A 72089-nucleotide genomic window follows, 5' to 3' on the forward strand; every position below is an offset into this window, starting at 1 on the left:
GCCTTCTTTTCAAAGTACGCATCTTAATTTTTTCTTTTATTGTCTCTTCTTTTTGTTGCATGTCCATTTGCCTTTCAGAAGTAAACACTTCTGTCTGAGCCTCTGCCTGTTCAGGTTTTTCCTTCACCATTACATCAAACAGGGTGTCTGCTAACTGAACCTCAACTCCTTCACCTTTCTCTTTAGTTTTTGCTTCGTGCTGTGACTTATGATAATGGGATCTTGTTACTACACAGGCTGGGAAAATACCAGGATTTTTTTTTAATTCCTCAGTTTCCTGGTCTTCCTTGGGCTTTTCCACAACAAGAGGTGACACTCCTAGCTTGAATCCTGTCAAATCATTCCCAAGAACAAACTGGATTCTTGGAACAGACACTCTGTCAATCACTCCCACTGTTACTTCCCCAATCCTGAGTTGGTACTCCAACCTGATAGAACATAGAACTTTCCAGCGCAGTACAGCTCCTTCGGCCCTCGATGTTGCACCAACCTGTGAAACCAATCCAAAGCCCATCTAATTTACACTATTCCATTTTTGTCCATATGACTGTCCAATGACCATTTAAATTCCCTTAAAGTTGGTGAGTCTATTACTATTGTAGGCAGTGCGTTCCACGCCCTTACTACTCTGAGTAAAGGAGTTACCTCTGACATCAGTCTTATATCTATTACCCCTGAAATTAAAGCTATCTCCCCTTGTGCTAGCCATCACCATCTGAAGAAAAAGGCTCTCACTGTCTACCCGATTTAACCCTCTGATTATCTTATATGTCTCAATTAAGTTGCCTCTCAACCTTCTCTCTAATGAAAACAGTCCCTCAGTCTTTCTTCATTAAACCTTCCCTCCACACCAGGCAACAGCTTAGTTCTCCTTTGAAACCTCTCCACATCTTTCATATAATGTGGTGACCAGAACTTATGCAATACCCCAAGTGTGGCTGCACCAGAGTTTTGTACAGTGGCAATATGACCTCTTGGTTCCAAAACTCAATCCCTCTACTAATAAAAGCTAACACACCATATAGAAAGTATTCTGCCTGGAGGTCATTGTTGAGTGGGGTCCCGCAGGGCTCTGCTCTTGGGCCTCTGCTCTTTGTAGTTTTTACAAATAACTTGGATGAGGAGATTGAGGAGTGGGTTAGTAAATTTGCAACTGACACAAAGGTTGGAGGTGTTGTTGATAATATAGAGGGTTACTGCAGGCTGCAGCGCGACATAGACAGGATGCAGAGCTGGGCTGAGAAATGGCAGATGGAGTTCAACCTGGATAAATGCGAAGTGAGGCATTTTGGAAGGTTGAACTTGAATGCTGAATATAGGATTAAAGACAGGATTCTTGGCAGTGTGGAGGAACAGAGGGATCTGGGTGTGCAAGTACATCGATCCCTCAAAGCTGTCACCCAAGTGGATAGTGTTGTTAAGAAAGCATATGGTGTTTTGGCTTTCATTAACAGGGGTATCAGGTTTAAGAGCCGTGAGGTTTTGCTGCAGCTCTACAAGTCCCTGGTGAGACCACACTTGGAATATTGTGTCCAGTTCTGGTCGCTCTACTATAGGAACGATATAGAAGCTTTGGAGAAGGTGCAAAGAAGGTTTACCAGGATGCTGCCGGGACTGGAGGGCTTGCCTTATAAAGTAAGGTTGAATAAGCTCAGACTTTTGTCTCTGGAGAGAAAGAGGAAGAAAGGAGACCTGATCAAGGTGCATAAAATAATGAGAGGAATAGATAGAGTCAATAGCCAGAGACTTTTCCCCAGGACAGGATTGATTGGTACAAGAAGTCATAGTTTGAAGATGTCAGGAGGAAGGTATAAAGGAGACGTCAGAGGTAGGGTCTTTACGCAGAGAGTTGTGAATGCATGGAATGCGTTGCCAGCTGTGATGATGGAAGCAGAGTCATTGGGGACATTTAGCGACTGCTGGACATGCACATGGATAGCAGTGAGTTGAGGGGTGTGTAGGTTAAGTTACTATATTTTACATTAGGATTAAATCTCGGCACAACATCGTGGGCCAAAGGGCCTGTTCTGTGCTGTACTTTTCTATGTTGTATGTTCTATATGCCTTCTGAACAGCCCTATCAAACCTATGTGGCAACTTTCAGGATCTATATATGTGGACAACGAGATCTCTCTGCTCATCTACATTACCAAGAATCTAACCATTAGCCCAGTATTCTGCATTCCTGTTGTTCCTTCCAAAGTGAATCACCTCACACTTTTCCGCATTAAACTCTACTTGCCACCTCTCAGCCCAGCTCTGCAGCTTATCTATGACCCTGTGTAACCTACAACGTCCTTTGGCACTATCCACGACTTTAGCAACCTTAGTGTTATCCACATATTTACCAACCCATCCTTCAACGCCCTCATCCAGGTCATTAATAAAAATGACAAACAGCAGTGAATCCAAAACAGATCCTTGCGGTACACTCCTAGTAACTAAAATCCAGGATGAACGTTTCCCATCAACCACTATCTCTGACTTGCTTTAGCTAGCCATTCCATTCCTCCAAATTTTGTTCTGATCTTGCATAAGGGAATGCTTAAGTCCTATCCATTTGTCCCACTCTCTTGAGTAACAGGTCAGAAAGAGTGCGAATACGTTCATCCCTTACTATTAGAGACTGGTTAGATCTTGTATCTATCAGAACTAGAACTTCTTTTCCTGTTCTTTCTGATGCAATTTTACCCACAGGGGCGAATTATTTATAGAGATTAGGCATTAATTCCATACCCAGTCCCTGCATAAGCAGTGCACTCTCCTGCAGCTCCTCAACTTTTCTTGGGGTTTCCTTTACTACTTTCACTAATGCCACTGATATAGCTTCTTTTACCATATTTTTCCCACAGTGCCTTTTTTTAACAACCAACACTGTGACTTTATGTGTTCCACTTTACCACAGTGGAAACAGCTAAGGCCTTTCACTTCCTTTTCACCCTCTTGGGCTTCTTTATCAACCTATGGTAAATACTTACCACTGTTATCTACTCTTTGTTTCATAGTACAGGATCTCCCTTCTCCCAATTTCTATCCCTCACAGGATGAAATTCTTGCTGGAAGCTTGTCTTCTGAACCAACGTGCATTCATCCGCTAACTGTGCTGCTCTTTTCACTTCCTGAATTTTCTGTTCGTCCACATGAATTCTCATCTCTGGAAGTGAGTTTTAATCTCCTCCAACAGAATAATCTCTCTTTGAGCCTCATAGGCCGTTTTTTAAAATTATTTTTATTGAAAAGAAAAAAATATTGGGTTTTTCTTTACAAAATTACAAAACTAATACAAAATAGTGTAACCACTTTACAATATAATAGCAACATCAATATAAATAAAGAAAACAACCTACTAATCTTCTCTACAAACTACCAAAACACAAAGAAAGATATAAAAAAACTACAAAAAAAAACTACAATACAGTCCATAACTAACGAAAAAGAAGATAAATAAATAAATACACATTAAAATTAAAATCAAATCAAGTCATAACAAGACCCGTATTTCTATGGGATTCTCCCAGTGGCCCCCGAACCGACAGACATCACCCTCACGGCTAAACAAAGGTATGGCCAATACATCTGCATCCGTGTAGCTCAAGAAGGGCCGCCATGTTCTATTGAACAATTCCATTTTTGGTGCACCACATTTGTAAGCAAGTCCAAAGGAATATGTTCCATAACTATTCTATGCCAATTAGAAAGTCATGGGGGACTTTCCAATACCCAGCTTGCTAAAATGTTTTTTTCACACAAAAGGAGAGGATAGTAAATAGTTTCTTCCCGTTTGCATCTAGAGAAGGAAGATTTGGAAAGTCCAAAAGGAGAGACACCAGGTCCAATCCAATCTCCGTTCCCAAAATCTTTGCCAAGGCATTTGCTACACTGTCCCAATATCTACAAATCTTATGGCATGTCCACAAACAATGAGTGAGAGCCCCAACTTCTCTTTTACATTTAGGGCACATTGGGGATGCTCCTGCCTTGAACTTTGTAAGCCACTCTGGTGCTATATGGGCCCTATGAAGTATCTTCAATTGAATAGCTTGAGTCCTATTACAAATAGAGATCTTCCTGGCATTTCCCCAGATGTCCTCCCACATCTCTGAAGAGATTTCCACCCCTAATTCTTGAGTCCAGGTTTTATAGAGCTGTTCCATGTCCTTCGATACATTATTACCTAGCGAGTGGTAAAGAGTACTGACCAAGGGGGGCCGAAGCAATCTCCTTTCCATATCTGGTTTGTAAGGATTAGCTATCAATGTAGTATTTTTTTGTATGAAGTCTTGTACTTGAAAATATCAAAAGAGATCCTTGCTAGGTAACTCGAACTTCTGACGCAAATGTTAGAAGGACATCATGACCTCACCATCGAACAGATCTCCCAAACAGGTGATTCCTCTGGACTCCCAAAATGTAAATTCAGTGTCTATCAAACCTGGCTGAAATCCTAACATTCCCACTATTGGAGTAAACGGGAAGGTTTATCATAAAAATTACCCTTTTGTAGGGTAATCTAAGGCCTGCACTCATCAAAATGATTTTGTTCAATTCTTTCAAATTCAACACAAGTCCGACCTGGTTCCTTCTTTAGTTTCTGAACCACTGTCTATACACTTCTGGTACCAACTCATAAGCACTTAAGATAGCCTGTGTGACCTTTTCATAATCTCTTGACCCCTCATCTGACAGCACTGCAAATACCTCACTAGCTCTGCCTACCAGTTTAGTCTGAACTAGCATTACCCACAAGTCCTTGGACCATTATCTGCCTAACCAATTTTTCAAATGAAATAGAGGAGGTTTGCACATGTTTCTCATCAAAATGTGGCAGAATTTCAACATATTTGTATATATCACTACTTTCTCTTTTAATTTCCATCCTGTTAACTTGACTTTATTGACTATGTCACAACTTCTCAAGTTCAAGTTCTCTATTTTTCTATCTCCCTTTCTTTCTCTTTGATCAGCTAAGAACCTTCTCTCTCTTCCTTTTTCCTCTCCTTTTCTTCTCTCTCTCTCTCTCTTTGCTCATCTAAGAACCTTCTATTTTTCTTCTCTCTCTCTCTTCACTCTCTCTTTCCTCTCCCTTGCTCTTTCCTCTCTCTCTTTGTTTATCTTTTTCCTTAGTTCCTCCATTTTCCTTAATTGTAATTTCAGTTTTTTTCTAACTCTACTGCACTTGTCTGTTTCTCTGACACACCTATTTGAGTATTTCCCTGACAATTTCTGCTTTACTTTTGTCCTTGATTAAACCCAATTCTAACCTCTTTGCTAATTCCAAAAGTAAGGTCTTTTTCTTACCTTCTAACCTTTCTTGGCAAAACTGGGAATCATCTTCAAATCCCAGAACCTCTTTAGCAACTTTAAGAGCCATTTCTCTCACTTTAAGTTTAACCAACCACAGTCACCAAAATTAAACAAATTGTCTTACCTATATTTTAATTAATGATCTCGGACACTAACCGACAAGTGTTTAAAACTAATGGGCTTTGTTCATAACATAAATCTATTCAAATCTGTCCAAAGATCAGAATGGATCTGTCTAAACCTGTCCAAATACTGGACGAGCCCCCAAACTGTTACAACATGAGATAAATTCCACTGCTAGTTGAAACTAGACACACAGAAAAGCTCACCTCACCTCATAATCTGTAATATGTGAGTGACAAAGAACTACCAAATCCCACTATTTAAAGAAAACATTAACAGTTTAATCTTAAATCCAAGAAAAAAAGAGCATTAAACAACAACTATCTACACTGTAATCCTCCTTTGTCTGATCAATTTATCTCCCTCCCACTCTACAACTATATACTGATCCGATAAAAACCCCAATTAAGTTTTGCAAAAAATTCAAAATTTCAAAACCAGTCAGCTGTGTTGCTTCTCCTCTCTATCTTCCTCTGTAGATTTTCTTCAGTCTTCTGCTTCACAGATTTCGTATGAAAAGGCACCTTTCAGAAAGGGTCTCTACGGGCAGTCTGTTTGTTGTTGCTCTTTGCCGCTCTGACTAACTGTTCAAATTGCCCAATTTTCATACCCCAAAACATCAAATCGTCTCATTAGTTTGATGTCATCAAATCAGTAAAATTCAAATTCGATTGGATTTTGATATTTTGGGGCATAATTTAAACCAGCAGAAAGTGAGGGCTGCAGATGCTGGAGATTAGAGTCAAGAGTGTGGTGCTGGAAAAGTACAGCAGATCAATAGACAATAGGTGCAGGAGTAGGCCATTCTGCCCTTCGAGCCTGCACAACCATTCAATATGATCATGGCTGATCATCCTTAATTAGTATCCTGTTCCTGCCTTATCTCCATAACCCTTGATTCCACTATCCTTGAGAGCTCTATCCAACTCTTCCTTAAATGAATCCAGAGACTGGGCCTCACACAGCCACCACTCTCTGGGTGAAGATGTTTCTCCTCATCTCTGTCCTAAATGGACTACCCCATATTTGTAAGCTGTGTCCTCTGGTTTGGCACTCACCCATCAGCAGAAACATGTTTCCTGCCTCCAGAGTGTACAATCCTTTAATAATCTTATATGTCTCAATCAGATCCCCTCTCAGTCTTCGAAACTCAAGGGTATACAAGCCCAGTCACTCCAGTCTTTCAGCGTAAGGTAGTCCCGCCATTCCAGGAATTGACCTTGTGAAGCTACGCTGCCCTCCCTCAATAGCCAGAATGTCTTTCCTCAAATTTGGAGACCAGAACTGCACACAATACTCCAGGTGTGGTCTCACCAGGGCCCTGTACAGCTGCAGAAGAACCTCTTTGCTTCTATACTCAATCCCTTTTGTTATGAATGCCAGCATGCTATTAGCCTTCTTCACTACCTGCTGTACCTGCATGCTTGCCTTCATTGACTGGTGTACAAGAACACCCAGATCTCTTTGTACTGCCCCTTTACCTAAATTGATTCCATTTAGGTAGTAATCTGCCTTCCTGTTCTTGCCACCAAAGTGGATAACCATACATTTATCCACATTAAACTGCATCTGCCATGCATCTGACCATTCACCTAACCTGTCCAGGTCACCCTGTAACCTCGTAACATCCTCATCACATTTCACCCTGCCACCCAGCTTAGTATCATCAGCAAATTTGCTAATGCTATTACTAATATCATCTTCTATATCATTAACATATATTGTAAAAAGCTGTGGTCCCAGCACTGATCCCTGCGGTACCCCACTGGTACCACAATTCCAAAATGGAGCCGTTTATCACTACTGTTTGTTTCCTATCAGCCAACCAACTTTCAATCCAAGTTAATACTTTGCCCCCAATACCATGCGCCCTAATTTTGCTCACTAACCTCCTATGTGGGACTTTATCAAAAGCTTTCTGAAAGTCCAAGTACACTACATCTACTGAATCTCCCTCGTCCATCTTCAGTTACATCCTCAAAAAATTCCAGAAGATTAGTCTAGCATGATTTCCCCTTCATAAATCCATGCTGACTCTGACCTATCCTGTTACTGCTATCCAGATGTGTCGTAATTTCATCCTTTATAATTGACTCCAGCATCTTTCCCACCACTGAGGTCAGACTAACTAGTCTATAATTTCCTGCTTTCTCTCTCTCACCTTTCTTAAAAAGTGGTACAACATTAGCCACCCTCCAATCCACAGGAACTGATCCTGAATCTATCGAACCCTGGAAAATAATCACCAACGCATCCACGATTTCTTGAGCCACCTCCTTCAGTACCCTGGGATGTAGATCATCAGGCCCCGGGGACTTATTAACCTTCATACCTAACAGTCTCTCCAACACCAATTCCTGGCAAATATAAATTCGCTTAAGTTCAGGTCCTTCAGCCACTGTTACCTCAGGGAGATTACTTGTGTCTTCCCCAGTGAACACAGATCTGAAGTACCAATTCAATTCTTCTGCCATTACTTTTTTCCCTGTAATATATACTCTTGTTTCTGTCTTCAAGGGCCCAATTTTAGTCTTAACCATTTTTTTTGCCTTTCACATACCTAAAAAAACTTTTACTATCCTCCTTTATATTTTTGGCCAGTTTACCTTCGTACCTCATTTTTTCTCTGCGTATTTCCTTCTTAGTAATCCTCTGTTGTTCTTTAAAAGCTTCCCAGTCCTCCGTTCTCCCACTTATCTTTGCTATGTTATACTTTTTCTCTTTTAATTTATATGTTTCTTAACTTCCCTCAGGCAGCATCCGAGGAGCAGGAGAGACGTTTCGGGCAAAAGCCCTTCATCAGGAATAGGGCATAATTTGAACTGTATATTCCAGTTGGACAATCTGACCATCACATCAAAGTAAACAGAGCAAAGAGAGTCCATGAACCAGGGTGAGAAGCAACAAACTGTTGCCAATGTGCTTTTATTACTAACGTGCACCAATTCAAATTCAAGCAAGAAGACAAATTCAAATCTATCATAAATAAACATAACCATTAGAAATAACACATATGTAAACATCCACTCACTTCTCCATAAGAATTCAAAACTTAGAAATATTGAATAATATTTGTACACAAATTATGCAAACTTCATGGGTTTGAAAATGCCCATCTTAACAAATGATGAGTGCCTGTTATCAATTTGTCTGTAATTAGATAAATGAATTTATTTGCCTTAGAGTGATTGAAGTTTAAATAACTGAACAGCAAAACCTTTGAATTTAAAAAAGGAAAAGGTTAACTTATTTTGTTTCTGCCTTGCCATGAGGCTGCTAAAACAAATTATGTTTCTGTCACTCTTTCTCTCACACTTTTTCAGTCTTAGGACACAGATTGCCTTAGATTATGGACAGAAGAGATTTACCTAGATTATCTGGGCTAGACAGTTTTAGTGATGAAAAGAAATTGGGTAGATTGGGATAATCCAAAGAACTGCAGATGCTGGAAATCTGAACCAAAACCAGAAATTTCTGCATAAACTCAGCAAATCTGGCAACATCTGGAGACAAAGCAGAATTAACATTAAGTCCAGTGGCCTCTTCAGAACAATTCTGAAGAAGAGTCACTGGACCAGAAATGTTAACTCTGCTTTCTCTCCACAGATACTGCTGGGATGGCTAATATTCTCCAGCAATTTCTGCTTCTGTTTTGAATAAACTAAAGTCATTTTCCTTGAAGCAAAGGAGTCTGAGTGGGGAGATGGAAAGCTGTTTCCTCAATATCAAGAACAACACCCCCAGTATCCAGGTCAGGTCTCACAGCATCCAGGTCAGGTCTCATGGGCTCCCCAAAGACTGGGTGTCCTACTTCCATTCCCCTGGGCCTAGGCTTTCTCTCTCACTCACCCCAGACCAAGGTCTCCCACACCCCCAAGACATTATTCCCCACGCCCTCTGGGCCTAGGTTTTCACTTCTACTCAATCAGGTCTCCCTCTGTCACTCTTCCACAACCTGCACCGCCATTTACCAAAGGCCCAGATTTTAAATTCCACTCCCTCTGGGCCAGGCATTTTAGCATCACTTGTCACAGTCCTAGTGATACTAGTGTGCTGGAAGTACATCCCCATTGTCCAATGAAACATCATAATTGTCAAATATAACTAACGTAATCATTAAGGTTGGTTATTGTCTGGTTTAAGCACCCTCTGAGAAAAAAAGGAACTAACTGATATCGTCAATAAACAAGCAAACAAAAATAACTTATTGGAATAAATGTATCCACCTTATTGATTACTAATGTGCCAACTTAAACTATAGCTTCTTTAAATCCAAACACACAAACACATTCATTCTGGGCAAGGTCTTCACTTGAACCAGAGGGGTACTAATATCCTGGGTGGGAAATTTGCTGGTGCTATTCAGGTGGGTTTAAACTAGCTCAGCAGGGGGATGGGAACCGGAGGTGCAGTTATAGTGCGCAGGAGAATGAGAGTAGGAAGGACAGGGACAGGATTTCAGGGTCACAGGAATGTGATGGCAGACGGCAAAGTGGTTTGGAGTGTGTTTACTTCAAAGCCAGAAGTATCTGAAGTAAGGTAGGTGAGCTTGCAGCATGGATAGGTACTTGGGACTTCGATGTTGTGGCCATTTCGGAGACATGGATAGAGCAAGGTGAGGAATGGATGTTGCAGATTCAGGGTTTAGATCTTTCATTAAGAACAGGCAAAGAGGGGGAGGCGTGGCCTTATTAGTCAAGGATAGTACAACGGTGGCTGAGAGAACTTTTGATAAGGACTCGCCTACTGAGGTAGTGTAGGCTGAGGTTAGAAACAGGAGAGGAGAGGCCACACTGCTTGGAGTTTTTTCGAGGCCTCCGCAGAGTTCCAGGGAGGTGGAAGAGAGGATTAGCAAAATTATTCTGGGTAGGAGTGAAAGGAACAGGATGGTCAATATGGGGGACCTTAACGTCCCCAACATTGACTGGAAATGCTATAACTCCACTATGTCGGATGGATCAGTTTTTGTCCATCGTGTACAGGAGGGTTTCCTGACACAGTATGTCAAAGGGCCGACAAGAGGGGAGGCCACACTGGATCTGGTGCTTGGTAATGAACCAGGACAGGTGTTTGATTTAGTTGTAGGTAAGCACTTTGGAGAGAGTGACCATAATTCAGTTACATTTAGTTTAGCAATGGAAAGGGATAGGTACGTGCCACAGGTCAAAAGTTATCGATGGGGCAAGGGCAATTATAATGTGATTAGGCAAGAATTAGGATGCATAGAATGGGATAGCAAAATGCAGGGGATGCAGACAATGGAAATGTGGAGCTGGTTTATGGAACAGATATTGCGTGTCCTTGATAGGCATGTCCCTGTCAGGCAGGGAGGAAGTGATAAGGTAAGGGAACCGTGGTTTACAACAGAAATTGCATCTCTTGTTAAGAAAAAGAAGGAGGCTTGTGTGTTGATGAGGCAAGATGGTTCAGATAAGGCGATGGAGAGTTACAGATCAGCTAGGCAGGATTTAAAGAGGGAGTTAAGAAGAGCAGAGAGAGGACATGAGCAGTCTTTAGCAAATAGAATAAAGGAGAACCCTAAAGCTTTCTATAGGTATGTGAGGAATAAAAGGATAATTAGGGTCGGAATAGGGCCAATCAAAAACAGAAATGGGAAGTTGAGTGTGGACTCTTTGGAGATCGGAGAAGTGCTAAACAAGCATTTCTCATCGATGTTCACTCAGGAGAAGGAGAATATTGTAGAGGAGAAGAATGAGGTACGAGATATTAGACTCGAAAGGATCGAAGTTAGTTACGAACAGGTGTTGTCAATTCTAGAAGGAGTGAAAGTAGACAAGTCCCCTGGGATGGATGGGATTTATCAGAGGATTCTCTGGGAAGCTAGGGAGGAGATAGCAGAGACTTTGGCTTTGATATTTGAGTCATCATTGTCTACAGGTTTGGTACCAGAGGACTGGAGGATTGCAAATGTTGTGCCCTTGTTCAAGAAGGGCAGTAGAGATGATCCAGGTAATTATAGACCAGTGAGACTTACTTCTGTTGTAGGAAAGGTTTTGGAAAGGATTAGATTTATAATCATCTAGCAAGCAACAATTTGATTTCAGATAGTCAACATGGTTTCGTCAAGGGCAGATCGTGTCTCACAAACCTCATTGAGTTTTTTGAGAAGGTGACCAAGCATGTAGATGAGGGTAGGGCAGTTGACGTGGTATACATGGACTTCAGTAAAGCCCAAAGGTTCCACGTGGTAGGCTGTTGGAGAAAATGCAGAGGCATGGAATTGAGGGGGATTTAGCAGTTTGGATTAGAAACTGGCTTTCTGAAAGAAGGCAGTGAGTGATGGTTGATGGAAAATATTCAGCCTGGAGTCCGGTTTCTAGTGGTGTGCCACAAGGATCTGTTTTGGGACCACTGCTGTATGTGACTTTTATAAATGACTTAGCCACAGGCATAGGTGGATGGATTAGTAAATTTGCAGACGTCACTAAAGTCGGTGGAGTAGTGGACAGTTTGGAAGAATGTTACAGGGTGCAGTGGAACTTGGAAAAATTGCAGAATTGGGCTGAGAGGTGGCAAATGGAGTTCAATGCAGCTAAATGTGAGGTAATGCACTTTGGGAAGAATAACAAGAAGGCAAAGTATTTGGTCAATGATTCTTGGTGGTGTTGATGTGCAAAGGGATCTTGGAGTCCATGTGCATAGATCCCTGAAAGTTGCCAACCAGGTGGCTAGTGCTGTTAAGAAGGCATACAGTGTGTTAGGTTTCATTCGTAGTGGGATTGAGTTCCGGAGCTGCAATATCATGCTGCAACTATACAAAATGGAGGTGCGGCCACACTTGGAATATTGTGCACAGTTCTGGTCCCCATATTTCAGGAAGGATGTGGAAGCATTGGAAAAGATGCAGAGGAGATTTACCAGGATGTTGCCTGGTATGGAGGGCAGGTCTTATGAGGAAAGGCTGAGAGACTTGGATCTGTTCTCACTGGAAAGAAGAAGGCTAAGAGGGGATTTGATAGAGACATACGAGATGATCAGAGGATTAGATGGGGTAGACAGTGAAAGTCTTTTTCCTCGGATGATGACATCACCGTGTACGAGGAGGCATAACTACAAATTGAGGGATGATAGATTTATGATTAGATTAGGTCAGAGGTGGGGAACCTGCGGCCTTCAGGCTGCATGTGGCCTTCTAGGCCTTTTGAATGAATCCAAATTTTGCAGAACAAATCTTTTATTTTTTATTAATATGTTATTTTCATCCTTTATTGTTTTAATCCAAAAATGAATGTATTTAAAATACCAGAGAGTAAAAGAAAATGCAACAAAATAATCCTCACTGACTGACCGCCACAAATAAAAAATTGGTAAGTCATAAGGGCTATTTCGACACCTACTACACTCATGATTTAGTTATAATGCGACTCTAGAATGTATGTTATCTTCCCCGCCTGAATGGTTCCATTACCACCCGAGGCTGGTTGGCGAGAGCCTGTGAGTATCCAATACGCCAGTGTTTATCAACTTATGACAACAGACAAAACAAAGCAGTCACAACAAAGTCATTAAAAAGTTAGTTAACTTTAGAATTAACATTTTTTTTTCTTTTTTTTTAGTTAGGTAGTAAATAGTAGTTAGATTTTTACAAAATAATGTGAATTGTGAAGAATATATAATTGAAGTTTCTTGGATGCGGCCTTATTAGATTACAACTAACATAATGCGGCCTTCAAACATGAATAGATTCCCCACCTCTGGATTAGGTTATTAGATTAGATTCCCTGCAGTGTGGAAACAGGCCCTTTGGCCCAACCAGTCCACACCAACCCTCCGAAGAGTAACCCACCCAGACCCATTTCCTTCTGACTATTGCACCTAACACTATGGGGAGTTTAGCATGGCCAATTCGCCTGGCCTGCATATCTTTGGACTGTGGGAGGAAACCGGAACACCCGCAGGAAACCCACGCAGACACAGGGAGAATGTGCAAACTCTACACAGACAGTCACCCGAGACTGGAATCGAACCTGGGACCCTGGTGCACTGAGCCACTGTGCTGCACTGACAGTTAACAGATGTCAGAGGCAGGTTCTTTATGCAGACAGTGGTAAGGGCGTGGAATACCCTACCTGCTAACATAGTCAACTCAGCCACATTAGGGAGATTTAAACAATCCTTAGATAAGCACATGGATGATTTTGGGATAGTGTAGGGGGACAAGCTGAGAATAGTTCACAGGTTGGTGCAGCATCGAGGGCTGAAGGGCCTGTTCTGCGCTGTATTGTTCTGTGTTCTATGTTCTATTAACAGGTAGGGCAGACAGATAAGATAAACAGATATTTTAGGAATAAGGTGGGTGAAAAATATAGACAAAAAAAAGGTACAATAAAAATGAAATGTCCAATCAGGGAAAATTAGAAAATTTCAGTTTTGGTATTGGGATGGCACAATGGTTCAGTGGACAGCACTGCTGCCTCATAGTGCTGGGTTCTGCGTTCAATTCCACCCTCGGGGGACTGTCTGTGTGGAACTTGCACATTCTCTTTGTGTCTGTGTGAATTTCCTCTGGGTGCTCCAGATTCCTCCCACGGTCAAAAAAATGTGCAAAGGTTAGGTAGATTGGCTATGCTAAATTGCCCATAGTGTCCAGGGATTTGGAGATAGCCATGGAAATGCAGAGCTACAGGGAAAAGGTCGGGGGATGAGCCTGGGTGGGATGCTCTTCAGAGTCAGTATGGACTTGTTGGCTGATTGACCTGGTTCCTCACTGTCGGGATTCTCTGGATTATTGACTGCGGTGATTGTTGATTCAATAGCCAGTTAGTTGATGTTAGGTTTTGGCTTGAGTTAAAAGGTTTTTTTTGCAAACTCTTTTAGTGTCTTTTCTTTTCCAATTACAAAGAGAGTGAGGTTGTCAGCTTTTTGCAGGCCTGTGTTCCAGCTGCTCCTCATGTCTACTTAAGCCATTCCAAACCCTGTTGCTCAGTAGTTACTTTGTTTTTCCAAAACATCTGATGTCACTACAAAAGTATCAACATCCAGCTTCTTTAAATAAAACATGTATTTGTTTAATCAATATATCAATAAAACTATTCCACCACCATCACCTTCTCAAGAGCAACTAGGGACAGGCAATAAAATGCTGGCCTGCCGACAATGTCGATGTCCAATGAGTGGTTTAAAAAAAAAGCAATAATTATGCACCACCTAACCAATCAGACTGAACAAGCCTTGCTCAAAGTAATTGAAATTCAGGAACACCATTGATCATACACAGAGGTAGTGACTGGCAAATATTGATAACCAGCAACTTCTATCAGTGAGACATATAGCAAGAAGAAAGAATCTGGTCAAAAGACCATTGCCACAGACAGCCAGACCAATGCAAGCTAATAATCCAGAACGAACAGATTTTGTTAAGTAATACATTTTATGTATTTATTATGGTGAATGTAATAAATTTTGTGAATCTGTACAGTTCATTGGTGGTCAGTATCAGACATCCCATTTTTAACATCAGCTCTCTCAAAACTGTCTCTCATTCTAATTGACTTAAGTTGAAGTGAACTCTAGATAATACATAGACATTTATTTCCACAATTTGAGTTCAGAAAGCAAAGTGATGCAGGGACAGCTCAAGGGTCTCATTGAGCAGAGATAGCTGGAATGTATCTGACAAGAGTTAAATAAGAGTTACCCTGAGCAAGGTACATTAGTGAAACCGAGCAGAGGCTACGGCAATGGATGAATGGGCACCGCACAACAATCAACAGACAGGAGTGTACCCTCCTAGTTGGAGGACACTTCAGTGGTCCAGGACATTCGACCTCAGACCTTCGGGTGACAGTCCTCCAAGGTGGATTTCAAGACAGGCAGCAGCAAAAGGTAGCCAAATACAGACTAATAGCCAAGTTCAATACCCAGAGGGAGGGCCTCAACCAGGACCTTGGGTTCATGTCACACTTCAGGTGACCACCATTGCACTATGCACACACACACACACAGACAAACACACTCCCACACTCACACATGCACCCTCTCACAGACTTAGACCCCTTTACACACACACACACACTCTCTCTCACAGACACTCACAACCCCCCCATTTCAGACTCAACACACATACACACACAATCCCACATACATATACTGGTTTCTGGGGTGAATTTGTACTTGGAGAGTTACATTGTACTTTGCTTAAAAACTGCATGAATCCATGTAAGACTGTTAACTCGTTTTTTAGATTAGAATAAGTCTAAACATTATGGCACAGACAACAGCACACAATCTTCAACACATTATCTGGGCTGACACCAATTGTTAAAGTTAACCTGAGAATGTGACTTTTTTAAAAAGTTCTATGATTTACATGTGAAAGAAGTGAAACTAACATGGTCATTCTAACAGATGAGAGACTTAACAAACAATCCAGATCTTTTTCAACATATAATTTCAGTTGCATGACACTGTATACTTTTGCTATAAATTCTGTGTCTTACAATCTTTTACTCCATAACCACTTGATGAAGGAGTAGCGCTCTGAAAGCTAATACTTCCAATTAAACCTGTTGGACTATAATTTGGTGTTGTGTGTTTCTTAACTTTGTACACCCCAGTCCAACACCGGCGTCTCCAAATCAAGAGTTAACCAAATTACCTTTTTGTGATCATCACAATGGGGACCTATTGATGTAAAACTCTGCTGCCCATACCCTGTCTTATGTGAATGCACAGGTACCCAACATTCCTGCAGTTTCCAACCTGCACATACATCACCCTGTTGATTTTCCAAATTCTATGCTGGTGCTGAATTTCTTTCATAGAGCAATTTCCCTCTGTAACTATCCCATCTTAGTCAACTCTATGTCCCTTGATCTAACAAAATTGAACAGACTTAAAGCCCCTCATGTTTGGGGCGCCTTCCCCAAACCTTTCAGACTGTACGCCTCCAAAAATATCCTACATTCTAAAATTGAGAGAGAGAGAGAGAGAGAGAGTGAGAGAGAGTGTGTGTGTGTGTGTGTGTGTGTGTGTGTGTGTATGTGTGTGTGTTTTATTTGCTGTTGGTTACATGATGGTTTTCATTGGAATTTCTGCAAGAATAGTAATGAATTATTTCAGAGATATAAAGTACAATTTTCTGGGCTTGTTCCAAATAACCCATTAGTTCTAGTAAGACATTTCAAATATTTGTGAAATAAATCTGCGATAATTTCACAAATAATTCAATGCATGTTTTGTTGTTCTATATTATCCTGAAGGGCTTATGCCCGAAACGTCGATTCTCCTGTTCCCTGGATGCTGCCTGACCTGCTGCGCTTTTCCAGCAACACATTTTCAGCTATATTAGCAGCATAGTCATCATAGGCATCTGCAGTGAAAATGTGTTACATTTGTTACACTGTTTAACATTTCAGCAATAGGAGACATTACTGAACCAAACTAGTCACAAAAACTGAAAATTGAATGTAATAAATAAACACCATTCCTAACTTCCAACGGAAACATTTGTCTGTTCTATGGTCACAATTGACATATTTCATATGATCATTTGCTCCAATGATCTCCAGTTTGTGAGGATGCTGAGACATTACCAGACCTTTTTATGATGGTGACTGAACTACCTGAAATGATATGATAGAAGTAACTAAATCAGGGCAGTGAATGGAAACTACAACATCAGCAGAATATGCAGCATGACTGAAAGATGACCATGGATCAAGATGTGTGGATACATTTGTCACTCTGTATCTGAAATGTAAGATTATACTACAAGATCTCCTAATGAAGCAGGCAGTGCAAGAATACTTTGTATTTATGTAGCATTGCGACAACAAATGTCTGGAAATATTTTGCACAAATGTAATTAGTCAAAAGTCATTAAGGGGGGGATGTTTAAATACTTGGTCAAAAATGTAGCTTTTAATGAGGGCCACTAAGCGACAGATTGAGAAACTGAAATATTTTTGGTAAAGTGCAGAAATTGGATGTATGCCCATTTAATATATGATCGCAATTAGCAAAGGAAGATGAAGAAAGACAACAGGGAACAATTGTAAGAAAGCAGATGTGCTGGAGGGTTTTGTGGTTGTGACAAATTGCAGAAGATTGCAAAACGTTTGAGGGTCTTGTTCACAAGGATGAGAATTTTATATTAGTGAAAAATTTACACAACCCCAGGTTATTGTCCAAAAGGTTTAAATAAACCTGTTAGATTATAACCTGATTTTATAATTAGGTATGCAGAGAATGGTCATATAAGATCAGAGAGAGCACAGGGGTTAAACTGTTAATTTTACACACCTCCCCACTTTCTCTGTCATATAAGCACCATGTATGAAAACGTTGCCCCTCAGGCCATTTTTAAAACTTTCCCCTCTCACCTTAAATCTATGCCCGGTAGTTAAGACCTCCCCTACTCTAGTGTAAAGAGCTATTTATCTTGTCAGTGCCATCATGATTTTATAGCATCCCTACAGTGTGGAAGCATGACTTTTGGCCCAACAAGTCCACACCAACCGTCCAAAGAGTAACCCACCCAGACCCATTCCTCTACATTTCCCCGACTAATGCACCTAACCTACACTGTGAGCAATTTAGTATGGCCAAATCACCTAACCTACACATATTTGGAGGAAACACACACAGACACGGGGAGAACTTGCAAACTCCACATAGGCAGTCACCCGAGGCTAGAATCGAACCCAGGTCCCTGGCACTGTGCTACCCTGATTATAAGCCTCTTTAATGTCCTACACTTTAGGGAAAATAGTCCCAGCCTATCCTGCCTCTTTACAATTCAAAGTATGCATCTCAGAAGCATGCTTGTAAATCTTTTTTCATCCTTTCTAGTTTAATAACATCCTTCCTATAGCAGGGTTACCAGAATTGTATGCAGTCTCCAAATGTGGTCTTAAGAATAACTTGTACAGCTATAAGATGATGTCCCAACTCCTGTACTCTATGCTCGGACTGATGAAGAGAAGCATGCCAAACACCTCCTTGACTATGCTGTCAACCTGTGATGTCACTTTCAACGAACTATGTACCTAATCCCTCCATTTGTCTGTTTGATTATGCTCCCCAGGGCCCTACCATTAACTGTGTATGTCCTGCCATGGTTTTTCTTACCAAAATGCAACACCCCATAATTATCTGAATGACATTCTGTCTGCCATTCTTCAGCTCACTGGCGCATTTGATGGAGATCCTGCTGTACTCTTAGATAACCTTCTTTACTTTCACTGTACCACCAATTTTGGTGTCATCCGCAAAATTACAAACCATGCCTCCTATATTCTCATCCAAATCATTTATATAAATGATGAACGTCCAATCCTAGCAGAACAATGCTGGTCACAGGCTTTCAGTCTGAAATAATCCACTAGCACTATCCTCTGGTTCCTACCATCAAGCTATTTTGTATCCAATTGGCTAAGTCTCCTTGGATGCCATGTGATCTAACTTTACTAACCAAATAAAAACAATGACTGCAGATGCTGGAAACCAGATTCTGGATTAGTGGTGCTGGAAGAGCACAGCAGTTCATGCAGCATCCAAGGAGCTTCGAAATCGAAAGCTCCTTGGAAATCACTGCCTTCATCAGGAATAAAGGCAGTGAGCCTGAAGCATGGTCTCCTTTCAAGTCATCACTATTTAGTTTCCTGTGGCTCCACATATAGACTTTATTGAATATTTAAGGGGCCCTAATCTATCCTTAGTTACTCTTTTGCCTTTAATATACTTGTAAAATCATTTTGAATTCTCCTTTACCTTATCTGACAAAGCTCTCTCATGTCCCTTTTTTATCCTGCTGATTTCCCTCTTAGGTGTACTCCTAATACCACCCCCCCCCCCCCCCCCCCAAAGGATTTACTTGATCCCAGCTGCCTATACTTGACATATCCCTCCTTTTTCTTGACCAGAGCCTCAATATCTCTAATCATCCAATGTTCTCTACTCTTGCCAGCTTTGCCCTTCTTGCTAACAGGAACATGCTGGCCCTGAACTCTCATTATCTTGTTTATGAAAGCCACTACTTGCCAGACATCCCTTTACCTGAGAACAGCCTCCTCCAATCAACTTTTGAAAGTTTCTGTCTAATACCAGCAAAATTGGCCTTGCACCAATTTAGAACTTTAACTTGTAGACCAGATGTGTCCTTTACCATAACTATTTTAAAACCAGTGGAATTATTGTCATTGGTCCCAACTCTCCAACTCGTACCTCAGTCACTTGGCCTGCCTTATTTCCCAAGAGGAGGTTGAGTTTTGCTTCTTCTCTAGTAGGGGATTGAGAAGGTTTTCCTGAACACATTTAACAAATTCTTCCCCATCCAAGCCCTTAGCACTATGAAATTCTATTCTATGTTTGGAAAGTAAAAATCCCAACTATTACAATCTTACTATTCTTACAGCCACTAGTGATCTCCCTACACATTTGCTCCTCAATTTCCCGCTGACTATTGATGAGGGCCTATGGTGGTGAGTTACTCATCGCAGTATTCCCAGCTTCTGACCTGTTCTTGTAGCCACTGTATTTGTGAGTTGAGTTTCTGTTCAATGGTAACATCAGGGATGTTGATGGTTGAGGATTCAGTGAATGTCAAGGTATTCAACTGTCTCTTATTGAAGATGGTTATTTCCTGGCAATAGTGTGGCATGAATATTATTTGCCACTTGTCAGTCTATGCCTAATGTCCAGATAGAACATAGAACTGTACAGCACAAGAATGGGCCCTTCAGCCCACAATCTTGTGTCAAACATGATGCTAAATTAAACTAATCCTTTCTGTTTGCCCTTGGTCCATGTCCTTGTCCCTCCATTCCTTTTCATATTCATGTCCTTATCTAAAAGTCCCTTAAATGCTCCAACCATCAACCATCACACCTGGTAGCATTTGATTTACTTGCTTCTCACATCTCCTTTGAACTTCCCCCTTCACCTTAACTGCAGACTTGTTACTTTTGAACATGAACTGCTTCAGTATTGAAGGAGCTGCAAGCGGTGCTGAGCATGTACAATCATCAGCCTGGACTACTCCGAGGAATGCCTACAGTGATGTCCTGGAGCTGCAACCATCTTCCTATGCGCCAAGTATGACTCCAACCACTGGGGAGTTTGCTGCCTTAAACCCATTGTTTCCAATTTTACTCGGGCCCCTTCATGCCTCTTGGTCAAATGTGGCCTTGATGTCAATATCTATCACTCTCATTTCACCTATTTGATCTCTGAATTAAGATAGTTATATTATGTGAAATTTATGTCATCTCTTGATTGTCTTTCTAAAGTGTCAACATCCTATGGGGCCATCCTCCTCCTCTTGGCCTCTGTGCTATTTAATAAAATGTTAATATATTAATATTGAGGGAACAGGGCACCTTGAGACAGTTTTGGTGCTTGCTTGTTGCGATAAATAAACTAATGTCTCAGATAGAAACATAAAATGCTGCATTCAGTTTAGTAATTAAAGTTAACAGAGCTACATGGGTTATAAAAAAATTTCCTGAACCATTTTTGTGGTTAGTTCTAAGCAATGCAATATAGGATGGTCACGTAGTTTAGTACAAGATGATCGCTTCTCTCGAGGACACTATAAGTTTAAACTGAACTAATGTAAGGACATGGAACAATAAAAGGTTGAAACCCCACAACTGTTTATATGGTACATAGTGGGCTGTCAAAGACAAATTGAAGAGTGTTAGTTCACTCAGTAGTTCTCAGGTTCCTGACAGACTTCATAGCATTTGCTCTGCAATCAAACCATAGACCATATGATATATCTCACTTGCCAACTGAGGAGTCAGTCTCATAGTGTACTAGTGTCCTGCTCTGATTACAGTTATACAGAATATTGATATTTTTAATCAACCTGTTCAGTGATGTTTATCAGACTGATTGCTGGGTTGGCAGGACTAATATATGAAGACAGTCTCAATTACCTAGGAACAGTGGCACAGTGGTTAGCACTGCTGCCTCACAGCGCCAGAGACCCGGGTTCAATTCCCGCCTCAGGCAACTGACTGTGTGGAGTTTGCACATTCTCCCCGTGTCTGCGTGGGTTTCCTCCGGGTGCTCCGGTTTCCTCCCACAGTTCCAAAGATGTGCAGGTCAGGTGAATTGGCCATGCTAAATTGTCCGTAGTGTTAGGTAAGGGGTAAATGTAGGGGTATGGGTGGTTTGCGCTTCAGCGGGTCGTTGTGGACTTGTTGGGCCGAAGGGCCTGTTTCCACACTGTAAAGTAATCTAAAGTAATCTAATCTAATCTAAAGTAATATTCACTAGATTTCAGAAGAATGAGGGGGAATTGCATATAAACCTGTAAAATTCTACCAGGACTACACAGGATAAACACCGGAATGATATTCTGATGACTGGGGAGTCCAGAATCACGAGTCACAGTCTAAGGATATGAGGTGGGCCCTTTCGGATGAGGAAAAGTTTCTTCACCTAGAAATTGGTAAGCTGTGGAATTCTCTGCCACATAATGTGGTTAAGGCAAAACATTGAATGTTTACATGAAGAAGTTAGGTATAATTCTTAAATGAATAGAGAAAAAGTGGGAACTGAGTTATATAATCATCCATGATCATATTAAACAGTGGAGCAGCTGAAGGACCAAATGGCTTATTCCTGCTCTAGTTTGTATGCAATGACACACCTCTGGAGTAGACCGGACTTGAACCCAAGCTCCTTGCTTCAGAATTAGAGACACTACCTCAGCACCATAAGCACCCTGCATTATGCAGAATATAGTATTGAGTTAATTGATTTGATTCCTTGAGCATCACTTACAACTAACTGTGGAAAATAAACTCAAACCTCAATTATTCATAGTAATGTTACTGATGTGAGTCATTCATCAGGTCAACTGATATTCTGGAGACTTGAATTCACGTTCCTGGCACAACAGTGGGTAGAATTTAAAAATACTATTTATATAAATCTGGAATAAAGCAGTAGTCTTAGTAATGAAGCTGTAAGATTCTAATCTGAACAATAAACAACCTTCAGTAAAATAACCATGTCACCCCATTTTACAGCTTCACTGAAAGAGGGCCTGTGATCCATCATGTCCGTACCCATCATTAAGTCCTTTCTATTAATTTCCCAGCCTTTCGCATATTGTCTTGTATACCATGGTGTTTCAAGTGTACACCTTAATACTTCTTAAGTGTTGCATTGGTTCACTCCTCTACGATGCTCTATGGTTTACTGTAGTTGAAAACAGTTTTCCTTTAATCCCCTCGAATCGCCCTGTCTCCTACCATAATTCTACGCTCCAGTAACTGAACCCTCTACTGAGGGAAAAGTTTCTTCCTATTGACCGTATCTATACCCATCATTATTCTGTACACTTCAATCAGATTCCCCCTCAACTTTCTCTGCTCCAAGGAAAACAACTTCGTCATTAAGAGCTGAATCTCTCTAGCCAGGCAACATGCTGGTGAATTTCCTCTGCACCTTTTGAGGGTAATCAGATCTTTCTTATAGTGTGGTGACTGGGCCTGCACATAGTATTTCAGTTGTGGCCTAACAAGTCCTATACAGCTCCAGAACTACACTGGAATGTTGACAGGGCCCATAGCCTTTGAAGCATCCAGTGTCTTCAGCATTTCTTGATATCACATGGAGTGAATTAAGTTGATTGAACAGTGACATCTGTGAAACAGGAGACTTCTGGAGGAGGTTGAGACGGATCATCCAATCATCACTTCTGGCTGAAGATTGAAGCCAATATATTTTAGCCTTGTATTTGCACTGCTGGGCTCCTCCATGATTGAGGATGGGGCTATTTGTCTAACCTCCTCCTCCAGTGATCAGTTTAACTGTTCACCACCATTCACGAGTGGATGTAGTGGGACTGCATAACTTAGATCTGATCCATTAGTTGTGGGATCACTTAGCTCTGTCTATCTCTTACTGCTTCCTGTTTGCCACATAAGTAGTCCTGTTTTGTAGCATTACTAGTTGGCATCTCATTTTTAGGAATGGCTGGTGCTATGCCTGGCACGCCCTCCAGTACACTTCATTGAACCAGAGTTGATCATTCTATTTGATTTGATGGTCCCAGTGTTGGACTGGAGTGGACGAAGTTAAAAATCACACAACACCAGGTTATAGACCAACAGGTTTATTTGAAAGCATTAGCTTTCAGAGCGCTGCTCCTTCATTAGGTGGTTATGGAGTTTACTCTGAAAGGTAGCGCTTCCAAATAAACCTGCTGGACTATAACCTGGTGTTGTGTGATTTTTAACATTCTATTTGATGGTAACGGTAGAGCGGAAATATGCCAAGCCATGAGATTGCAGATTGTGTCAGAGTACGATCTTGCTGGTAAGTGCCTCATGGATGCTGCACTGAGGTTATTCAAAAAAAATTATTAACAAAGTCAGTTTGGGAAATTGGGCATAATTTGAGAAACTTTGGTGTTGTATTTATCTCTGCTGCTCCTGACGTTTGCATTCTTGATGCTGACACTGAATTCTTGGTGAAACAAGGTCACTATTGAAACTGTGTTTCTGACAGAGACGAAAGAAAAGTTCCAATTAGGCACCAAAAAATTGTTGCACAAATGTAATTGCAGCAACTTTGACTTGTGATTGTTGTATAATCTTCAAACTTTGACATAGCGGAATGCTGCAAAGTTCCATTTGATGTCATTGAAAAACTCTATGTTGCTGCATAAATTGTGAAAGCTTCTGCAGCCACTATTGTACTTTCAACAAGCCCAAGCTCCTCCTGCTGAGAAACTGAATGGTTGTGCAAAAATCCTCTTACATCCTGATGGATGCAGTTGCTGTTTTACTACTGTTTGGTGAGTCTTTAAACCATTTTGTTCTAAAACGTACTGTGATGTAGTTGGCTGTGGAAATGTGAGGGGCAGAAGAAGTGAACTAAACAAAGTTTGGTGTTCGGTGAGCTCCAGATTGGAAAGCTATCAGACTCTGTCTTTAATTGTGACTGAATAGCAGAGTACAAACCTGCTCAGTTCACAATAAAGTGAACAATTTGGGTTGGAGAGAAACAGAGTGGCTTCACTGTACAGTGCTATTAGTAACTCATCTGCTGAGAACAAAACTTTAACTCCTTTAAAACGTACCAACTACCTACATAGAATTCAAGTCACACCTATGTGTGCAGGGATTCCATTTGTGGATGAACTGGAGAAAGCCTTCCTGATACAGGCTAGGAGCCAACCTCATCCCAAGTCCAAAATCTTCCCACCCCCAGCCTTCTGACCTGACCTAACCTGTCCATCTTCCTATTCATCTATCCACTCCACCCCTCCTCATTGACCAATCACCCCTACCTGCATCCATCTATCATCATCTCACCTATCCTTCTCCCTCCCCAGTCCTGTTGAAGGGTCCCAGCCTGAAAGGCCGACTTGCCTACTCCTCTGATATTGTCTGACTTGCTGTGCTTCTCCAGCTCTACATCTATTGACAGAAGCATGGATCAAGTTGATTGGACCCCAGTTGCTTCTCCTTGCCTGTAGGATGTGGCCAAGGAAGAAGTTAGAGATGCACTGTTCCGAAGATCTGTAGATTTACCTGCACTTCCTCATCTAAAGCATTAATGTGTTGGATCCAAGCACTGGGCCTTGCAGCACCCCTCTACTCACTGCTTGTCACTCTTTATTTTCTGTCTGCCATAATAGATGGTTAGGGTTAGGGTTAGGATCAAGAGATGATAATTAGAATCTCCCTTGTTAGAGATGCCCATTACCTGGCCTTTACGTGTCAGCCCAAGCCTTGTCTGTGCAAATTTTACGGAAATTGTACAATGATTCCTTCAGTATCTAAGGACTATGACTCTATTGTAGAGTCATAGTCATAATCATATAGCACAAAAAAGGCCCTTCAGCCCATTAAGTCTGTGCCGACTTATCTACAATAATTCCAGCATTTGGCCCAAAGCTTTAAATGTTATGACATTTCAAGTGCTTTTCCGCAAACATTAAAGATTGCCTGTGGAGAAGTAATACTTTTAAAGATTACTTCCTCCCAGGCAATGTATTCCAGACCCTCAACACCTTCTGGGTGCAAAAAGCGTTTCCCCAAATCCCCTTTAAATCTCCTGCCCTTCACCTTAAAATTATGCCCACCTTATTATTGACCTTTCAACATGGGGGAACAGGTTCTTCCTGTCTGCCCTGTCCATGATCTCATAGTCTTTTACACCTACAATTGATGTACCCTCTCAGACTTGACAGGAGGTCAGGAGCTGAGTAGCCCGAGCAGAACCCAATCTAGGTATTGCTGAGCAGGTTATTGCTGACCAGCAGCTGTTTGGTAGCACTGTTAATGACCCCTTCCATTACTTTACTGGTAATCAAGAGTAGATTGATGGAGCAACAATTGGCCAGGTTGCGAACATACTGCTTTTTGTATATATCATGTACTTGGGCAGTTTTCCACATTGTCAGAAGATGCCTGTGTTGTAACTGTACTGGAACTTGGCTATGTGTTTAGCGTGTTTTGGAGCACAAGTCTTCAGTACTATTGCCAAAATATCAGCACCCATAGTATTTGCAGCATCCAGTGCCTTCAGCCATTTCCTGACATCACATGGAGTGAATCAAATTGATCAAGGACCATATCCATGTTGCCTGAGACTGTTGCAGATGCTTCAGCTGTATCTTTATACTGATGTCTTGGACTCCCCCATCATAGAGGTTGTGAATATTAGTGGAATCTCCCCATCCAATGATTTCTTTAATTTACCAATGACATTCACCACTAAATCTTGCAGGACTGGAATTGCTTAGTCCTGTCTATAACTTATTGCTTGCTTATTAGCATGTAGTTTGTCCTGTTTGGTAGCTTCACAAGGGTGACACCTCATTTTTAGTCATACCTGGTCCTGCTCCTGGCAAGTCCTCCTGCACTCTTCATTGAACCAATGTTGATCCCTTGGCTTGATGGTAATGGCAGAGTTGGGGGATAATCAACAGGAGCTTTCCTGCCTTTTCTTGACCGTGAAAGCTTTTAATGGCATGAAGCTTTATGGGATTCACAATGAATGCTGAGAAGTCACAGAACAACTCCTGACTGTATACCACTGTTCTGACACCTCTGCTGGTGGGATAGGACATACCAGGGATGATGATGGTGATGTCTGGAATATTGTCTATTAGGTATAATTCTGTGAATATGACTATATCATGGCTGTTGCTTGACTAGTCGGTGAGACAGCTGTCAGAATTTCCACACTGTAGTAAGGAATGCTGAGCAGGGTCAACAGGGTGGAGTTTGCCGTTATCTTTTCCAGTGCTTTAGTCGATGCCACATAGTCCATTCATTTTCATTTTTTTTTAAGCCTTTCAAATGGTTGCTACAACTGATTCGCTTCCTTGGCCATTTCCAAGAGCAATTAGGAGTCAGGTCACGATACGGTCTGGAGTCACGTGTAGGCCAGACCTGGTAAGGACATTACATTTCCTGTAATGCAAGAAAGTCAGGGAGAATGTGAGGAGAAAGACATAATAGGAGATAGACATAATGACCTGGAATGCACTGCCCATGAGTTGGTTGGTAGCTAAAAGAATCAATGACTTTGGAGAGAAATTAAGCTGAAGAATCATCAGAAAGGGTAGGGTGGGTCGGTGGGGGCGGGGGGTGGGGGGGGGGGTGCCCTAGTAGCAGAGGTGGGAAGGGGTTATTGGTCTGAAGAGATTGAAGAAAACTGAAATGGATTCAACAGATTGAATGGCTTTCTCCTATGTCGTAAATGCCCAATGCCTCTGAAAATCTTTTTCACAGAGGATTTTTGCAACTGTGACTCGGGTCACTGTGTTTTTCATGATCAACTGTATAACAGCACTAAGTGCAGATGATAAAATCCCACAGGATGTAAAATTCATTCTAGTATGAACCTTCCCAAATTGTGGGCCTGTGGGTGAGTTTATGTGGGTGTTGTATATGGTGTGTGTGTGTGTGGGTGTTTGTGTGGCTGTGTGTGGTATCTCTTTGAGATGATGGTAGCCACAGATTTGCTGATTTCTTTCCTTTCCCCCACAGCTTTTCCCAATCTTTCTTTTTATTTACTTGTGAGATGTGTGTGTCACTGGCTGGACCAGCATGTATCGCCCTTCCTTAACTGCCTCAAGTGCAGTTAAGAATCATTCACATTGCTATGAGCCTGGAGTCACATGTAGGCCAGACCACATAAGGATGGTTGTTTTCTTCTCTAAAGGACATCAGTGAACCAGATTGATTTTTACAACAACTAACAGATTGTTGCCATTAGACAAGCTTTTTATTCCGATTTTTGTGGAGTTAAAATTTCACCATCTGCCATGGTGAGATTCAAAGTGTATTATATTAGAACGCAACATTGTTGTTCTGGATTACTAGTCCAGTGACATTACCCCCACATCACTGACTCCAAGAGCAGGAGGTTTGGAACTGGATGGTGCCTAGAGGAGTGATCATGGTTCCCGACAGAAAGTTTGCTCCCTGACAGTGTTCCAGACCAGTCATCAAGTGAGGATGCCAATATTCTAATCATCATAGGCTGTTCATTTTAATGTGGGCTTCATGCTCAGCTGTAAATCTCACAGCCCAATTCTCAGGATACTGCAGCCTACCTCTTGGGCTTCTGCAGGCCAATCCCATGAACCTGAATCCTAGATCCCACAGCCCAATCCTTAGGCACTGAGGCTCCTGCAGACCAATGCCCAAAGCTTGAACTACGCACTACAGCCCAGCCCTCAGGAGTCTGGGTTTCCTGCTCAGGCTGCTGACCTCTCCTGTAGTGGAGCTGTGCTGAATCCCACTTCTATCTCTGGGAAGTGGACCCTGCTTCTGTAAAAGTTAGATAGATGTCCCATTACCAAAGTGCATGAGAGATTATGACCCAAAAATGTTCCTGCTTCCCAATGCAGCTGGAGATGAAACTCGGGTGTTTTAAAATTGAAATTGGACTGAGGTAACATTACAAGACACATGAGATCATGTTAGCAACCTGTTAACTCTGCTGACTATTAAATTCTGTGAGAGTTTGGATATAATGCATCTTAGAATTGACATAATATTGATCTTTTGTCATTTTAGCAGTTTATGGGACGCAGTGGACACTTTCACAAGGTTAGTATCAATGCTTATCACTAATATAGTGAACCTGAGCAGCTGACATTTTAACACAAAGCAATGTGTCAGATGTCAGATTCTGAAACGAACATTTAAACTTTGATGAAACTCAGCAGATTTGGCAGCATCAATCGAGACTGAAACTGAGTTAACATTTCAAATTTGACATGACTCTTCTTCACAGAATCTGAGAATTGTTTCAGTACAGAAGGAACCCATTCAGTCCAAGCTCTTCAAATGATCATTATTACCTCATGCCAATCTCCTGGCTTTGCCCCATATCCTTCACAATCTTCCAATGGTCTCTTGAATACCTCAAGTAAACCTACACTCACCAAATTTCTATGCATTGAGCTCCGTACCATAACTAGATAAAATCTTGTACATCTTGTGGATGACAACACTGCTGTGACTATGCATTGGTGGTATTGTAATGAATATTTATGTTGGTCCATTTGAAGCCAAGTCTGCTATGTCATGGATGGTATCGAGCTTCCTAAGTGTTGTTAGAGCTGCACTCATCCCAGACAAGTGGAGATTTTATTTTAACATCCCATACTCCAGAAGGTTTTCTTATCTCATGCTGCTTCTTTTATATATCACTTTAAATTTATGTTCTCTTTTTCCTGTTCATTTTATGAGCAGAAATAACTTATCCCTATGCACTTTATCCAGCCTGCTCACAATTTTGAAAACACCTATCAAATCTTCTCTCAGCCTTTGTTTCTTCAAGGAAAACAGTCACAACTTCTTCAATCAATCATCATAACTGAAGTTTCTCATTCCTGGAACTGTTCTTGTATATCACTTCTGCACTCTCTCTAAAGCATTCATAGTTTTCCCATAATGTGGCACCAAAAACTGTACACAATACTCCAGTTGACCTCTAATAAATATCTTATACAGTTTCAGCATCACTTCCTTGCTCTTTACCCTATACACTTATTAATAAAGCTGAGGATGCTATATGCTTTATTAACTGCTCTCCACTTGTATTGCTATCATCAGTGATCTGTGCACATATTGACTCAGGTCCCTCCGCTCCTGCGCTCCTTTTAGAATTGTACCCCTTATTTTATACTGTCTTTCAATGTTCTTCTGACCAAAGCACATCATCTCATACTTCTCTACATTGAAGCTCATTTGCCACTTATCCACCAAATGGCCACAACATCGAAGTCCCCGGTACCAACCCATGCTGCAAGTTCACCCACCTTATTCTGGATGCTCCTAGCGTTGAAGTGGACACCTTCCTGCTTGCAGTGCATTCTTTTAACCTTGAAACCTTATTTCTAACCTCACGACTCTCATCCTCCTGGACACTGGAACTACCATTTAGGTTCCCATCCACCTGCTGAATTAGTTTAAACCCTCCCAAAGAACATTAGCAAATATTCTCCCGCAGGATATTGGTACCCCTCAGGTTCAGGTGTAGACCACCTGTTTGTAGAGGTCACACCTACCCCAGAATGAGCCCCAATTATCCAGGTATCCAACACTTTCCCTCTTGCACCATCCCTGTAACCCGTGTTCAACTCCACTCTCTCCCTATTCCTCACCTCACTAGCACGTGGCACAGATAACAAACCAGAGATAATAACTGTTTGTTCTAGTTCTAAGCTTCCACCCTAGCTCCCTGAATTTCTGCCTTAAATCCCCATCCTTTTTCCTACCTATGTCATTAGTGCCTATTTAGACCACGACTTGGGGTTGCTGCCCCTCCCCCTCAAGGATCCCGAAAACACAATAACCGAGGCATCATGTGAGTCTCTCTCGTTACCACAGTATCTCCTATCTGTTCCCCTAACCATGGAGTCCCCATGACTAATGCTTTGCTCCTTTCACCCATTCCCTTCTGAGCAACAGGGACAGATTCTGTGCCAGAGACTTGTACTCATGGCTTACCCCTGGTAAGTGCCTCCCCCACAACACTATCCGAAATGGTATACTTGTTATTGAGGGGAACAGCCACAGGGGATTCCTGCACTGCCTGCCAGTTCCCTTTCCGTTTCCTGACAGTAACACAACTGCCTTTTTCTTGTACCTGGAAGTCATCTCAATAACCCCCTCCACCTCCCGAATGACCCAAAGGTCATTATTACCTCATGCCAATCTCCTGGCTTTGCCACATATCCTTCACATAATCATCCAATGCCCTCTTGAATGCCTCAAATGAACCCGCACTCACCAAATTTCTATGCATTGTGCTCCATACCATAAGTCGATAAAATAAAAGTACATCTTGTGGATGACAAACACTGCTGTGAATATGCATTGGTGGTATTGGTAATGAATATTTATGTTGGTCCATTTGAAGCCAAGTCTGCTATGTCATGGATGGTATTGAACTTCCTAAGTGTTGTTAGAGCTGCACTCATCTCGGACAAGCGGAGATTTTATATTAAAATCCCATTCTCCAAAAGCTTTTGTTATCTCCTGCTACTTTTGTATATCACCTCAAGTCTATGCTCTCTTTTTCCTGTTCCTTTTATGAGCAGGAATAATTCTCCCTATATACTTCTCCGTGAGAAAGAGGAAGAATGGCGTTGACAAAACCTATCAGCCATTATGACTGGCGGAGCAGACTCATCAGGCCAAATGGCCTAATTTCTTCTTCTAAGTATTCTGTACTTATGGTTTTGTTCGCTCATTAAGTCTGTCCAAATCTTCTTGAAGCATTTTTGCATCTGTCATCAACAAACTTGGTATTTAAATTTGCCCCTAAAATCCAAGCCATTGAGATGTGTCATGAACAGTTGAGACCCTTACCATACCCCACTAATATTGTCAATGAGAGAATGGCCCATTTTCTCCTATTTTCTGTTTTCTGCCTAGGACAAAACCTGCACGTCCACCAAGAATGTATGTGATCACTCCAAGTAAATATTAAAGGACTGATGTATTAATGACGGATAGTTTAATGGGCACAAAGTGATGTAGGTTTTTCCCTCTTGTCTTTTTCTCTAGCCACCTGCTACAGCCCTAGTGTGACAGATAATTCTTATTCAGTAACTGGTTGTTTGATGATTCAAATTTGTCTCCCACACAAACTATGTTCTCCACCCTTGTTTGTATCTCAGATGTAGCTGATTTTGTTTCAAATGATAGTTATTTCTGTCCCTGGCTATTGTTTCTGAATGTGCCTTGTCATCACCTCTGAGTAAACTAGCCTATATTTATCAGGTTTATCATCTCTCCTGTTTTGAACAGGAATGTGCCTTTGGCAGTATCTGAGGATGTCTGGAAGATCACAGCCAGCGCCTCTGCTATCTTGGTTGGTATGCTATGCACCTGAGCCAGACTAGGTCCCTGTCAAACACCTAATCTTCGTTTGTTATTATTTCAAATTCTTTTAGGCTGCGTTGGCAGCACGTCCTTTTCTGAAGTCAGGAATGGAAATGACTTGATGATTGAAGAGATTGAAGTCCTGAGCAGGAGTCTCAACTTCTGCCCCATCACCAAAATTGACCTGTTGGTTCTTGCAGCAGACACAGAGGAATTGATCAGATGAATGAGACTCCGGGAATTCTTTCAAGGTGCCACCAGTGATGCCAATGAGCCCACTGATGAACTTGAACAGTCATCACAGAGATCTGTAGAGGAGCGACCAAAGAAGGTGTCAACTTGGACCCCAAAGGAAGGCCGCTGCCCTGGGCTTGACATGTATGCTCAAACCGTCAGGAAATATATAAATGCCAGATTCATCAGCTACACCCACAAGTTAGAGCAAAACATCAGCCGTTCACAACGCAATACCATTCAGGCTCTCAAAACCAATCACAACATGTCATCAAAACAGCAGATAAAGGAGGAGCCATTGTCATTCAGAATAGAACAGGTTACTGCAAGGAAGTGTACCGACAACTGAACAACCAGGAACACTACAGGCAACTACCAGCTGATCCACCCATGAATTAAACACATTGATCAGGACTTTGATCCAGTCCTTCAGAGTTCCCTATGTGCCCTCATCCCATGTACTTCTCGTGTAGGCGACTTCTACTGCCTTCCAAAGGTACACAAAGCCAACACACCAAGACGTCCCATCGTATCAGGCAATGAGACCCTGTGTGAGAATCTCTCCGGCTATATTGAAAGCATCTTGAAACCTATTTTACAGGGGATCTCAGCTTCTGTCTCGACAATACAGATTTCTTACAGAAACTCAGCACCCACAGACCAGTCGAACCGGGAACATTCCTCGTCACAATGGATGTTTCAGCACTCTACACCAGCATCCCCCACAATGATGGAATCGCGGCAATAGCCTCATTATTCAACACCAATTGCCAATCTCCAAACACCATCCTACAACTCGTCCACTTTATCCTCGATCACAACGTCTTCACCTTTGACAACCAGTTCTTCATCCAGACACAGGGAACAGCCATGGGGACCAAATTTACACCCCAATATGCCAACATCTTCATGCACAGGTTCGAACAAGACTTCTTCTCTACGCAGATCTTCAACCAACATTATACACCAGGTACGTTGACGACATTTGCTCCCTCTGGACCCATGGTGAGGAGTCACTAATAAAACTATACAGTGATATCAACAGGTTTCATCCCACCATCAAACTCACCATGGACTACTCTCGACTATCTGTCTCATTCTTGGACACATGCGTCTCCATCAAGGATGGATACCTCAGCACCACACTCTACCACAAACCCACAGACAACCTCACAATGCTACACTTCTCCAGCTTCCACCCAAAACAACCATCCCCTATGGACAAGCCCTATGCGTACACCGGATCTGCTCAGATGAGGAGGAATGTGACGGGCACATGGAAGTACTCAGGGATTCCCTCATCAACCGCCAGTTCCAACGTGCCGCAGCAAGGAACCGTAATGACCTCCTCAGGAGACAGACACGTGCTGCAACCTGCAGGGTACCCTTCGTCATTCAGTACTTCACTGGAGTTGAAAAACTACGCCATGTTCTTCGTGACCTGCAACACATTATCAATGAGGATGAGCACCTCGCCAAGATCTTCCCCACACCTCTATTGCTTGCCTTTAAACAACCGCCAAACCTCAAACAGATCATTGTTCGTAGCAAGCTGCCCGGCTCTCAGGACAACTCCATACAACCCTGTCACGGTAGGCGCTGCAAGACGTGGACATGGATACCACCATTACACGTGGGGACACCTCCCACCATGTATGTGGCAGGTGCTCATGTGACTCAGCCAACATTGTCTATCTTGTACGTTGCAGGCAAGGATGCCCTGAGGCATGGTACATTGGGAAACCGAGCAAAAGCTACGTTAACGAATGAATGGACACCGCACAGCAATCAACAGACAGGAGTGCTCCCTCCCAGTTGGGGAACACTTCAGCGGTCCAGAACATTCAACCTCAGACCTTCGGGTGACCATCCTCCAAGGCTGACTTTGGGATAGGCAGCAGCGAAATGTGGTCAAGCAGAGGCTCATAGCTAAGTACCGTACCCCTAGGGAGGGCCTCAACTGGGACCTTGAGTTCATGTCACACTACAGGTGACCACCACTGCACTATACACACACACAGACACGCCTACACACACACACACACACACACCTATACACATACATACACACGGATACACATATGCACACACACCCTTACAGAAACACATACTCACACATGCATCCTCTCAGAGACTTAGACCACTCTACACTTATACACACACATCCATACACTCTCTCTCACAGACACCCACAATCCCCCACCCCAGACACACACACACTCCCACACGCACCCCCTCACAGACTTAAGTCACTCTGCACTCACATACACACACATATACACACTCTCTCACACTCACAACCCCTCCAACCCAGACAGACAGATACACACACACACAAAGACCCACATGCACACATATACATATAGATTTGTGGGGTGAATTTGTACTTGCAGAGTTACATTGTACTTTACACAGAAACTGCATGAATTCATATAAAACTCTGTTATCTCACTTTTTAGATTAGAATCAATCTAAACATCATGACACAGACAGAGAACACAGGGGGCTAACACCTTCAACATATTGTCTAGCTAACACCAATTGTTGCAGTTAACCTGAGAACGCAACTTTTAAAAATAGGTTTTGTGATTTACACATGAAAGAAGTGAAACTATCATGGTATTCAAACTGATGAAAGACTCAACAAACAGTCAAGGTATTTTTCAGTGTATAATTTCAGTTACATCGCACTGTAAACTTTTGCTATAAATTCTGTGCCTTACAATTGTGTCCTCCACAACCACCTGACGAAGGAGTGGTGCTCCAAAAGCTAATGCTTCCAAATAAACCTGTTGGACTATAACCTGGTGTTGTGTGATTTTTAACCAGATATGGAAAGGTCTTTTACTGCCTCAACCCTGACCGCTGCCTCCACAATAAGTCATTATTTTTCTTCCTAATGATCTGCATCTTTCCTTTGAGTGTCGTTCTACTATTTATTTATGATAGAATTTTGAATTCTCTATAAAGTTACTGCAATCTATTCCAATAACACTCTTTGTACTTTATCTTTCCTCTCCTTCTTCTGTGTTCTAATTGTTAATTCCTGAGTTAGTAACATCACTGGCAAAGCCAGATCATCCCTAATTGTTCTTGAGAATGTTGTGTTGCCCTCTTGAAGGTCTGCAGTCCCTGTGGAGAAGGTGTTGTAGGAAAAAGACTTCAGGATTTCAACCAGTGACTTTAAAGGAATAGTGATAGAGTTCCACATCAAGATGGTGTGTAGCTTAGGGAGGAGGTTACAAGTGGCAGTGTTCCCATTTATCTGCATTTATCTTAGCAGTCATGGATTTTGAAGATGTTGTTGAAAGGCGTCTTAGTGATTTCCTGGAGTGTATCTTGCAGATGGTACACATTGCTCCATATGGACCATTGGGGAAGGAGTTCATGTTTAAGGTCATGTGAAAATATTTCAGTGATTGACTGTATTTACATTTCCTAGCATTGCTGCCACACACCAAGATGTCCCTTCAGCAAGAAACAAATTTAAATTGCAATTGGTAAATGGAGAAAATTCACCTCAGATTGCCAAATGCTCCTGAACAGCTTTCATTCAGGTCAATGTGAATTTTACCACTAATTACAAACTCTATCCCAATAACCTAATGCCATGTAGTAATTTGTGCCTGGAACCCGGACTGCTATACCTCCGGTCTTGTTCTTCCTATGTTGTTAGTTGCAACATTGATTCTCTGGCTGATATGTGTCCCGTATTCCCATCCAAATTTCATGATGCCCATCAAGTGAGACTCAATTTGGAAGTTGTCTTCCTCATGATCTCAACTCTATCACTGTTTCATTTCTACATTTTACTTTGAGCTGAGTTTCTTCAAGTGCTTCACTCTCAGCAGTATTATCTATTGTTAGCTCATTTCTGAACATCCCAGCTACTGAGGATTCCTGCATTGCCTACCTCTTTTCCTGTCTTCCTGATGTCCATTAACCTATTACCCTCCTCAACTATCTGCAACTCCCCTCCTGCAATGTGTGGTCAAAATTCTTTGCCACTGTTTGCACTGAAACTGATAATTTCTCAAATGAATAGAGCCTGAGCCTGACCTCATAAGGTTAATGTTTGTTCAAGGCATGCAGAACACCTGGAGTTCCCACATGGCACAGGAGTTGTAGACAATGAATTTCAATCATTGATGAAGTTTATCATTTTGTGTTCCCTTAAATACTTTATCTCATTAATGTATAAGATTTCTACTTAAAAAGTCAGTGCCATTTAATTTTCTCTCCATGCATTTAATTAATGATGATAATAGATTATTTGTATCATTTTTTTTAGATACTGGTTTTACATTACTTAGTGCATTTTCCTGCTTTGCTCTTTCCTGTAAATCAATTACAGCTCCACCTATTTTTCATATTCAAATGATGGTTTTTTGTTTCAACAAACCCTTCCATCCAGATAATTACTGTAGTACAGAAGGACGCCACTCAGCCTGCATATATGTTTAAATTACTTATAGTGTGGAAACAGGCCCTTCGGCCCAACAAGTCCACACCGACCCGCCGAAGCGCAACCCACCCAGACCCATTCCCCTACATTTACCCCTTCACCTAACACTACGGGCAATTTAGCATGGCCAATTCACCTAACCTGCACATTTTTTTGGACTGTGGGAGGAAACCGGAGCACCCGGAGGGAGAATGTGCAAATTCCACACAGAGAGTTGCCTGAGGCAGGAATTGAACCCGGGTCTCTGGCGCTGTGAGGCAGCAGTGCTAACCACTGTGCCCACTAGGAATATCTGTGTCATTCCACTGCGTGTGCAGCCATCAAATCACATTCCCTTGCCCTTTTCCTAGAATCCTGCAAATTGCTTTTTCTTTGATAATTATCCAATTTCCTTTTCAAAGTAACAATTGAAACAGCCTCCATGAGTACATGAAGGTGCTTCAGAATCATGGCAGCAGGCACACATCTCCTATACTAACAGTGATCACAGATCACCCGAACATTAATCAAATGACATCCCTTTCTACTGATGAATTCCACAACGTTTTCATATGACTGTCTCAGTGCCATATGTGCACAGTTAGTGGCACCTTGCACCTATACAGTCATAGAGACATATAACATGGAAATGACTATATGGAATTTGGAGAACCAGTCTAAAGTTGACTAGTCCTGATTCATTCCAAGATCCATTTCAGGTTCAAATGTTTTCAAAATGGTGGCACGGTGGCTCAATAGTTAGCACTGCTGCCTCATGGTGCCAGGGACTCAGGTTCAATTCCAAAATAGAACATAGATAGAACATCGAACAATACAGCGCAGAACAGGCCCTTCGGCCCTCGATGTTGCACCGACCTGTGAACTATTCTCAGCTCATCCCTCTACACTATCCCAAAATCATCCATGTGCTTATCTACGGATTGTTTAAATCTTCCTAATGTGGCTGAGTTGACGATATTAGCAGGTAGACCATTCCATGCCCTTACCACTCTCTGCGTAAAGAACTTGCCTCTGACATCTGTCTTAAATCTATCACTCCTCGATTTGTAGCGATACCGTCTCGTACAAGCTGACGTCGTCATCATCCTAGGAAAACGTCTTTCACTGTCTACCCTATCTAATCCTCTGATCATCTTGTATGTCTCTATCAAATCCCCTCTTAGCCGTCTTCTTTCCAATGAGAACAGACCCAAGTCTCTCAGCCTTTCCTCATAAGACCTTCCCTCCAGACCAGGCAACATCCTGGTAAATCTCCTCTGCACCTTTTCCAATGCTTCCACATCCTTTCTGTAATGGGGTGACCAGAACTGTACACAACATTCCAAGTGTGGCTGCACCAGCGTTTTGTATAATTGCAGCATGCTATTGCGGTTCCGGAACTCAATCCCTCTACCAATGAAACCTAACACACTGTATGCCTTCTTAACAGCACTATCCACCTGGGTGGCAACTTTCAGGGATCTATGCACATGGACTCCAAGATCCCTCTGCACATCCATACTACCAAGAATCTTTCCATTGACCAAGTACTCTGCCTTCCTGTTATTCTTCCCAAAGTGCATCACCTCACATATAGCTGCATTGAACTCCATTTGCCACCTCTCAGCCCAATTCTGCAATTTTTCCAAGTCCCCCTGCAACCTGTAACATTCTTCCAAACTGTCCACTACTCCACCGACTTTAGTGACGTCTGCAAATTTACTAATCCATCCACCTATGCCTGTGGCTAAGTCATTTATAAAAATGACAATCAGCAGTGGTCCCAAAACAGATCCTTGTGGTACACCACTAGTAACTGGATTCCAGACTGAATGTTTTCCATCAACCACCACTCGCTGCCTTCTTCCAGAAAGCCAGTTTCTAATCCAAATTGAGGCTAACTCCCCCTCAATTCCATGCCTCTGCATTTTCTCCAACAGCCTACCATGTGGAACCTTATCAAAGGCTTTACTGAAGTCCATGTATACCACGTCAACTGCCCTACCCTCATCTACATGCTTGGTCACCTTCTCAAAAAACTCAATGAGGTTTGTGAGACACAACCTGCCCTTGACGAAACCATGTTGACTATCTGAAATCAAATTGTTGCTTGCTAGATGATTATAAATCTTATCTCTTATAATCCTTTCCAAAACCTTTCCTACAACAGAAGTAAGTCTCACTGGTCTATAATTACCTGAATCATCTCTACTGCCCTTCTTGAACAAGGGCACAACATTTGCAATCCTCCAGTCCTCTGGTACCTAACCTGTAGACAATGATGACTCAAATATCAAAGCCAAAGGGTCTGCTATCTCCTCCCTAGCTTCCCAGAGAATCCTCTGATAAATCCCATCCATCCCAGGGGACTTGTCTACTTTCACACCTTCTAGAATTGACAACACCTGTTCGTAACTAACTTTGATCCTTTCGAGTCTAATATCTCGTACCTCATTCTTCTCCTCTACAATATTCTCCTTTTCCTGAGTGAACACCGATGAGAAATGTTTGTTTAGCACTTCTTCGATCTCCACAGGGTCCACGCTCAACTTCCCATTTCTGTCTTTGATTGGCCCTATTCCTATCCTAATCATCCTTTTATTCCTCACATACCTATAGAAAGCTTTAGGGTTCTCCTTTATTCTATTTGCTGAAGACTGCTTGTGTTCTCTCTTTGCTCTTCTTAACTCTCTTTAAATCTGCATCTGCTGCATTTTGCTGTCCCATTCTATGCATCCTAATTCTTGCCTAATCGCATTATAATTGCCCTTGCCCCATCGATAACTCTTGACCTGTGGCATGTACCTATCCCTTTCCATCGCTAAACTAAATGTAACTGAATTATAGTCACTCTCTCCAAAGTGCTCACCTACAACTAAATCAAACACCTGTCCTGGTTCATTACCAAGCACCAGATCCAGTGTGGCCTCCCCTCTTGTCAACCCTTCCTACCCAGAATAATTTTGCTAATCCTCTCTTCCACCTCCCTGGATCTCTGCAGATGCGTATAAAAATCTCCAAGAAGTGTGACCTCTCCTGTTCTGTTTCTAACCTCAGCCCACACTACCTCAGTAGTTGAGTCCTCATCAAAACTTCTCTCAGCCACCGTTATACTATCTTTGACTAACAAGGCCACGCCTCCCCCTCTTTTACCACTTTGACTGTTTTTAATGAAAGATCTAAACTCTGGAATCTGCAACATCCATTCCTCACCCTGCTCTATCCATGTCTCTGAAATGGCCACAACATCGAAGTCCCAGGTACCTATCCATGCTGCAAGCTCACCCACCTTATTTCGGATACTTCTGGCATTGAGGTAGACACACTTCAAACCACTTCGCTGTCTGCCATCACATTCCTGTGACCCTGAAATCCTGTCCCTGTCCTTCCTACTCTCATCCTCCTGTGCACTGCAACTACACCTCCAGTTCCCATCCCCCTGCTGAGCTAGTTTGAACCCACCCGAATAGCACAGCAAATTTCCCACCCAGGATATTAGTACCCCTCTGGTTCAAGTGAAGACCACCCTGTTTGTACAAGTCCCACCTTCCCCAGAATGAGCCCCAATTATCCAAGAACCTGAAACGCTCCCTCCTGCATCATCCTTGCAGCCACGTGTTTCACTGATATCTCTCCCTATTCCTTGCCTCGCTATCACGTGGCACGGGTAACAATCCAGAGATAACAACTCTGTTTGTTCTAGCTCTCAGCTTCTACCCTAGCTCCCTGAAATCCTGCCTTACATCCCTATCCCTCTTTCTACCTAGGTGTCCTAGATCCTTTATCCACGTATCCTTCCTTCATGGACAACGACTTGAGGCTGGTCACCCTCTCCCTTCAGGACCCCAAAGTTACGATCCGAGACATCACGGACCCCGGCACTGGGGGGCAACACACCAACCGTGAATCTTGTTCTTTCCCTACAAACCTTCTATCTGAGCCTCTAACTATTGAGTCCCCAATGACTAACACTCTCCTCCTTTCCCTCTTTCCCTTCTGTACAACAGGGACAGGCTCTGCGCCAGAGACCTGGGCCTCACTGCTTGCCCCTGGTAAGTTGTCCCCCTCATCAGTTTCCAAACCGGTATACATGTTTTTCAAGGGAATGACCACAGGAGATCCCTCCACTGACTGTTTTTTCCCCTTCCGAACAGTCACCCAGCTTTCTTCTTGCCTAGGAGTAACTACTTCCCTGGAACTCCTATCTATCACAGCCTCTGCCTCCCGAATGATCCGAAGTTTATCCAGCTCCCGCTCCAGTTCCCTAACACAGTATTGGACGAGCAAGAGTTGGGTGCACTTCCTGGATGGGACGCTATTGACGTCCCTGACCTCAAACATCATGCAGGAGGAACAAAGTAAAAAAGAGACACTTACCTGATATGCCCCTGGTCTTTAAGGTTAGAGGAGGTGTTTGGGTGCGAGGCCCTACAAAGGTAGGGTCTCAGGTTCAGAAGACACTGACTTATATAGCAGGATGGAAATATACATAAGAAGTCCCTCCTTTCCCAGAAACCTCTGCTCTCTGACTTCAAATTTAAAAGCACAAATCAGTGACTCACCGCTCCCGGCAAGCCCCTGGTGCAAGCTCCCACCCTTCAAGCTGCCACTGAAAAACAGAAATGGAGGACTCCAGCGCTTGTGATAAGTTTTTAAAGGCACAAATCAGTGACTCACCGCTCCCAGCAGGCCCCTGGTACAAGTTCCCGCCCTCGGACAACTGTCTGTGTGAAGTATGCACATTCTCCCCGTGTCTGCGTGGGTTTCCCTGGGTGTTCTGGTTTCTTCCCACAGTCCAAAGATGTGCAGGTTAGGTGAATTGGCCATGCTAAATTGCCCATAGTGTTCAGTATAGTGTATTAGTCAGAGGTAAATGTAGAGTAATGGGGAATGGGTTTTGGTGGGATACTCTTTGGAGGGTTGGTGTGGACTTGTTGGGCCGAAGGCTCTGTTTCCATACTGCAGAGATTCTATGATTACTTCATTTCACAGTGCATTCCATGTATGAACTGTCCTTTGAAAAAGCTGCCCCTCAGTTCCCTTTAAATCTTTCTCTTCTCACCTTAAAAATATGCAGTTAATTTCTTAATTCTTCCACCCTCGAGAAAAAACCTTTGCTATTCATCTTAACTATGACCGTCCTGATTTTCTAAACCTCGATAAAGTCATCCCTCCACCTCCTTTGTTCCAATGATAAAAAGTCCCAGCTGATCCAGCCTATCCTTATAAGTCAAATAATGCTCATGGTTATGAAGAAAGGTCACGTGAATGGCACAAAGTAGATTTCTCATTCAGAAAGCCCAGTTCAGAACAGCATGCCAAATGATTTCCTTCAGTGCTGAGCATTCTGTGATTCTGGGTTAAATTCTCATTACAGAAGGAGTGAAGATGAGCAAAGAAGCTAATTTAATTTTTTTGTGGGATTTGGGCATCAGCATTTATTGCCCATCCCTAGTTGCCTTTGAGAAAGTAGTGGTGAGCTGCCTTCTTGAACTGCTGCAATTCATATGCTGTGTGTTGATCCACAAATGCTACTAAGGAGGGAATTCCAGGATTTTGACTAAGCAACAGTAAAGGAATATATTTCCACGTCATGATGTTGCGTGGTTTGGAGGGGAACTTGAAGGTATGGTGTTCCAATGTATCTGAAATCAATGTCCTTTTAGATGGAAGCGGTTGTGTTTGAAAGCTGCTGTCTGAGGATCTTTTGTGAATTTCTGCAGTGCATCTTGTAGATAATACACATTGCTGCTGCTGAGCATCAGTGGTGGAGGGAGTAGACGCTTATGAATGTAGTGCCAAGTGGGCTGCTTTGTCCTGGATGATGTCAAGCTTCTTGAGTGCTCTTGGAGCTTCACCCATCCAGGCATCCACATTTGCCTCCTGGATGGTGTTCCAAATTGCAATTGTACACACTCAGAAAAAGAGCCCACTGCTGAATTCAAACCAAAGTTATGGGTGGCACGGCCCTGTTCTCTTTAAGTAGCCTGAGCAGCGATGGCCCATCATTATTACAAATTTCCATCCATTGGTGGAACATTCTCACACAGCCAAACCTTTCTTCTTTATCCAGGCCAATCTTCATTCAGCATCAACCAAAGTCCGGCAAGCATATGCTATCGGGTGTTCCTCTTCACTGGGCCATCATGAGCCAAGACTACCCAGTACAATATAAGGAAGCATCACGTGTAAGCACCACATCTTGCTTGGGATCATAGTGTGCAAACTCCTTAGATGGGTTTGCATAGCTGCTTCTTCACTTCCCTGAAGGCTACATCTTGGCTATGAGACCATTTCAAATGCTGACCCTTTTTGTAGTTGCAAATGTAAGTGTCAGGACGGAGGCCAGGTTACAGATGAATTTTTCATACTAATTCATCAACTCAAGGAAAGACCTAAGCTCCGTTACAGATGTGGGAGCTGGGGCAACTTTGATCACCGTCACTTTATTTTCCAACCGGTGTAACCTGATCTTGTTGACTCTGTAGCCCAAGTTGGTCGCTTTGGAAGCCTGGAACACATTTTGCTAAAGCAGGCATACCCTACTTTAGCAAAATACTTAAGCACTATGTCCAAGTTCCTGAAATGCTTTTTACTGGTCTTCCTGGTTATTAGCACATCATCCAGATAAATGATGAGCTGGGGTGGACCTTGTAAAGTATTCTCCATCATCCACTGGAAAATTGCATAGGTCGATGATATCCCAAAAGGCTGTCTCACGTACTGATATAAACCCCTGACAGGTTTAGAATGCAACATACTTCTGGGAATCCTCATCTAAATTGCAACTGCAGGTTGCATGGCTGCATGCAGGTTCCAGCTTTTTGAAGGACAGCCCCCCTCTGCCTGCTTTGTTTTAGAATTAGAATCCCTAGAGTGTGGGAACAGGTCCTTAGGCCCAATAGGTCCATACTAACCCTCCAAAGAGTAACCCACCCTGACCCATTCCCCTACATTTAACTCCTGACTAATGCACCCAACCCACACATCCTTGAATACTTTGGATAATTTAGCACAGCCAATTCATCTAACATGCAAATCTTTGGATTGTGGGAGGAAACCAGAGCACCCAGAAGAATCCATGCTGACACAGAGAGAATGTGCAAACTCCACATAGACAGTCATCCGAGGCTGGAATCGAACTCAGGTCCCTGCTGCTGTGACACAGCAGTGCTAACCACTGAGCTACCATGCTCTCTCTGTGAGGGTTTGGACATTTATCCAGCTGTAAAAAGCAGTTAATTGTTTGTTTGAAAACTCCACAAAAGCAAACTGACCCATTGAACTTCATAACTGGTACAAATGGTGATGCCCATTCTGCAAATTGGACTGGTTTGATGATTCCTTCACTTTCTCATCTCCTGATTTTGCCTCTACTTTTGCATGTAAGGCAAATTGCACTGGGCGGGCATTGCAGAATCATGGAATTGTTTCTTAGTCAACATGTAAGGTGGCCTTGGCCCCTGTTGTAGTCCCTAGATCTCCCTGAAAAACCTCCAGGTACTTAATTAGGATTTCACTCAGGCAACCATTTTCTAATCGAAAGATGTTGAGCCAAGCAAGCTGAATCTTTCCCAACCAATTTTGTCCCATCAAGCTTGTGCTCAAGCCTTTTCCTATAGTTAGTGGGAGCTGAATCAGCTGTTTCTCAAGAGAGCAGACTGAAGTTGTACCCTTAATCTGTGGGGGTTACCTGTTATAAGTTCTCAGCTTGGCCAAGGTCTTACACAAACTTAAAGGTTGGAATCCTGAGTGAACTTTGGTAGAGAATGGTTCCACAATAAGTGATAACAGCCATGCTGTTATGATAGTGAACTAGATGGGTTTTACTGACAATCAACAATTGTTTTATAATTGTAATCAAATTCCTCCATCTGCAATGACAGGATTAGAACATAGGTCCCCAGAACATTAGAAAGTAATCTAATCTAAAAAAAACATTAACTGAGTTTCTGTATTAATAATTTAGCAATAAAACCATAGGCCATCACCTCCCCTTTCAGGTACTTGGTTCAAATCAGCATCAGGAAAGTGAAACCCATACCATTGGAAATGGCTAGATCTTTTTGTGATGTGGAAGTTGACTGAGGTGAACAAAGTCAGAAGTCATATGACACTAGGTTATCGTCCAATAGGTCTATTTGAAATCACAAGCTTTCGAAGCTCTATTCCATCAGGTGAACTGGGTCCGCTATAGATGTTCTTTGGAGGGGTGATGCAGACTTGATGGCCAAATGGCCTTTTGCCACACTGCAAGAATTCTATGCTTTTAATAAAATCAATTTATTGATGTTTAATCGAGTTTATTGATTTCTCTTTCAGATCATCTCATGATTCCAAGAATTGGTCTGGACCAGTATTCTGGTGTGTATGTAAAAGGAGAGGTGGCCACTCTAACCTGTACAAGTCTGGGGCAATATAACGGTAGCCCCTTCTCTTTCTACAAGAACAACAAGTTGCTAACTCGCACACGTGAAGCTCGAAAATTGAATTGGCTCCGTATTGAACAAATTTCTGACCGAGACAGAGGATCATATACCTGCCAGGACACAGGATTTGTTGCGGGGACAGCGGTGCAGTCACAACCCAGCAACCCAGTTGACATAACCGTGATAGGTAATGGAATATTTGACTGCCATTCTATTACCTTTTCAAACGAATGACCCAATGCCCGTCTAATGCTGTGCAGTTCAAGACACGTGTTTTACAAATGTACTAACTTTATCTTGATTTTAGAATTGAAACACTGCAATTGGAACAATTTTATTAATCAAAAACAGAACAGACAGTTGCATGTCCCTGTAAAGTGTGGACAGTGAATTTGCCAGCATGACAGGTTGTATAGTGTTAATTCACCATGACAAAGGGTTTTGGACCAGAGGAGGGCAAGTGGAATTTCTTTCCTACCTCCCCGAGTAGTTGGTGACTCATCTTCTGTTGGTTTGAAGTTAGGAGAGTATAACTATCTATTTTTTGTAGTTATATACCTAATACCTAATTGACTAATTGGATAAATAAGATTGGATATGCATGGCAGGGCTGGTGCTGTGCTGTGACTGCAACATGTGAGAGTCCGTGGAGTGGTCTGCAACCCCAGACAACTATTTCTGCAATCAGTGACTGCAGCCAACTCAATGTTTAGCCTGGGGCTACTGAGCTGGAGATAGATTTGCAGACACCACATCAGGGAGGGGAAGAAACACATGGACATGGAATCACAGGAGCCAGTCACACCCTTTAGGTGAGTCAGAACTTTACAATTGATCATTGGTCATAAGAAGAGGATGTACTGAGAGTCAGACAGATCCATAGAGGAGCTATAGACTCTGAAATTGTCTTGACATTTACAAGGTGCATTGGCACCACCTACCCGGCAGGACTTTGCCCACAGTGCAGGACACCGATTTCACTCAACTGCCATGTCCAGGGAAATTGTCAGGAACTGTGCACAGCAGCTCTGGACTGATAGTGCTTGTCCAGATATTTACTAGGTTTGTAACAATGGCATGGGTGTAAGGAATGCTGGTGAATTCTGGGATTCCTGCTGAGTAGTGATTTGTTCTGGGAAGGGCACATGGTAAGCTGAGACAGAAATTAGACATGAGAGAGAGGCAGTAGGAGTGAGAGTGGTAATTAATGAAATGAGTTTACTAAGATATGACAACAAAGTCTCCAAAAATCTCAACATAACTCAGACTTAACAAAAAAACGGAATCCAGTGTGACCCTCTTTACTTTTGCTCTAGAACAGATTCCAATTCCACAAGAACCTGTCACCTGTCCTTCTTCCTCCTGCATCTTACTTCAAGTCACAGGTGTGCTGGCATAACGTGGCAACTCCGGGCCTAGTGCAGCAGCCTCCACCTGTAGGACCCTCCTGATATGGCATGACGACTTCCTGGCCTAATGCAGCAGCCTCCCACAGCAGCTTCCCAACATGGCATAGTGACCTTCCGGCCTCCTGCAGCGAACTGCCGGCATGGTGTGTTGCTGGTGTGGTGTGGAGCAAGGGCCAGGCGTTACGATGCAGAGGTCGACCCCCTCTGCTAATTAAAACTAAAGCATTCAGAAAAGCAAGCCTCACCTCATAATCTGCTAAAAATGTGAGTGAGTGAGAAAACCCCTGAATTCCACTGTTTGAAGAAAAAGTAACAATTTATTTTCCTAACTCTAATAGTGAACACTAAACAAAAACTATTAACAAACCTGAGTCCCTTTTTCTTATCTGACCCCAACTCTATAAAATTGCTGCTCCAATAATGTAACTATTCAACATTAAATTAATGTAATCTCTCAAAGTACATACAGTCTTTTATGCCGTCTTCTGTTCGTCCTGCCAATTCTGTTGTTTTCTCACTGGGTCATCTTCCATGTTTTTTTTACTGTCTTTGTGTGAAATTCCTTGGTACTTTTAAAAGATGCTGCCTTCTGAGAGATTTATTTGAGAGCATTGACAGGTTTATTTCTTTGGACGGCAGTTGGATCTCATGTCCGATGGGCAGTTAGCTCTGACTAATTTTCAAAATGCCCTTCCTTTTTCAATACCCAATGTTGTGTCCTCTCATTCGTCCGATATCTTCAATATAATCAATATCAATTTCAATTGGTTTTTGGTATCTTGGGCATAATTTAAATTAATTGGTTAAATTCAAGTCTAGATGCATAACATCAAAATACAATCCCAAGCTGATTGTTAAATATTAACAATTCTCAGTGTTCTCTGCATCTGTTAGCAAGTCACAGACAAATGAGCTGCCAAATGAGCAGCTCAGAAAAGGCTCTCTTAAATACACTCTTTTAACTTTGTAACTCAGGTGTAGACTGGAAGTTAGGTGCTAACATGGTCTGCTGTACTGACCTGTCCTTTCTGTAATGCTGGACTTTTTATTTCTGTACTGCCTTAGTCTTGTAATTAAAGAAGCTGTCCTTCGGTACATTTGTATTAAGTTGGTGCTGGGTAATTGGCGATGTAGAAACCTTTCACTGTAACTCATTGAGTATATGTGACAATAAAGGCTACTCTATTCTATTCTATGTATTGAACTCCCTGTCTTCCTATTTCTGCTTTCACTAGCATGACACTATCTTTGAAATACTACTTTAAACCTTCTTCCCTAGCTCCTGAAAGTCCAAATGTAGTATCTTGATGACAGCCCTATGTCATTGATATCCATGTGTATCACAACTCCTGGTTCACTCTCTTCCCCGTGTAGAATATTTAGCTCCCTCTGTGTGATATCCTTTACCCCGATACCCGAGTAGCAATGGTTTATTGTCGATTTACATCAATGGTTACAGAATTGCCTGTTCTTCTTGATATCATGGTCTTAACTACACATTACGAAGCGTTGTGACACCCAACATAGAGTGTTGGTCAGAGTGGTGCTGGAAAAGCACAGCAGGTCAGGCAGCATTCGAGGAGTGGGAAAATTGACGTTTCGGGCAAAAGCCCTTCATCAGTAATAGAGGCAGGAAGCCTCCAGGGTGGAGAGATGCCTTCCTGCTCCTTGGATGCTTCCTGACCTGCTGTGCTTTTCCAGTACCACTCTGATCTAAACTCTGGTTTCCAGCATCTGCAGTCCTCACTTTTGCCTACCCAACACAGAGTGTATGGGAGTGACAGACAGAACAAAGATTTCAGATCCACTCTTCTTCTACTCTGTCTGACAGCCCCCCAACTATTATCCTGACTTGTCAATGCCAATGTCTACTGGGACATACCTTCTGGGGAGCACATATCCTCTCTGATTGTCTGCAGTGACTCTGGCTGCCTGTCAGATTCAGAAACCCTGAGCTTAAGCTGAAGCAGCTAGAGATATATCTTACACCCATGTCATCAAAGCATATGTATGCCTTGTATCTTTCATATCGCACAAGAATCATGAGCATCGGATGTCAGATACTCATATTCCTGATCCTGAAACATCAATTCTCCTGCTCCTCAGTTGCTGCCTGACCTGTTGTGCTTTTCCAGCACCACATTCTCAACTCTGATCTCCAGCACCTGCAGTCCTCACTTTCTCCTCCCTGTCAGATACTCAATCAAGGTGTGGAATAAAAGCCTTCTCTATTCGCTCTTCAACAATCTAGCTAGTGATCCTGTTTAAACTACTCAGTTATGTAAAAGCATATTAGTCAATATCTAAGATCATGGCTAATGTGATTGTGGTCTTTATTTTCCTGTCTACTCTCTACAAACATTAACTCCTTTGCCAGTTAGGAATTGAAGAAATGTAGCTTTAAAAATATTTAATGATGAGCCTCAGTGGTCTTTGAGATGATGACCTTCTGAGAACATTTCTCCTTATTCCAATCTTAAGTATGCTCCTTGTTTTTGAACCATGTCCTCTAATTCTAAACTCTCCCAGGAAAAAAAACACCCTTTCAGCACCTATCCTGACAATCCCCTCAAGATCACCTCTCATTCTTCATTTAAGCGGGCATTGGATAGGCATATGGAGGATAGTGGGCTAGTGTAGGTTAGGTGGGCTTGGATCGGCGCAACATCGAGGGCCGAAGGGCCTGTACTGCACTGTATTCTTCTATGTTCTATGTTCTATAAACTCCACTGGATACAGGACCAACCTGTTCAATCTTTCCTCATAAGACAAGCTATTCATCTCAAGAATCAGTTGAGTGTCCATCTCTGAATTGCTTTCACTGCAGTTATATCTTTTCTTAAAATAAGGAGACTAAAACTACTTGTAGTTCATAGGTGGTCTTATCAGCATCCAGCACACCTGCAGTAAAACTTCCTTACTTTTATATCCTATTCCCCTTGCTATGAACCGTGGGGTGGCACTGTTACTCAGTGGCTAGCACTGCTGCCTCACAGCACGAGGGACCTGGGTTCAATTCCACTGTAGGGTTACTATGTGGAGTTTGCACATACTCCCCATGTCTACGTAGATTTCCTCTGGATTCTTCGATTTCCTCACAATCCAAAGGTGTGCAGATGAGGTGGATTGGCCATATTAAATTGCTTGTGGTATCCCAGGTGTTAGGTTAGGTGGATTAGCCATTAGAAATTGGATTTTGGGATGGAGTGGGATGTTCTTTGGAGAGTCAGTGTGGACTGGGTGGGCCAAATGGCCTGCTTCCACACTGTAGGGATTCTATGATTCAAACAACAACATTCCACTTACTGTGCAGAACACTTGCTGTATCTGCATGCAAATATTTTGTGATTGTGTACCATGAGACTAGATCCCTCTGCACTAGACCATTCTGCCATATCTCTCCACTTAAGTAGCATCCTGCTTTTTATTCTTCCTGCCAAAGTCACATTTTTCCACAACTTATTTCATCTGTGAAGTTTTTATCCATTCCTTTACCCACTTATATGCCTTTGGAGGCTCCTTATGTTCTCTTTGCAACTTGTTCTCCTACACTGCTCTTTATATCATCAAGTTTGGCAACTATACAGTGGTCTCTTCGTCTAACTTGTTGGCTTTGTATATTGAGGCCTGCCTACAACAGTACTACTCACTGATGTTAAGGGCATTTAGATTTGATTAGATTAGATTTTAGATTAGATTACTTACAGTGTGGAAACAGGCCCTTCGGCCCAACAAGTCCACACTGACCCGCCGAAGCGCAACCCACCCAGACCCATTCCCCTACATTTACCCCTTCACCTAACACTACGGGCAATTTAGCATGGCCAATTCACCTAACCTGCACAGCTTTAAACTGTGGGAGGAAACCCACGCAGACACGGGGAGAATGTGCAAACTCTACACAGTCAGTTGCCTGAGGCGGGAATTGAACCCGGGTCTCTGGCGCTGTAAGGCAGCAGTGCTAACCATTTAAATGGGCATTGGACATCCATATGGATAACAATGGAACAGTGTAGGTTTGATGGACATGAGATTAATTTCAGGTTGACACAACATCGAGGGCCAAAGGGCCTGTACTGCACTGTAACGTTCTATGTACTATGTTCTGTAAAAGCAGAGGCTAGGAATTTTGCAGCGAATGATCCACTTCTTGACTCAAGTCTGTCCACCATCTACAATGGCACAAGTGAATATGAATCCCCACTTGCAGCTCCAACAACACTCATGATACCCAGCACCTTCCACGACCAAAAAATCCTGGATGCATTTGCACTATATTCACAATCATCCACCCCATACACTACCAACACTCAGTATCAGCAATGTGTGCCATCTGCAAGATGCAGAAATTCACCAAAGATCTTCAGACAACACCTTCCAACCCATGCCTGCTTTTATTTAGAAAGAAAAGAGCAGCAGATCCATAGGAACACCATCACCTGCAAGCAACTCACCATCCTGAATTGGAAATAAGGCAAAACTGAGGACTGCAGATGCTGGAAACCAGAAAAGCACAGCAGGTCAGGCAGCATCCGAGGAGCAGGAAAATCAACATTTCGGGCAAAAGACCTTCATCAGGGATGGAGGCAGGGAGCCTCCAAGGTGGAGAGATAAATGGGGGGGGGGGTGGAGGTGGGGCTGGGGAGAAGGTAGCAAAGAGTACAATGGGTGGATAGAGGTGGGGATGAAGGTGATAGGTCAGAGGGGAGGGTGGAGCGGGTAAGTGGGAAGGGAGATTGGCAGGTAGGACAGGTCATGAGGACAGTGCTAAGCTGCAAGTTAGGAATTGGGGGTAAGGTGGGGAGAGGGGAAATGAGGAAACTGGTGAAGTCCACATTGATGCCCTGGGGTTGAAGTGTTCCAAGGCAGAAGATGAAGCGTTCTTCCTCCAGGCGTCGGGTGGTGAGGGAGCGACGGTGGAGGAGGCCCAGGACCTGCATGTCCTCGGCAGAGTGGGAGGGGGAGATGAAATGTTGGGCCATGGGGTGGTGGGGTTGATTGGTGTGGCTGTCCTGGAGATGTTCCCTAAAGCGCTCTGCGAGAACGGATACAATAAATGATATTGATGGATGTGCAGGTGAAACTTTGATGAATTTGGAAGGCTCCTTTGGGGCCTTGGATGGAGTTGAGGGAGGAGGTGTGGGCGCAGGTTTTGCAATTCTTGAGGTGGCAGGGAAAGGTGCCAGGACGGGACGGTGGTTTGTTGGGGGCGTGGACCTGACCAGGTAGTCATGGAGGGAACAGTCTTTGCGGAAAACGGAAAGGGATGGGGAGGGAAATATATCCCTGGTGGTGGGGTCCATTTGGAGTTGGCAGAAATGTTGGCGGATGATGAGGTTTATGCAAAAGTTGGTCGGGTGGAAGGTGAGCACACACTCAGTGACTTCCGCTCCCCCCCCCCCCAACTGCCGTGTTCACCACAACTTCTGCCCCCTCCAATGCCACTCACCTGCATTCTGCCAACACGCCCCCCCCACAAATCCCACAGTCACCATCCCCACTCCCCAGAACTCCCAACTCCATATCTACACCAAGTCCTAACTCCCAGTCCTGCTGAGTTTTCACCATCTCCCCAGACGTCCCCCTCATTGAGGACCAACGATCAGTCCCCATCAAAGGCCTCACCATCATCCCCTCCACCCACGAATCAATGAATTTAATACACACCGTGACGTCGAACACTTCTTCCGCCGTCTCCGCCTCTGAGTTTACTTTCACAATCAGGACTCCCGCCCACCTTACGAGGACCCCTTCGCCCACCTCCAACACACTCCATCCACCTGGACACCCCACGCTGGCCTATTACCCACCCTCGATTTCTTCATTTCCAACTGCCACTGGGACATCAACCGCCTCAAACTGTCTACCCCCCCTCCCCCACTCCAACTTCTCACCCTCACAACACACAGCCCTCCGCTCTCTCTGTTCCAATCCCAACCTCAACATCGATCCAGCAGATAAAGGGAGTGCAATGGTAGTTTGGCGCACTGACCTCTACAGCGCTGTAGCCAGATGTCAACTCGAAGACACCTCCTCCTACCGTCCCCTCGACCATGACCCCATCCCCTATCACCAAAACATCATCTCCCAGACCATACAGAACCTCATCACCTCAGGAGATCTCCCATTCACAGCTTCCAACCTCGTAGTCCGGGAACACCTCCTTCCCAAAGTCCACAAGCTTGACCACCCTGGCCGACCCATTGTCTCAGCATGCTCCTGCCCCACCGAACTCACCTCCACCTACCTCAATACTGTCCTATCCCCCAGTCCAGGAACTCCCCACATATGTTCGAGACACCACCCACGCCCTCCACCTCCTCCAAGACTTCCATTCCCCCGGCCCCATGCCTCATCTTCACCATGGATATCCAGTCCCTCTACACTTCCAACCACCATGACCAGGGCCTCCAAGCCCTCCATTTATTCCTCTCCCGATGTCTCCACAGTACCCTTCCACTAACACTCTCATTCGTTTAGCTGAACTGGTCCTCACCCTTAACAATTTCTCTTTCGAATCCTCCACTTCCTCCAGACCAAAGGGGTAGCCATGGACACCCATATGGGCCTCAGTTATGCCTGTGTCTTTGTCAGCTATGTAGAACAGTCTATCATCCATACTTACACAGGCACCACCCCCCACCTCTTCCTCCGCTACATTGATGACCGCATCAGCGCCACCTTGTACTCCCGTGAGGAGGTTGAACAGTTCATCAACTTCACCAACACATTCCACCCTGACCTTAAATTCCACCTGGACCATCTCTGACACCTCCCTCCCCTTCCTGGATCTCTCCATCTCCATTAATGATCACCGACTTGACACTGACATTATTTACAAACCCACCGTCTCCCACAGCTACCTGGATTACACCTTTGCCCACTCTACCTCCTGGAAAAATGCCATCCCGTATTCCCAATTCCTCCGCCTCTGCCGTAACTGCTCCCAGGAGGAGCAGTTCCACCACAGAACACACCAGTTGGCCTCCTTCTTTAGAGATTGAATTTCCCTTCCCACATGGTTGAAGATGCCCTCCAATGCATCTCATCCTCATCCCGCACCTTCGCCCTCAAACCCCACCCCTCCAACCGTAACACGGTCAGGTTCACACCCCCTAACAACCCATCCACCCGTCCTGGCACCTTCCCCTGCCACCACAGGAATTGCAAAACCTGCACCCACACCTCCTCCCTCACCTCCATCCACGGCCCCAAAGCACTGGAACCTAAGCATTGGAAGCAACAACAACAAATCCAGCCCTATTGACCCCACAGAGTCCTCCTTGATAACAGTTTAGCTTGTCTCAATATTGGGAGAGCTATCTCACAGACTAGTCAAGTAACAGCCTGACACAATCATTCTCACAGAATCATACTTTACAGATAATATCCCAGACAACACCATCACCACCTCTGGGTCTGTCCTCTCCTACCAGCAGGTCTAATCCAGCAAGATGACAACAACACAGCGAGGAGAGAGTTGCTCTGGGAACCTGCAGCACTAACTCCAAATCCTGTGAAGTCTCACAGCATCAGGTCAAATATGTGCAAGCAATTTCTTTTCACAACTGATGAATTAGTGTTCCTCCATGGTGAACACCAATTGGAAGCAGCATTGACGTGGCAAGGCTACAGAATGTACTCTGGGTTCATATTTCAATGTCCACCATCAGGAGTGGCTCAGTAGCTAACTAACAAATTGACTGAAACCTAAAGGACACTGCACCTCCCAAGAACATTATCTGGGTCTCGAGATTAACACTCTAGTGATAATAACACAAGTGCATTGCCTCCCTTGCTATTGTACCAAGCAGCTGCATATATCAGTCAGAGCTAAGTAACGCAACAATCCATAGATTAGATCTAAGTTCCAAGTTATTCCATATCCTGTCATGAATGGTGATGAAGGACTAAATGACTAATAGAAAGTGGAAAAGAACAAGATTGAAGTATTTGCAACTTTCCTTAGCAAGGATCGATATGTGAATGATTTATCTGAACCACCTCCTGAGGTCATAGAATCGAAGAATCCCTCGGTCCTCAGTATCACAGATGCTGGTCTTTAATTAATTTGATTTGTTACACATGATATTAAGAATTTGCTGAAGACAAAAAAAAGTCTTTATTCATATACAGCATTTGAACATGCATATAAACATACTAAATAGGAGCAGTAATAGCCCCTCAAGCATTCTCAACCATTCATTAAGTTCATGGCTAATTTGCATGTGATCCATATTCCCGAGTCCCAAGAATCTTTGATTCCCCTGCCAAGCAAGAATCTATCCACCTCTGCATTAAAGATGAGGTTGAGTTCCAAAATTGCACAACTTCTGTATTTTTATAAAAAGGGCAAATGTATCCTCATGCCTGTCCTAAAACAGTGACCCCTCATTCTGGACTGACCCTAAATGAAACATCCAAGACCATTGAAACTAATGCAGGAGGGAGGGTGGGAACCGAAATTGTAGTTTGAGTATATGGGAGGATGAGAGTAGTAAAGTCAGAACTAAGATTTTAAGATTGCAAGAAGGTGCTGGCAGGCAAGAAATTGGTTTGAAGTGTGGCAACTTCAACACCAGGAACATATGGAATAAGTTGGGTGAACGTGCAGCATGGGTTGGTACCTGGGATATCACTGTGGTGGCCATTTCAGAGAAATGGGTAGAGCAGGGACAGGAATGATTATTGCAGGTTCTGGAGTTTAGCTATTACAGTAAGAACAGAGAAAATTGTAAAACAGGGGATGGTGTGGCACTGTTAGTTAAGGACAGTATCACGGTTGCAGAAAGGATGTTTGTGGAATCCTACACTGCGGTAGTAAGGGCTGAGAATAGAAACAGGAAAGGTGAGGTTACCCTATTGGGAGTTTTCTATAGGCCTCCAAATAGTTCCAGAGATGTAGAGGATAGGATAGCAAAGATGATCCTTGACAGGAGCGAGAGGGACAGAGTAGTTATTATGAGGGACTTTAACGTTCTAAATATTGACTGGGAATACTATAGTTCACGTACTTTAGATGGGTCAGTTTTTGTCCAATGTATACAGGAGGGTTTCCTGACACAGTATACAGACAGACCAATAAGGGGCAAGGCCACATTAGATTTAGTACTGGGTAATGAATGCGGCCAGGTTTGGAGGTAAGTGAGCATTTTGGTGATAGTGACCACAATTCAGTTATGTTTACTTTAGTGATGGAAAGGGATAGGTATATACTGCAGGGCAAGAGTTATAGCTGGGGGGAAATGCAATTCTGATAGGATTAGGCAAGATTTAGGATGCATAGGATGACAAAGGAAACTTGCAGGGAATGGGCATAATTGAAATGTGGAGCTTATTCATGGAACAGCTACTGTGGGTCCTCGATAAGTATAGACCTGTCAGGCAGGAACGGCGTTGTCAAGCAAGGGAGCCATGGTTTACTAAAGAAGTTGAATCTCTTTTCAAAAGGAAGAAAGATATTTATGTTAAGATAAGATGTGAAGGCTCATTTAGGGCACTTGAGAGTTACAGGTTAGCCAGGAAAGACCTAAAGGGAGAGCTAAGAAGAGCCAGGAGGGGACATGAGAAGTCATTGGTGGATAGGATCAAGGAAAACCCTATGGCTTTCTATCACTATATCAGGAATAAAAGAATGACTAGAGTAAGATTAGGGCCAATCAAGCATAGTAGTGGGAGATTGTGCATGGAGTCAGAAGAGATAGGGGAAGCACTAAATGAGTACTTTTCATCAGTATTCACACTAGAAAAAGACAATGTGGACGAGGAGAGTACTAGTGTGAGGCTACTAGACCAGATAGGATTGAGGTGCATAAGGAGAAGGTGTTAGCAACTCTGGGAAACATAAAAATAGGTAAGTCCCCTGGGCCAGACAGGACTTATCCTAGGATTCTCTGGGAAGCCAGGGAGGAGATTGCCAAGCCTATGGCTTTAATCTTTATGTCATCATTGTCTACAGGAATAGTGCCAGAAGACTTCAGGGAAGCAAATCTTGTTCCCTTGTTCAAGAAGGGGAGTAGAGACAACCCTGGTAATTATAGACCAGTGAGCATTACTTCGGTTGTGGGTAAAGTGTTAGAAAGGGCTGTAAGAAATAGGATTTATAATAATCTAGAATAAGTTGATAAGGGATAGTCAACACGGTTTTGTGAAGGGTAGGTCATGCCTCACAACCTTTATTGAGTTCTTTGAGAAGGTGATTGAACAGTTGGGTGAGGGTGAAGCGGTTGATGTGGTGTATATGGATTTCAGTAAGGTGCCTGATAAGGTTCCCCACTGTAGGCTAATGTACAAAATACAGAGGCATGGGATTGAGGGTGATTTAGCGGTTTGGATCAGAAATTGGCTAGCTGAAAGAAGACAGAGGGTGGTGGGTGATGGGAAATATTCATCCTGGAGTTCAGTTACCAGTGATGTACTGTAAGGATCTGTTGTTTGTCATTTATATAAATGACCTGGATGAAGGCATAGAAGGATGGGTTAGTAAATTTGTGGGTGACACTAAGATAGGTAGAAATGTGGATCGTGATGAAGAACGTTGTGGGTTACAAAGAGATATAGATAAGCTACAAAGCTGGGCTAAGACGTGGCAAATGTAGTTCAATGCAGAAAAGTGTGAGGTAATTCACTTTGGAAGGAGCAATAGGAATGCAGAGTACTGGACTAATGGTAAGATTCTTGGAAGTGTAGATGAGCAGAGAGATCTTGGTGTCCAAGTACATAGATCCTTGAAAGATGACAAGTTGATAGATTGTTAAGAAGGCATACAGTGTGTTAGCCTTTATTGGTAGAGGGATTGAGTTTCAGAACCATGAGATCATGCTGCAGCTGTTCAAAACTCTGATACGGCCACATTTGAAGTATTGCGTACAGTTGTGGTCACCACATTGTAGGAAATATATGGAAGCTTTGGCAAGGGTTCAGAGGAGATTTACTAGGATGTTGCCTGGTTTGGAGGGAAGGTGTTACGAGGAAAGGCTGAGGGACTTGAGGCTGTTTTCATAAGAGAGAAGAAGGTTGAGAGGTGACTTAATTAAGACATATAAGATAATCAGAGGATTAAATAGGTTGGACAGTCAGAGCCTTTTTCTTCAGATGGCAATGGCTAGTATGAGGGGACAGAGCTTTAAATCGAGGGGTGATTGAAAGAGGACAGGTGCCAGAGGTAGTTTCTTTACTCATAGAGTAATAGGGGCGTGGAAAGTACTGCCTGCAATAGTTGTAGACTCGCCAACTTTAAGAGCATTTAAATGGTCATTGGATAGGCATATGGACGAGAATGAAATAGCATAGGTTAAATGGGCTTCAGATTAGTTTCACAGACTGGCACAACATCAAGGGCCGAAGGGCCTTTACTGCGCTGTAATGTTCTATGTTCTATGTTCTAATCAGGATCTTATATATTTAAATCAAATCACCCCTCACTCTTCTCAGCTGCAGTAGAGACAAGCTGAGATTGTCCAACTCGGTCATCTAGTTAAACTCCTCTAAACGATCTCCATTGCATTTCCATCTTTCGAGAACTGTTTGAAAATTGTCCTAAGTGTTTCAAATGTATGCTTACCAGTGCCTTGTACAACTAGTGTAACATCTGTATCCATAAAAGCAGATAAAAGAAATCTGAGATAACAATAGAAAATGCTATAGAATCTCAACAGGTCTGGCATCATCCATGGAGAGAGAGAGAGAGAGAAAAAAAACAGTTAACATTTCAAGTCTGAGACAACTCTTCTTCAGAACTGAAGAGCTAGATAATGATGATTTCATACTGAAGAGAAACAGAGGAAAGTCAAAGAGGATGCCCAGAGCAAAGGACAATGAAGTGCTCGTGGTGGTAAAGGAGTAACAGTAATGTAAAACAGGTATAAATGTTAGGTGTGAAAAGAAGAAAATGGCTCCACTGTCCTGACAGCAAAGACAACAAGACATGGAGGGTGCTGAGATGGGGATGTAATTAAAATACAGAGGTTTCTTTCTGAAGTTATTAAACTGAACATTGTATCCTCAAGACTTTAAGGTGTTGTAAGTGGAAAATGCTCCTCCAGCTTGTGTTGAACTTTGTTAAAAGGACCAGAATAGAAATTTTAGCATGGGAGCAAGATCGTGTATTGAAATAATATGCAACTGGAAGGTCAGGGCCAGTTGTATGGACAGAGTGGACATGTTCCATAAAGCAGTCACCCAGTCTGTGTCTGGTCTCACCAATTTAAAGGAGACTGCATTATGAGCAACAACTGCAATAGAGCTAGATTGAATGAATTACAAGTGCCTTACCTGCTTTACCTGGAAGGTATGTTTAGACCTTGGAGAGTGAGGATGGAGGAGGTGAATGGGCAAGTGTTACACCTTCTGCAATTGCATTAGAAAGTGCTATAGGAAGTGAGGGAATGTTAGGAGTGACAGAAGAGTGGACCAGGGTAGCAGAGAGTATGATGCCTGCGGAATGCTTACCATAGAGGGGAAGGGAAAATGTGGGCAGCAACGTGGCCCAGTGGTTAGCACTGCTATTTCATAGCACCAGGGACCCATGTTTGATTGTAGCCTTGGGTAACTGTCTTGGGTGACTCCCCATGTCTGTCAGTTCCAATTTATGGATTTTGCTCGGAATGCTCTTCAGGGATGGAAACTAAGGACAAGGGGAACCCTGTCATTATTCTGGGAGGAAGAGGAAGGGATGGAGGCAGAATGCAGGCAGCATGACTGAGGGCCCTGTCAACAACAGTGAGGAGGTAATCCTTGACTGAGGAACCAGGACATGTCAGAGGCAATTCAGTGGAAGGTGGTATCTTCAGAATAGGCAGAGAAACTGGGACAAAGGAATTCCTTACAAGAATCAGCATGTGACATAGTGTAGTCGAAGTAACTGCTGGTTGGCATTGGTGAGTTTTGGTGGACAGTCTATCCCCAGAAATAGAAATAGAGAAATCAAGGAAGGGAAAAATGACAGATGGACCAGGTGAAGGTGAGAGAAGGATGGAAATTGGAAGCAAATTGGTTATTTTTTCAATTCCAGATGAGAATAGGAAACTGCACTGATGACAAAATCTATGTATCAGCCTCATTACAAGGGAACGTGCAATGTATCCAACAAAGAAATAGTCTTAACTGGGGCCAATGCAAGTAAACGCAGCAGGACCCCTGACTTGGAGAAAGTGAAACAAGTTAAAAGGTAAAATTTTTAAATGTGAGAACAAGCTCAGCTTTGGACCTCTTTTAAAATAAGAAGCCAGACCATCCTGATATGTAGAGGGATTATTTTTATGTTCAATTCTTCCCATAATAATTAATGGTTTCCTATTAACCTTCCTATTATGTGCTGTAATGACTAACTTTTTGAACTCATACTTGAATGCCAAACTCCCTCTGCACATCTGATGTTGTAGAAGCAAAGAAACAGGAGCAGGCCAGTCAGCCTGTCGAGCCTGACACACTATTCAATACAGGCATGGCTGATCAAAATCTTCAATGTCTTGTACGCACCCCTTCCCCATGATCTTGTACACCAGTGATAATGAGAAGTCTATCAATCTCTACCTTAAACATTCTCAAAGACTGCGCCCTGTCTGGTGGTCAGTTCCAAAGGTTCACAACCACTGTGTAAAGTTCTGTGATTATTCTCTGTTTCAGTATTTCATCTGCTTTTTTCACTCTCTGCTTTTTTATTCTTCCTGCCAAAATGAACCACTTCATATTTTCCCAGATTGTACTTCATTTGCTAGATTATTTCACTCTCATTCAACATATCTATGTCAATCTGCAAATTTCTCTTGTCTTCTCCAAAACATGCTAACCCACATGTCTTGGTGTTATCTGTGAATTTATTTGCCACGCCATTCTCCCCTCAAGTGTGTAAACGGAGAGTAGTTGAGGGATCAGCACTTGCTGCCAATCAGGCAAAGACCTGCTGCTGTATACTCTACTTCCTGGACAGATATTCCTTGGAATATAGGAGGATAAGGGTGACCTTACTGAGGTGTATAAAATCATGAGGGGCATGGATAGGATGAATGCATATAGTCTTTTTCCCAGGGATAAGGAATTGAAAACTAGGGGGCATAAGTTTATGGTGAGAGGTGAAAGATTTTAAGAAGGACCTGAGGGGCAGCTTCTTCATGCAGAGAGTTGTTCATATATGGAATACACTGCCAGAGAAAGTGGTTGAGGCAGGTACAAGAGCAATATTTAAAAAAACATTTGGATAGGCACATGGATGGAAAGGGTTTCGAGGGATATGGACCAAATGCGAGCAATTAGAACTAGCTGAGTGGGCAGCATGGTCAGTATGGGCTAGTTTGGGCTGAAAGGCCTGTTTCCATGCTGTATTACTCTATGACTATTTTAGGAGAGGTTATGATCAAATACTGGCATGCTGGTAAGGCATGTTGCCAGTAATGGCTGAGCAGAAATTTCTCCCACTCTAATTGCTTGCCATGGACATATCAGCCGAATTAGAAGTTACCCATCCAAGCTGCTGCCTGGCCACTTCATGATCTTTCCTCTCAGGATGAGACTTGAAACCAAACTTGTAATGAGAAGGACATATGGAATTTTGATGTTTATTGCTAAATAGAATAGCAATTTATTGCGACATGTATTTTTACAAAAGAAAATACAGTGAAAAGTTTTATAAATTGCCATGCTGTGGCTCCTAAATTAGTGACAGGGGACCTACATTATAAAAAAAGAGCAGTAAAAGTTCATGATGGTTCAGTTAATGAAACCTGGTTTCAGGATACCCTGGAAAACTGAGCCAAAACCATCCCACAAGGCTGAGCCAAGACCGCCATGACCGATCATCACTGCCCTGTCACTCTGATATGAGATCTCCACGCTGGGACTAGACCGCCAGGCTGGACATTGGAAGACGGAATAAAAAAGTAGAGAAGTTGTGTGGCAACTATACAAGACATCAGGGAGACTGTATCTGGAGCATTGCCTTTGAGTTATAGAGACATACAGCATGGAAACAGACCTTTTGGTCCAACTCATCCATGCCGACCAGATATCCTAAACTAATCCAGTCCCATTTGCCACGATTTGGCTCAAATCCTTCTAAACCCTTTCTATTCATCTACCCAACCATATGCCTTATAAATGTTGTAATTGTACCAGCCGCCATCACTTTCTCTGGCAGCTCATTATATTCACATACTACCCTCTGCGTGAAAATGTTGCCCATTAGGTCCCTTTAAAACTTTCCCTTCCCACATTAAATCTGTGCCCTCTAGTTTTGGACTCATCCACCTGGGGAAAAGATCTTGTCTATTTACACTATCCATAATTTTATAAACCTCTATAAGGTCATTCTTCAGCGTACAATGCTCCAAGGAAAATAGCCCCACCCTATTTCATCTCTCCCTATAGCTCAAACCGTCCAACCCTGGCATCATCCTTGTAAGTCTTTTCTCAACCCTCTCAAGTTTTGCAACATCCTTCCGATAACAGGGAGACCAGAAATGAATGAAGTATTCCAAAAATGACCAAACCAATGTCTTGTATAGCCGCAACATGGCCTCCCAGTACCTACACTCAATGGACTGAACAATAAAGGAAAGCATACTTGTTCACTATCTTATCGACCTGTGACTCCACTTTCAAGGATCTATGAACCTGCACGCCAAGGTATCTTTGTTGAGGAGCACTCCCCAGGACTTTACCATAAGCTATATAAGTCGTGCTGTGATTTGCTTTTCCAAAGTGCAGCACCTCACATTTGTCCAAATTAAACTCCATCTGCCACTCCTCAGCCCATTTGCCCAGCTGATCAAGATCCATTGTATGCTGAGGTAACCTCCTTTGCTGCCCAATGCACATCCAATTTTGGTGTTGTGATGATGCTGTCACTTTAAAAAGGTTATTTTGTCCTTTTCAAGGAAGGTCATAAAAGCACAGATGCTGAATGTCTGAAATATCTATCTCACATCTTTTAAAATAAGAAAATGTTAGGGTCTAAACTACCTTCTTAAAATATTTTGAGGCTGCCTGGCCTGGTCCATAACAGACTAGGGGCTTTTGTCAGGATTAGGGTTATTGGATTCAAAGGTAGAATAGGTGTTAGTGTCTTCGTTCAGGGTGTTGAATTTGGTTGGCTTAAGCAGTGCTTTGAGAAAGTGAAGACTGCAGATGCTGGAGAGTCAGTGTCGAAAAAGGTGGCACTCGAAAAACACAGTAGGTCAGGCAGCATCCAAGGAGCAGGAAAGTCCACGTTTTGGGCTGATGCCTGAAGCGTTGACTCTCCTGCTCTTTGGATGCTGCTGGTCAGCTCTCCTTTTCTAATGCCACCTTTTTTGACTTAAACAGTGTTTGGTGTACTAATAACCTTTTCAGTCACTATGAGTTTGCTGGGGCTGGAAGAAGTGAATCTGGGGTTTTACAAAAGGTGAGCAAGGCAAATCTGCTGGGAATTGGCAGACAAGCTGGAGTTGGAGTTGCCTTCATCCGTGAGAAAATGAGAGACAATTACAACAATTAGAAACACCATCAGAATCTTTGGAAATGGGCTAGAATTGCAGATGAGGCAGCTTGAACATGAAAAAAAAATGAAACAGTCTGAATTACAGTTAAAAGCAGAGGAAAGAGAAAACGAGCGAAAGGCCCTAGCCGAACATAAAGAAAAAGAGAGAGAGGAAAGGGAAAATGAGAGAGAAGAAAGGGAGAAAGGGAAAGAGCTTGAACTTCATAAATTGGCACTTACCGTATATACTCATGTGTAGGTCAGTCTCGTGTATATGTCAACCCCTTATTTTTGGCCAAAACAACTTGTATTTTACAGAAATCTCATGCATAAGTCAACCCTACTATAATCACATTAAATCACATTCATTCATTCATACTGGTAACTCTATTCATCGCTCTTTGTTTACTATATCACATCTCTATTCATTCATTTTTAACTACTTACCATACTTGATTTACTGCAGCATGTTTTAATTCATTCATTCATTCAGACCGGGACTAAGTCTATCGGTACTTTTATCGCACTTTGTTCACTAAACATCCAAAAGTTAATATCATCAAAAAAGTGCAGCATGCATTTCAGCCCCTCAAAACTTGTGACCGTGTATTAGTTGACCCCCTAATTTCAGCCTTAAAAAACCATCTTCAAATATTAGCTATATATCAGTTTATATGGTAGACAGGAAAGTCGGCTTAAAAGGATGGAGGTGAAGGTAAGCTTAGTGAGGAGGGTAGTGAGGATGAGCAAACCCATTGTCGCTAAAGGTCTGGTAGGGATCTGTTTAATTATGTCCAAGTATTGCCTAAATTTGATGAGAAGCCCTTTTCATCTCATTTGAGAAGGTGGCTAAACAAATACAGTGGCCAGTGACCATGAGGATGTTTTGATCCAAACAAAACATCCTCATGAAAAATCGTTGGCGGATAGGATCAAGGATAACCCCAAGGCATTTTATGCGTATGTGAGAAACCTGAGAATGACGAGAACGGGGGTAGGTCCGATCAAGGACAGTAGTGGGAGACTGTGTACTGAGTCGGAAGAGATAGGAGAGGTCTTGAACAAGTACTTCTCTTCAGTATTTACGAACGAGAGGGACCGTATTGTAGAAGAGGAGAGTGTGAAATGGACTGGTAAGCTAGAAGAGATACCTGTTAGGAAGGAAGATGTGTTGGACATTTTGAACAACTTGAGGATAGACAAGTCCCCCGGGTCTGACGGGATATATCCTAGGATTATGTGGGAAGCAAGAGAGGAAATTGCAGTACCGTTGGCAATGACCTTCTCGTCTTCACTGGCAACGGGGGTGGTACCAGGGGACTGGAGAGTAGCGAATGTTGTGCCCCTGTTCAAAAAAGGGAATAGGGATAACCCCGGAAATTACAGGCCAGTTAGTCTTACTTCGGTGGTAGGCAAAGTAATGGAAAGGCTATTGAGGGATAGGATTTATGAGTATCTGGAAAGACACTGCTTGATTAGGGACAGCAGCACGGATTTGTGAAGGGTAGGTCTTGCCTTACAAGTCCTATTGAATTCTTTGAGGAGGTGACCAAGCATATGGATGAGGGTAGAGCAGTGGATGTAGTGTACATGGATTCTAGTAAGGCATTTGAGAGTAGACAGTCAGAAACTTTTTCCCGGGTACAACAGAGTGTTACAAGGGGACATAAATTTAAGGTGAAGGGTGGAAGGTATAGGGGAGATGTCAGGGGTGGGTTCTTTACCCAGAGAGTGGTGGGGGCATGGAATGCGCTGCCCGTGGGAGTGGTAGAGTCGGAATCATTGGCGACCTTTAAGCGGCATTTGGATAGGTACATGGTTGGGTACTTAATCTAGGTTAGAAGTTCGGCACAACATCGTGGGCCGAAGTGCCTGTTCTGTGCTGTATTGTTCTATGTTCTATGTTCTAAAACTCTGGTGCGGCCGCACTTTGGAGTATTGCGTGCAGTTCTGGTCACCGCATTACAGGAAGGATGTGGAAGCTTTGGAGAGGGTGCAGAGAAGATTTACCAGGATGTTGCCTGGAATGGAGTGGAAGTCGTACGAGGATAGGTTGAGAGTTCTCGGCCTTTTCTCGTTGGAACGGCGAAGGATGAGGGGTGACTTGATGGAGGTTTATAAGATGATCAGAGGAATAGATAGAGTATACAGTCAGAAACTTTTTCCCCGGGTACAACAGAGTGTTACAAGGGGACATAAATTTAAGGTGAAGGGTGGAAGGTATAGGGGAGATGTCAGGGGTGGGTTCTTTACCCAGAGAGTGGTGGGGGCATGGAATGCGCTGCCCGTGGGAGTGGTAGAGTCGGAATCATTGGCGACCTTTAAGCGGCATTTGGATAGGTACATGGATGGGTACTTAATCTAGGTTAGAAGTTCGGCACAACATCGTGGGCCGAAGGGCCTGTTCTGTGCTGTATTGTTCTATGTTCTATGTTCTAAAACTGGTAGGAAGAACTAGTGAGATATTTGCATCACAATCAGAGGAGGCATCTGGGGCATACGAGGAGGTGAAGAAAGCCGACATAATAGCATATGAGCTTGTGCCAGAAGCTGACAGAAATCTAAGGAAACCCTGATCAAACACATATCGAATTTGAAAAGATCGAACAATTTTGTTAGTGGATAGGGACATTAAAAATGGATCAAACATATGACACTGTCAGAGAGATGATTATTTTGGAGGAGTTCAAAAATTCACTTCCTGAATTAATGAGAACTCATGTGGAAGAGCAGAGAGTTAAACAGCAAGATTAGCAGCTGAAACAGCTGATGATTATGAATTGGTTCATAAATCAAAATTTAGCTTCCAACATCAATTTCAATCTGTGAGAAACAGAAATTGGGGAAAAGAGAAATCCTCACGTGGTCAGGAAAATGTAGATCTCAATGAAGATAATAAAGATAGCTTACCACAGGATAAAAAGGAAACCCATGAAGGGGAAAGAGAAGTTAAAAAGCTCCAGCATTTTAACTGCAATAAAATAAGCCACATGAAGTCAGAGTGTTGGTGGGTTAGAAAAATATTGGGCCGACAGATGTAGGAAAACAGGATAAGCCAGTGAATTTTGTTGAAGTTGTAAAGGAAATCACAGCAGAGGCTAGAAAGCTACAACAGAATCTATAACCTGGTCGGAGGTTGGTTAAGGAGGAAGTGTCAGATCTTTTTAAGCCATTTGCTTGGGAAGGTAAGGTTTACTTGCATACACCAGCACCAACAGGTAAAAGTATTAGAATATTAAGAGATACAGGATCCTCTCAATCTGTGATGTTGAAATGTTTATCTAGATTAGATTAGAATACTTACAGTGTGGAAACAGGCCCTTCGGCCCAACAAGTCTACACCGACCCGCCAAAGCGTAACCCACCCATTCCCCTCTTTACCTAACACTACAGGCAATTTAGCATGGCCAATTCACCTGACATGCACATCTATTGGACTGGGAGGAAAATGGAGCACCCTGAGGAAACCCACGCAGACACGGGGAGAATGTGCAAACTCCACACAGTCAGTCGCCTGAGTCGGAAACTGAATCCAGGTCTCTGGCGCTGTGAGGCAGCAGTGCTAGCCACTGTGCCACTGTGCCGCCCACCAATATGTGCCATCTAATATGTAACTCAGAAGGAATACTGCCAGAAAAAGTGCCAGTTCGTGAAATTCACGGTGAGACAAGAAATGCTCAATTATGTAGACTGAGGTTAGAGTGTCCAGTGAAATGGAGAACAAGTGACAGGAATACTGAATGAAGTCTCAGCTTCAGGAATACAATTTGTCCTTGTAGGAGTGCTGCCTGCTGTGGTTGAAAAGCGAAGGGAATATCAGGCAACTAAGGTATTACAGGAAGTACATCCTGGGATTTGTCCTGACAGTCACAAAGTCCACCAGTTGAAACAGAGGGAGAAATTAAAGAATACAGATAAGGAAGTTGAAGTAGAATTATCAGATGATTGAATAGTTGAGACAGCACAGGAACACGTGGAGGACAACATGAATATTTTTAGCTCAGAGAAATTAACTGAGTTCCAACAGAAAGATGACAAACTGAAGCAATTATATCATAAACCATTCGTGGAAGAAGAATCTGAGTGCATCCCAGAGTGCCACTATCTAAAAAAAAATCTTAATGAGGAAATGGAGACCATCACATATTCAGGTAGATGAGAAATGGGCAGAAGTTCATCAAGTCATATAACCAGTGGGTTACTGGAAGGAGATCTTGTGGGTAGGACATGAACTACCAGTAGGAGGTAATTTAGAGGTAAGGAAAACTCAAGTTTAAATACAAAATCATTTTTGCTAGCTTGAACTACATAAAGATATAGTTGAATTTTGCCAGACATATCGTACATGTCAGCCAATTAGAAAACTGCATGCAGTAATGAAACCCGCATCTTTAATGCCCATTCCTGGATTTGAGACAAGAGTCTTAATTGATTGCATAGGGCCCCTACTTAAAACAAAAGTGAGAATCAGTATTTGTTAATAGTAAGGGGTGTGTCCACTGGATTTCCAGAGGCCATTCCATTAAACAACATCGCAACTAAAAGGATTATAAACGTGACTCAAATCTTTCACTCAATACGGACTGCCCACAGAGATACAATTAGATCACATGTTAAACTTCACATCAAAATTATTCAAGGAAGGTACGGACAGCTTAGGAATAAAACAATTCAAATCCACTCTGTATCATCCAGAATCGCAGGGAGCATGGCAAAGGTGGCATTAGACATTAAAGACCATGTTGAGGGCGTATAGTCAAGACATTTTCAAATGATTGGGATAAAGGAATTCTGTTTGAACTTTTTGCCATTGGAGATCCACCAAATGAATCAACCAAATTCAGTCCATTTGAATTAGTTTTTGCGCATGAGGTGAGAGGACCCTAAAATTGATTAAGGAGAAATTGGTGAGTCAGATGCAGAGACCACATATTTGGACTCCATGACAATTTTTAGAGAATGGTTGAACAGATTAGGGGAGTATTTAGGGTACTAGACAGTATTTAGGGCAATATAGTAGGGTGGCTCAGTGGTTAGCAATGCTGTCTCACAGTGCCAGGGACCCAGGTTTGATTCCAGCCTCAGGTGACTGTCTGTATGTCTGACTGAAGTCTGTGTAGATCCGGTCCACCATTCTGCCCTCATCAATCCTCTTCATTACTTCTTCAAATAACCCAATCAAGTTTGTAAGACGCGATTTCCCATGCACAAAACCATGTTGACTATCCTAGTCCTAGCCTTTCCAAATACATGTAAATCTTGTCCCTCAGGATTCCCTCCGACAACTTGCCCACCACTGATGTCAGGCACACCAATTTATAGTTCCCTGACTTTTCTTTACCATCTTTCTTAAATATGGGCTCCACTCGCCAACCTCCAGTCTTCCAGCATCTCGCCTGTGGTTATTGTTGATACAAATATCTCAACAAGGAGCCTTGCAATCTCTTCCCTAACTTCACATAGAGTTCTAGGTACACCTGATCAGGTTCCAGGCATTTATCCACCTTTATTCATTTTAAGATGTACAGCACCAGCTCTGCTCTCATATGGACAATTTTCAAGATGTCACTATTTATTTCCCTACGTTATCTATCTTCCTTATCCTCCTCTACAGTAAACATTGATGTAACATGCTCATTTAGTATCACCCGATCTCCTATGGTTCCACACAAAGGCTGCCTTGCTGATCTTTGAAGGGCCATATTCTTTCCCAGGTTACCCTTTTGTCCTTAATGTATTTATAACATCGCTTTGAATTCTCCTTAACCCTATTTGCTAAAGGTATTCATGTCCTCTTTTTGCCCTCCTGATCTCCCTCTTAAGATACTCCTACGGCTTTTATACTCTTCAAGGGAATCACTCAACTTCTGCTGTCTATGGAGAAAGTTGACTGCAAATACTGGAGATCAGAGTCGAAGAGTGTGGTGCAGGAAAAGCACAGCCAGTCAGGCAGCATCCAAGGAGCAGTAGAATTGACATTTCAAGCATAAGCTCTTCATCGGAAATGAGCTGATGGAGAGCTTATGCTCAAAATGTCGATTCTCCAGCTCCTCGGATGCTGCCTGACTGGCTGTGCCTTTCTGCTGTGTACGCCTGACATATGCTTCCTTCTTATTCTTGACTAAAGCCTCAATTTTTCCAGGTGTCTATCATGCCCTACATCTATCAGCATTGCCCTCCACACTAAAAGGAATATATTATCCTTGACTCTCATCTCATTTCTGAAGACTTCCCATTTTCCAGCTGTCCCTTTGCCAAAGAACAGCTGCCCCAATCAACTTTTGAAAGTTCTTGCCGAGTGCCATCAAAATTGGCCTTCTTCCAATTTAGAACTTTAGCTTTTAGATCTATTGTATGCAATTTTGGCATCCTACATGAGGAAGGATTTAATTCCATTGGAGGCAGTGCAGAGAAGGCTCACGAGATTAATTCCAGAGATGAAAGGCTTGTCTTATATGGAGGGATTGAGCATTATAGGCCTACACTCACTAGAGTTTATAAAAATGAGTGGAGATCTAATTGAGATACGTAAAATGCTAAAGAAGAAATGCTAACGAACATAGAACATTGACAACATAGATTTTTCCCTTCATGGAGCAATCTAGAATAGGAGGTCATCTCTTTAGGCCAAGAGCTGACATATTTAAAGCAGCAATGAGGAGAAATTGCTTGCCTTAAAGGGAATCTGTGAAATTCAATATCTCAGAGTGTATTGGATGCTGACTCACAGAATAAATTTGAGGAGGAGATAGACTGGTTTTTAATTAGTAAAGGGTTGAAGGGTTATGGGGAATGAGCAGGAACTTAGATTTGAGGTCAAGATGAGGCAAGCTGTAATCATATTAAATAGTGAAGCAGGCTTGAGGGGCTGAATGGCTTATTCCTGCTCCAAGTTCTTAAGCTCTTCGGGCTCACCACCCACATTGAGTTATGAGATTTCTTTTCAATGATTCATTTCTCACAATGTTTCTATTTATACAGATCCATTAACTATGCCAATGATATCGCTTGACCAATCCACCAGTGTTTATTTGGAAGGAGGGACAGTCACCCTTACCTGCATTGTAAAGGGTGACTATCTAGGCGAAACCTTCATCTTTTACAGAAATGGCCGAATGTTGTACTCGAGTCAAATCAGCATAAAGCACAACATTGGAACCTTCACAGCTACCACAGCAAATCAAGGTGATCAGTATCAATGCCAGTATGGTACTTCGATCAATGGAAGATGGTTATGGTCCCACCTCAGTGAGGTTGTGTCAATCACTGTGACAGGTAAGTGACAGAACACAGGTATTATTAGTTCTAAAGCTTTCTTTATTTTCAAACGTGCATAGATTTGCCATTCTAACAAAGTAGTGTTAATATAGAGAGAAATAAAACCAGATGGTCTCAATTATTGAATCAGGACATATTACTGCACAGGAGGCCATTCCTCCCATCATGTCTGTTCTAGCTATTTTAAAGAGCTATTCAATTAGTCTCACACCCCATACTTTTCATTTCCAGATGCCAGCAAATATCATTTATTGTTCAAACAGAAATTGCTCGAGACATTCATCAGGTCTGGCAGCAGCTGTAGAAAGAAAACAGAGTTTCAAACCCAGTGATCCTTCCTCAGAATGAGACTGGACTGGCCACTGGACTCGAAACATTAACTCTGCTTTCTCTCTCCAGATCTGCTGAGTTACTCCAGCAATTTCTGCTTTTGTTTCAGACGTGAGGACTGGGGGGAGGGGTTGCAGCTGAGGGGATGGGGTTTGAGGGTGGAGGTGCGGGAAGGGAAGGAGATGTTGATCACATGGGAGGTGACATTGCGGTCCTTCCCACCCCTCTGCCTTCAAACTTGAGCTCCCCCAGCCACAACAAGAATAGAATTCCACCCATGAATCTCCAGATAAAGCATATTATTGTCCACTATTTCACCATCTACAGTCAGACCCCACCACCAAAAATATATTTCTCTCCACAGAGACCATTCCCTTAACCACTCCCTCGTTGGGTCCATGCTCGCCACCAACACACCCTCTACTCTCAGCACCTTTCCCTGCTACCAAATGAGGTGCAAAACCTGCCCACACCTTCCCCCTTCCCTCTCACCTCATTCCAAGGCCCTAAAGGATCCAGCAGAGATTTTCCTGAATGTCCTCCTACCTCGTTCATTGCATCGATTGCTCTCAATGTGGACTCCTCTGCATCGAGGAGACCGAACGCCAATTTGTGGTTCTGGGAATATCTCTAGTCCACACGCACCAAACGACTCCACCTCCCCGTGGCCAACTATTTCAACTCCCCCTCACACATCCCCAAGGACATGCAAATCCTGGCCTTCCTCCACTGCCAAATCAAAGCCACCCGCCAACTGGAAGAAGAATGCCTGATATTTCATCTCGGGTCCCTACAACCACATGGCATCAACATAGACTTCACTAGTTTCCAAATCTCGCCAACTCCCACCTCATCCCAGATCCAACTTTACAACTCAGCGTGTCCTTTTGATCTGACCTACTGTCTATCTTCCTTCCTACTAATCCACTCCACCCTCCCCACTCACCTATCACAATCACCTCCCTCCTGCATCCACCTATTGCCATCCATCGACCTCTGCGCTCCCCAGTCCCACCCCACCCCCCTATTTATTTCTCAATCCCCACCCCCTCCACAGTCCTGATGAAGGGCTTATGCCCGATTCTCCTGCTCCTCGGATGCTGCCTGACCTGCTGTGCTTTTCCAGCACACACTCTTGACTCTGATCTACAGCATCTGCAGTCCTCATTTTCTCCTGGACGCTGCTGTGTGTATTCTGGCTGACATTACAGTAATGACTACAGTTTAAAAAGTAAGTTATTGTATGTAGAACACATTATTACATATAACAAGCCTTTCTTTCTTTCTTTCTGTAAATAAGCAGTTTCTGACAAATCCTCCGTCAGACTTCATTTGATCTACTTTCTCCTCCGTAATATTTCTATCAATTCTTAAAGTGTGCCAGAAAGTTGATTATATTTGGTATTTAGTCATTTGATTTTGCCCTTTCCGCCTGATGGCACAATAACAGGATGAGGCTGATTGACTATTTATCACGCTCATTGATTTTATTCTTCATTAAAGTAAAATTGGTAGTATGTGGATGCAGAGAAAAGTTAAACTCTTCACAGTTTAGGGTAAAATTGCCTTTGTATGTCTTAGTGTATTTCTCATCAATGTGCTCCTTGTTTTTGCCATTACAGTTTACCCTGTACAGCCTTCAATATCTGTGACCCGTTGGGATGAAGTGTTTGTGAGAGGTGAGGTGACCATGCTTACCTGTGAAGCCGGATCTCCATATTTGGGCAGCACTTTCTATTTGTA

The sequence above is a fragment of the Chiloscyllium plagiosum genome, chromosome 38 (assembly GCF_004010195.1).
Source record: "Chiloscyllium plagiosum isolate BGI_BamShark_2017 chromosome 38, ASM401019v2, whole genome shotgun sequence".
NCBI classification, from domain to species: Eukaryota; Metazoa; Chordata; class Chondrichthyes; order Orectolobiformes; family Hemiscylliidae; genus Chiloscyllium; species Chiloscyllium plagiosum.